Source organism: Cryptomeria japonica, chromosome 5, assembly GCF_030272615.1.
Source record: "Cryptomeria japonica chromosome 5, Sugi_1.0, whole genome shotgun sequence".
NCBI lineage: Eukaryota > Viridiplantae > Streptophyta > Pinopsida > Cupressales > Cupressaceae > Cryptomeria > Cryptomeria japonica.
In genome coordinates this window covers 276,692,514-276,764,602 of record NC_081409.1, presented here as the reverse complement: position 1 = coordinate 276,764,602, position 72,089 = coordinate 276,692,514, and the positions used below count along the sequence as shown (strand labels likewise).

The 72,089-nt window shown below is 35.3% G+C and overlaps 2 protein-coding genes across 4 annotated transcripts in view; both read left to right on the top strand.

Moving 5' to 3' along the window:
• Positions 1 to 9,292, top strand: part of LOC131039600 (kinesin-like protein KIN-10A) — a 19,042-nt gene extending 9,750 nt beyond the window's left edge. Inside the window, exons 2-6 of one of the 2 annotated variants that reach the window (XM_057972391.2) lie at positions 4,780 to 4,935; positions 5,283 to 5,387; positions 5,469 to 5,579; positions 5,676 to 8,048; positions 8,320 to 9,292. In XM_057972391.2, coding sequence (XP_057828374.2) covers positions 4,780 to 4,935; positions 5,283 to 5,387; positions 5,469 to 5,579; positions 5,676 to 8,048; positions 8,320 to 8,691 — 3,117 coding nt within the window. In that variant the 3' untranslated portion in view covers positions 8,692 to 9,292. The remainder of the gene's footprint in view (positions 1 to 4,779; positions 4,936 to 5,282; positions 5,388 to 5,468; positions 5,580 to 5,675; positions 8,049 to 8,319) is intronic. The other variant, XM_059221416.1, reaches the window with a different exon arrangement.
• A 30,404-nt stretch (positions 9,293 to 39,696) lies between these two features.
• Positions 39,697 to 57,256, top strand: LOC131039650 (uncharacterized). 2 transcript variants are annotated; one of them, XM_057972441.2, is made up of 9 exons: positions 39,697 to 39,813; positions 39,961 to 40,332; positions 40,835 to 41,063; positions 41,803 to 41,970; positions 42,094 to 42,267; positions 42,365 to 42,649; positions 42,780 to 43,667; positions 55,198 to 55,485; positions 55,580 to 57,256. In XM_057972441.2, exons 3-9 carry the CDS (start codon positions 40,947 to 40,949, stop codon positions 56,186 to 56,188), a joined length of 2,529 nt encoding a protein of 842 aa, XP_057828424.2. In that variant the 5' UTR covers positions 39,697 to 39,813; positions 39,961 to 40,332; positions 40,835 to 40,946; the 3' UTR covers positions 56,189 to 57,256. The 2 variants fall into 2 exon arrangements, with proteins under 2 accessions (XP_057828424.2, XP_057828426.2); XM_057972443.2 differs by having other exon boundaries at positions 39,755 to 40,332; positions 41,812 to 41,970.
• The last annotated feature ends 14,833 nt before the right edge of the window (positions 57,257 to 72,089 follow it).

Genomic DNA, 72,089 nt, shown 5'->3' with positions numbered 1-72,089 from the left:
GCCACCGAATCTTGTGTCCTCTAGTTAAGCAGCAGTTGAGTATTTGTATCTTACAATTAAGAAGCAGCTGGGTCTTCAATGCCTCTCAGTTAACACCACAAATTAAAGGATGGACTGACCAATTCACTACTACCAATTGCCTATGATTGTTGATCAACTGTTTTGAGATATGTTGTTCAGCTAGCTGCCTACGTTAAAATGCCAATGTTTGTGGAAATTTATAATCAATTAATTGCCAACTGGACTGATTTTCCATTGAGGATCGCCAGGAGCTTGGTCTATAATATAAAGCATAAGTTAAAAAAATAAGGAAAATGTTGGGAAAATAACAAACATTCAACTCTACTTTCAGTGTTATTGGCATTGCTACAAGCCTAGAACACCTGGGCACATAGGAGATGAAACCGCAACCTATCATCCGGGGGACAAAAACCTTAGGAGTACATATCATTTAGTATATAGATTGTAAGTTGGGAGTACGCAAAATTATAAAAACTATAGTTGTTTCTTAAGTGTTATGTGTCTGTTATTTGTGCATTTAGTAGGGGTTACTACACACACACCCATGGTTTTGGGATATTGGTAAACATGGATCTAAATCGCATAATCACTATGCCACACCTTCATTACATATCTTCTATATATATGGATCCTTGGACTAACTGGAGTTGCTAATGTCCATGTCATATGACACCAAAAAACTAATAGCTTGTAATGTCCCCTAATTAATCATACTCTAAATTATCTTAAATTTGCCCAAATCTAAATAGGTAATAAAGTTTTATGGGAGTACCTTTGTATACTGTTTTCCTGCAACACAAAATTAGGGAACGTATATGAAGTAATACTTATAGACTGAAACATATGCTAATGAATTAGATTGAATGATATGAATTTTTAATGTATTAATTACTGTTGGTATTATATTTGTTAGATGGAATCAGATTGTAGGTTAGTTGCCATTCTTTATTATCCAATTTCTTAGTGCACTAGGGTAGGCTAGCTGGATAGGGTGTCCAAGAGATCCTCCATCCTAGGCCCAAGAGCAGATGCTAAATCCCTCTTGGCTCCATGTGGTAGGTGTTAAGCATCCATCATGGAGTGGTGTACCCAGTGAGGTGTCCTATCACCGTTCCCCCTCATCACAACAACCTTCCCTCTTAAGCCCAAGAGCAGGTGTGACAACGCTCTTGGCCCCATGTAGCAGGTGTTAAGCATCCATCATGGAGTGGCGTACTTAACAGAGAGCCCCTCATATACAATGAACCATTTGTGATATTCTAATGAAGTTATATTTGTTATTCAATTCGTTATGATAATTAATTATACTTGACATAGTTATCAAATTACATTAGTGCCTTGTATTAGATTGTTATCAATGCTTTCTGTTAGTACTGCTTTATATCAGCATTAATCATTATTTGTCATTATTTCATTACAAACACTACATTAATATTTATATTATCAGCAGTAGCACTATATGAATTCACAGTATAATAACAATTTGTGCAATCTGAAATTGATTTCCTTATTCATTCTTGTGTGTGTATATATATATATATAGTCTAACAGTAATGTAATCTTAATGCTGTTTGAATAATTGTATGTTATTTGCCCTTTCACGCTATATTATATTAATGTCACCAATTTAATTAAGATCATACACAGTAGTTTAATGATATACAAATATTATTATATAAAATGCTGTCTGTTATATTTAATATTAACTCAGAAAATCACCCATATACGTGCCTGTCACTGCTTGCTTCTGTATTTTAATCCCCAGCTGGCATCCTTGATAACTTCGTCTTTTTCGTATATCCAAAAAAGAAGGCTATTTATCCTACCCCCACCGTGGTGGAAAGCCACGATGATTCCTATTTCGTAGCGCCCCTTTTTGAAGGGTCGCTACCCTCTCACCTGATGGGATCCTCCATGAACTGACGCGGAGACCATTCAGTCAACCCACTGTTTCATAAGAATGGTTATCGGGCTTTTGGGGAAATCGGTCAACGAATATAATATATGTTTTAATACAATGGCAATATCCAGCATTGTTAATGTATATTATTAACATATATATTATTAATGCATCATTTTAATATAATGTACATTGTTAATATAATAACATTATTTAATATATAAAATGTAAATTAATGTACATTGTTAATGTAATAACATCATCTAATATATAAAATGTAAATTGATAATATGATATCATTTTTTAATATCAATGTAATATAATATAATTTTAATACGATCTTAACATATTATATGGCAAAAATTATATTAATTATTTCTACTATAAATGGGGGAACATGACATAGCTGGAACTCATAATGATTTTTTTAAATGCTGTTTTATGATCTAGTTTGCATTGTTGCTGAGGTTCCCCATTGCAATGAAACTGTCATCTAAGGTTCTGTTGAATTTAAAAAATTTAGTCTAGGTTTTTCTTGAGGTTATGCCCTTGTGTTTCTCTATTAGATTGGGAGTACCCAGTAAGTTTTATTAGATTGGTATACATCCCTTTAAATGTGTATTGTTGGTAGAAAATTTAAAAAATGTATAAAAACTATAGTTGTTGCTGAGGTATTTTGTGTCTGTTATTTGTGCACTTAGTAGGTGTTACTATACATACCTATACCCATGGATCTGGGGTGTGTGATGCTTGGTTAACATGGATTTGAATCTCATACCTTCATTACATATCTTCTATAGTTATGGACCCTTGGACTGATTGGAGTTGCTAATGTCTATGACACCAAAAAACTGTTAGCTGGAAGCCTCGAACTTATGATCCTTTGCAATGCTGTTATATGATCTAATTTGCATTGTTGATGAGGTTCCCCATTGCAATGAAACTTTCTTCTAGGGTTTTGTTGAAACTTCTAGTCTAGGTTCTTGACAATCTCATGGCTGATTGAGGGCTTCTGTCATCTGCATCCCTAATAATGAATACCGTAGTTGAATACTTTTAACAATTGTTTTCAATAATATATAGCCTTTATGTTGGTCCTAAGTTTGCCCATTTCAATGAAATTATAATTTGGGATTTTGTTGAAATTATGGCCTGGGGCTACTGTTGAGATTATGACCACGGATTTTGTAAATTAGGTTTTCCAATTCCCTGATCTTATCTCTTGGGGGTGCCTGCTGTGGCAATGGAAGGTTGCTTTTGCTGTGTCATCTCAGAAGTTGTCATTAAGTTCAGCCTGGAATTCATCATGATCCTTTTCAATGCTGTTGAACTGTCATTATTCATGAGGTTCCCAATTGCAATTAAACTGTCATCTAGAGTTTTGTAGAAACTTTTAGTCTACATTTTTCTAGAGTTATGCCCTAGGGTTTCTCTATTGAATTGCCTGAATTTCATGAAATTATCTCTAAGGTTTGTTCTTGACTATCTTGTGGCTGATTGAGGGTTTCTGTCGTCTGCATCTCTAATAATGAATACCGTAATTGAATACTTTTAACAATTTTTTTTCAATAATATAGCCTTTATGTTGGTCCTAAGTTTTGCCCATTTCAATGAAATTAGTATTTGGGATTTTGTTGAAATTATGGCCTGGGGCTGCTTTTGAGAGTCTGACCACGGATTTCATAAATTAGGTTTTCCAATTCCTTGACCTTATCTCTTGGGGGTGCCTGCTGTGGCATTAGAAGGTTGCTTTTGCTGGGACATAGAAGGTTGCTTTTGCTGGGACATCTCAAGAGTTCTGGCATTAGAAGGTTGCTTTTGCTGGGACATCTCAGGAGTTCTGTCATTAAGTTTCTTATTGTGATAACAAACCACAATGCCTCAAATTAGCAATTTTGTTCTCTAATCCAGCCTTTACGTTTTTGACATTTCTTGATATTATGACTCTGAGTTCTGTTATTAAATTGCCAATTCCATGAAGTAATCTGCTGGAAGCGAGTGTTGCTGCAGTGTGTGGTTGATCTTTCCTATCTTGTTAGGCAGTTCAGGTCTCTTCATTAGATTTTAAATTACAGTGCTGTTAGCAATGCTGTTTCTATTGTCAAGGCTTTCTATTGTTTGCTATATTCCCTATTTAAATCAGTTACTCATCCAAGATTTCGGTCTAATGTTTTCATAAGATTATTTGATAGAGTTTGTTATAAGGTTGCCTATTTTTTTAAAGTTGTCTTTGTGAGTGGCTTATGCTACATTGCAAGGGTGTTTTTGCCTATGAGGCAATTCTCTAGTTCAGCTTTTTGTTGTGATTATCCCCAAGGGTTTGTTGATAGGTTGCAGAATCTGTGAACTTATAGATTGGAGTAATTTCTTCTTAAGTGTATATTTCCCTTACCTACTTTCTGGATGCAATCAGGTTGTTGTGAATGTCTAGTACCCAACATGAATATTATTATAGCTTATAAAGTGGGAAATGCAGAATTCATGAAAGGCTAATTCAATGAAATTATTTATTAGTGACTAATTGTTGCAGTATGAGGATGTGGTAAGAACTAAGCAGAAAAATGTGGAATCTCTAATAAATAGTTTCTCTAGTTATACAACTTTTGTTGACATTATGACATCCATCCTCTATAGCAGCTAATGCTACTGAATCAGCTGCTCGATATTTTGTACAGTACAGTGAAAGTTTATTCTGGGATATCTTTGCTGGATGAAAATGTGTGTGAAAGCAAAAGAGGAGTTTGTGTTCTTCATCTTTAATCCTGTTGCTTTTCCTTTCATCAAATGGGGTTATGAATTTAGTCTTTAGAAGTTACTATTAGTTTGCCTTATGAAATATGCATGCCATTGCACTGCAGGTCAGATTGGATGTGAGGGGCGGAAAGGTAAAAAATTCCTGTTTAATCAGTGGGAAGAAAGCAGATGATATTGTTCGAGATATACAACTGGTTGAGAAAAAGCGTGTTGTCAAGAGTACCAACTGCAATGAAAGGAGCTCCCGCAGCCATTGCATAGTAACTTTCTCTTTCTTTTCTATGGTGTCAATGTATATTACCTTTAAATTTTTATTGTATGTCTGATAAAGCCTCTGATCTATTGAACCATAAAAATATGAAATAAGTCTATTCTAGAAGTTCAGACTAAAATATATATTTGATATCTTTACATATTCACATAGTAACATACAAAATCCTCATTGAATGGGCGACCCTTTCTTTGCTCATTTTCTTAATAGATCCTTGTAAAGTTTATGATGCAGATATTGTCTTCTCTTATTACATGTACCATACAAGCTCCTTTTGAATGTATGCATGACATTGTTTTGCTAGGATTGCCAATTTTCTTATACAATTTAATGCAGATTACAGTGGATGTACCGTCAGTTAGAGGCCAGCTAGTTCTGGTGGACATGGCTGGTTCAGAAAATATTGACCAGGCTGCCATTGGAATAGAAGCAAAAATGCAGGTCCACGTTTTTCTCTTTTCTGTATCCATCATCTTCAACAATAGAACTAGGAATAGTAATATTTAGTTCCTTGTGGATCAGACAGGTAAAATAAATCAAGGGAATGGAGCACTGAAAAGGGTTGTAGAGGCAATAGCAAATGGAGATAATTACATCCCATACAGGGACAGTAAGTTGACCATGCTTCTCCAGGTATTTCTGCCTTTAGTACCTTCACCCCTTTGTCTCAATGCTGTAAATGAGTCATTTCCAACAGGAAGCATTATCTAAGTTTCTCTTGTTTACCAGGATTCTTTTGAGGATGACAAGGCTAAGATTCTGATGATTCTTTGTGCAAGCACTGATCCAAAAGACATTTATAAAACAATTGGCACCTTGGAGTATGGATCCAAAGCCAAATGCATTGTTAAATTACCTAAATCTCCTGTCAAAGAGAAGAACAAGGCTACTGATCAAGTGGTTTTGCAGAACAGAATCAATGTCATGCTGGACTTGATTGAAAGACTTCAAGCTGAGAATCAGTTGAAAGATGAATTCAGAGAAAAGATTGAAAAAGAATTGATTATAAAGAACCAGCAAGTAGAGAATTTGAAAAGCAGGGTAGCAAATATAGGAGGAGAGAAATACCAGTTTTTGGAGTATATGGAGAAAATACACGAGAAATTGCTAAAATTAATCTACACAATTGAAATTAACAGACAGATAATAACAAAGAAAGAAACCAAATTATATACAGATATGCAGGAACATCAAGCAAAAATAAGAGAGTTCATCAATATGGTGCAAAGTATAGAAGACGAGATTATATGCAAGATAAGTGACCACCAGCATCAGAAGGGGCATTCAATCAAATCAAATATGGCTCAAACTTCATATAGTTTGATGGTCAATTCCTGTACAATTCCAAATTGTCTTACAACAGATGCCACTGGAATAGGTATTCCTCTGATCTCCAGAAAATCAGAAACAACTCTAGAAGCCGGAGCCTCTAATGAATTGCAAGTCCAGGTAGATTCAGCCATGTCCAAAGATCCCAACATTGCCTATAATGAGGGCAGTCAAATTCTGTCCTGTAACAGCTTCAAGAAAATGATTGATCTTTCAACTTGTCATACAGAGGATTCCTGTCCTGACACTAGACCCTGTGAACATCAGCAAACATCTGAAAAGATTAGGCACAGGGAAGATAACACTAAAAAACACAGCTTGAGGGATTGGGATGAAGAGGTTCAATTTACGGTTGTGTGCAATGATTCAGAACACCAGGCTGTTATTTGTCGATCCTGTGATCAAATTGATGATTTATCATCTTTATCTGATATAGAAAGTGAGGTGCTGGAGCCAAGTGTACAGGTCTGCAGTTCAGCAGATCTACATATTCTGAAAGAAAGTAATGATGAGACAAAGCACCCTGCATTTCCTTCTAAAGTCTTTCATCAGGGTGACGATGATGTAAAGACGAAAATGGATATATGTAATGGGGCCAACACTGTATCAGTAAAAAGCCCAGATAAAAGCTCTATGTTAAGTGATGTGGCCAGGAATTCCACCTGGGTGCAGAGCTCTGGAACAAATAATTGTTTTGATGTGGGTTGGACAGGTGGGATATCATTCACAGGGTGGCTGCCTGCCATACCTGAAACATCTTTTGAAGGTGAAGAAGATGGTGAGGTCTACAACGAGGAATCTAAAGAAAATGATGAAAAAAGTCATCAGGGAATAGAAAATGTTGATAAAAAAGTTATTGAGAGAGAGAATATGGCTGTCAACTCAAAAGGTGAAGCCAGTGATTCAAATATGATACTTGATGGATCTGGAACTGATCCCTGCAAGACTGTTGTTCATCTACCAAATGAGGGGAACATCTGTGATCTGGCTTTATATTCCAAAACAGGCAGTGCCTCCAACTCAGATGAAGATCATGAATCACTGCAGATGGAAATCAATCATAATGATGAGGACAATGGTTGTCAAGAAGCCGTGCAGATTGACTGTGGGAACAGAATACATATTGAAACACAAAATCTTCATGGTAATAGCCTTCTTCCAACCGACTGTGAGAATCACAGTTCTATACAGAAAGTGCAGAAAGAAATTCAAACCACTACACTAAACTTGGAAGGAGCCAATGGGGAGAGGACACATACAAGTCCATCCCAGTCAGGCCAAAAACCACAATTTTCTAATGATGATTCACTCCCTTGCTATGAATTGGGTGTTGGTTTTGACATTGATGTAGATGTTGACACTGCCACTAAACAGCACCCAAGATATAACCATGAAGAAATGGAGGATATGGAACTAGTAGACTCATCAACATCGTTGTCTGAAGGAATTGAAGTTATGGAACTGGAAGACTCATCAACATCATTCTCTGAAGAAATTGAGATTGTGAAACAAGCATGCTCGCCAATATCTTTTTCTATGAGTCCAGGCAAGACTGATCTTCCCCTGTCACAAACAAGGGAATCATCTGCCAGTAATTTGGATAATGCTTGTGATGTTGACGTGTATGTTAAATGGGGAAAATCCACTGAAAAGCAGGATAAGCTTATATGTATTGTGTCTTTGCCAAAAACTGCGACCCTTGCTGAACTTCGGAAAGAGATAACTCCTCGTATAGCTCATGCTAACAAGCAGTTCACGTTTCTTATGCTGGGGGTTAGGCTATTACTCTCTTTCCTCCCCCCTTTGTTGCTATGGTAGGAAAAATTAAATAAAAATTTAACAAAAGCTGAGAAGATGTACATTAGCATGCATTGCCCAGTCATGGCTTCCCTGTTTGATTCAGAAGTTCCATTCACACTATCCTTTACATACTGAGATTATGTGATTGTTTCATATATTTTGCACTTATAATTAGTTATTGTAGATTGCTGTAATCTTGAATCCAAATAATTAATTCTTTTATACAATCTTCCTTGGTTTTCAGGAAAACGGTGGAGGAGAGGTTGAACAAGAGATAGAAAGTGAGCTGAGGGTAGGTTCATTGCCAGACTGCTTGGATCGCAAGGGATGTCATCTAGCTTGTTTACGCCCACCAAGAAGGATCAAACTTTCCTTGCCACCTGACAGACTCTCCAATCCTTTAGCCCAAATTGAAAATAAGATTCCAAATTCAACTCAAACCGTGGACAAGAAGAAAGGTTCAAAGTCTTCAAATACTCCAACTGGTCCTTCTCTAAATAAAGGTGGCCTGAGAACCCTGCTCAGCAAGAAGGATAGGAGTAAAATGACATTCAAGGACAAAGCCAAACCTTTATATTTTCAAGATCTCGCTTGCACACTTCTGAATGGTGTATAGTGTACCATAAAATATTTGTAGTTATAACATGCTTACTCCCTTCTCCCATGGGACAAAGTTAGTGGAAAACAAAAGAAATGTTTCTTATCAATTCCTGCAATATGTTCATGGTAGGCTCGTCATATGATGGAAAGACAATTGTTTCCTGTCAATACAAGAATTCATCTCTCAGAATTAGGTTAACGAACCTTACTCACAAATGCAAAGTTATGAGTATGATTTCTCAGGCCGTGTTTGATCAAGTGAGGGTGTGCAGTAGGAAAGAAATTTATTGACTGTCTAGGATTCAGATGTTCTAGAGGAACGGGGACATCATTTTCTTTCACCAACCTGGTTTCATGCATTCATGCCTTCTGTTTTCATCTTATGTTGACGATCTGGCAGGCTTTTCCCTCCACCTTTGAGGCTGGAAGAATTCAAAAATTCCAATTCGTTATGATTTTGGTTTCTTGTCTAGATTGGTTGCAGCATGGCAAGAAGGCATGAGCATGGTTTTGTAATTTTGAAATCAGTTATCGACTTTTCTTAAATTGAACTTTTTGTAATATAGGGTGGAAACCCATTCTTAATTTAAAAAAACAGTAACACTGGTTTTGATTCATTTTTTAAGATACATGAAGCAATTTAACTCGTTTCAAAGAGTTTTCTATTGAAGTTGGGAATAAAATTTTCAATTCTATGCTTCAGAATTAGAGCTTTTTGGAATTGATTAGAATGTGAATCATCAGAAAATGTTTGAGCATGTTTAGGAGCTTGGGTTACCTAGTGAAATATAGCTCACGAAAAGAACTGTGTATCTAATCTTCATAATACAAAAGAAATGATAATTAGTGAATGGTATAAGAAAAACAAAACACTTAAAATCGCTATGAAATAACAGTAGAGTAAAATATTAGACAATTAATTAACACACAGATGTGTGTGTGCATATTTGTGTGTGCGCGTTTCTCCTGTTTGCAATAGAAATAGAATTACCCTATCACTGAAGTTAAAATGTTTTTTTAAGGTTGCACCAAGCCAGATGCCAGTTTGGTGTATGAAACCACAGGGGCATTTCTTTCTACATTAATGTTGTATACGTTCAAATTCATTACCCTGGATTTCAACCTCAAGACCAACCTTGCGAGTAAAATGAACCCTGCTGGAAAACAGTTTAAAACATTTCACCTAACAAATACTTACAATCTCAGATTGCTGGTTTGAATGATACCCACTGAAAACAAGATACAGTCAAAAGTAGTTTCTGCATCATTAACACTAAAATTTTAACCATTTACTCCTGTGTATCCAAACTTATAGGCCAATCAATTCTTACTAAATGCCAGTCAATTGTTTTAGAATACATTTAAATAGTTTGGCACCTGAAATGCTAAAAATGAAGGAAAAAAAATCTAAGCAAATCTAAGCAAGCATGCCTGCACGGCATTCATTGAATATTAGTAATGAACAAAATTGATATTTTAAAGTGTGTACGCACATGGTTTCACACAAAAAAAAATTGTGAGCAGATTTTTCTAAACATGGAAATGTGTAATTAATCATTTGGTATATGCATTAATATTTACAATTGGTTATATATTCAATTATAAGATGAATTCATAAAAATAAATATCATGAGAATTGAACATTTTAGATAAAAAATTGTGAATCAAATATTTTTACAACAAAATAAATATAAATATTATATTTCAAAAAACTTGTTTTTATCTTAGTGTTTTAAAAATGTATCTCAAATGAACTTAAAAATGAAAGAATGTATTTTTATTTTTTAATATATTGGACATCTTCAGGATTAGTGTCAATAATTGGTGCATTTATTTCTCTAAAGTACCCCTATTAAACTCTCTCATTTAATATTTGCAGTTTCAAGATATCCGCAACATTGGTCTCCTGCAATGTCTCCCGCCCAGGCAATTTTGAAAAACCCTCGCAACGACTCCCTTGCAGCATTGGACCCTGTGTTGGGCGCTGCTTCTATTGTTGTTGTGGCCATGGGTAGTGGCAATGCTATTGTGGACATACCTGGTGGTGGATCTTTATGGCCCCCGGCTTCGCAGGACTCTCTCTCGGCATCCCCTGCTGGCGGCCCTACCTCCTCCCTGGTGGGTGATGTGGATGTTTCGTCTTGTCCCTCTGCCTCTGTCGCTGGTGGTCTGCAGGGTGCTGGTCTCCCTCCTCCCATGGTTGCTGACGAAGGCTCTCTTCCGTCTTCACCCACGCCCTCTGCGTAGGGGTATCGGGCTGGGTCCCCCACGGCTGGTGTCTCTGACCCAGTTTTGGATTTGGAGGCCCTTGCTACTGTTGCAGGTGATGCTCGGGGTGAAGATGCTCTGCCTAGGCCCTTTGCTGGAAAGCGTAGCTTTGCCTGTGTGACTAAATCTGCTGCCTAGCCTTCTAAGGGAGTTTGTCCTCTCCCTTGCGCCAAGACCTCTCCTGTTGTGGTCTGTGGCCGAGAGGTTATGGAGAATGTTGACTTCTATCAACGCAGCGCTCTGATCTACAGATTTACTGGGTTTTGGCCTTCCCTCCCGAACCTTCATCGATGGGTGAGTGATTCTTGGAAGCCCCTTGTTTCTTATGGCATTGAGTTTTTCCCTTGTGCTAAGGGGTTTTTTGTTGCCTCCTTTACCTCTACTCATGAGCATGATTTGATTTTAGGTAAGCTTTGGACTTGGGGGGTTCACTCCCTCTCTATCAAGCCCTAGACTCCTTCCTTCAACCCCCTTACGGAATCCCTCTTTGTTCGTTTGGTTTGGGTCCACCTCCCCAATCTCCCCCTCCATTTCAGGGAACATTCTTGTTTTGAGGCCAATGGTAACTCCATTGGCAGCTTCTTGAAGGTTGATGATGCCACGTTCTCCATGGGTCATTCTACCTTTGCTCGCCTTTTAATTGATGTTGACATATCTCTGGCCCTCCCTAGGGATGTGGTTCTTATGGTTGGAGATGGGCCTTGGACCCAACCGTTGGATTATGAGGGCCTCCCTTTTCGCTGTCGAAGGTGCTTCTCAACAGGTCACCTTGCTTCTGACTGTTCTCTCTCTCGTCACAAAGGTGCTGCTACTTGGTGGAAAGATGCTATGAAAGACCACTTGATGATTAATGCTTTAGATTATGTTTCGGTTGATTCATCTCATGATGATTTGCCCCTTACTGTTGATAGAGGTCTGGTTGATGTTACTGTTGTGGCGGACCCTTCCCCCTTGGTTCCTGCATTCGTTGCTCCTGCTCCTCACCTTCACTTTGCTCCTGGCGTTTGTTCTCTTGCTGCTGCTCCGCTACAACAACCTGTTGTTGCTCTGCATTAGCAGTCTGGCAGTGACCCTACAGGGTCTTCCCCACTTGATTCTTCTTTGAAAGTTCCTAATGATAGTGTTGCCTAGATGGTTGTTTGCTGTAGGCGGAAAGGAAAATCTAACCCCCTTTCCCAAGCCCCCCTGGTCAAGTTTCAGGTTTTTCTCCCCCCTCTTGATTTGGGTTGGGTTGTTGATGGTTTGACAAGTCAGTTTGCCCTATCCGACTTTGATCTTTTGGGATTTGCTCCCCTGCTTGATCTTTTTAATTTTGATAGCCTTTGGCTTTGTAAAGGGTCAGTGCCCTCTTTAACGCTGCTTTTTTAATAAAAAACTCTCTCATTTAATTTTTAACATTTATTACAATTATCAACCAAAGTAATAAATCTAGATTAATTGTGATTATAGATTGTATTCATTTAATTATCTTAGATTATTCAATGTAAAGAATTCTATTTTCTTACATAAATTGGTCAATCTAATATGTTTGTGCTACCACATAGACTTTGGCCCTAAAGTTTATTTATTCTACATTAGGATTTTATATTTATTTATTTCTTCTTTACCTTCTTTCCAAGATTTAGTTAGGGTTTTATTTCCTCTTTCATTTCATATGTGTTCCTTTCTAGGGTTTTAAAAATTAAATTTCAAATATTTTAAATAAATAAAATTTGTTTCAAATATTTTTACAGTAAAATATATATATAAATATTATATTTTAAAATAATTGTTTTTAACTTAGTGCTTTAAAAATGTTTGCCTCATATGAACTTAAAAATAAAAGAATGTATTTTATTATTTAATAGATTGGACACATTTTAGGTTATGTCAATAATTGGTGCAGTGTTTGCTCTACTTGTGTAATGAACATTCATTCTCTAATAGTTGGTGCATTTAGAGATAAGTATCCCTACTAAACTCCTCATTTAATTTTTTTAATATTAATACAATTATCAACCCAAATAATAAATTTAGATTATTGTGATTATAGATTGTATTTATTTAATTATGTTAGATTATTCAATGTAAATAATTATATTTTCTTACACAAATTGGTCAACCTAATATGTCATATGCCACCACATAGGCTTTGGCCCTAAGGTTTATTTATTCTACATTAGGGTTTTATATTTATTTATTATTCTTTACCTTCTCTCCAAGATTTGGTTAGGGTTTTATTTCCTCTTTCATTTCATATATGTAACCCTTTCTAGGGTTTGTATCTCAACGAGTGACCTTACTTCCACCCATCCTATCCACCAATTATTTAACCCTTGGATTTCATTTATATGTTTGATTATTACCTAATTTATTATATATACCAATCCCTACCTCACTGTTATACCAGTTCTCTTAGTAGGATTTAGGCTTTTGATTCTTAACATTCATCAAACCCATACCTACCCATCCATAGATTGTGGTTCCTACTTGTCCTTATCACCTTCTTCCTCTCTCACTTTTCCTTCCTCTATCTCTAAACTAACCAAATCCTTTTCTATTTTCAACTCTCAACTAACCATACTATTGACAGGAACTTGATGCATTGCGTCCCTTGTTTGGAATGAGAATGATTTTATAACTTTACTTTTCATCAATTGATGATTTTTTAATGGTCTTTAATAATGATCTATTAAGATAAACCACTTGCCAAGGTTTTATGGGTTCATGCATATAACATTTTTTTTAAGGATTTGCTACATTTTAGACCTCTTTTCAAAGCCACTAAGAGTTGGATGTCTTGGCTAGAATTTAAAGTTAAATACAAGATTAGTAGTCAAGATTATGAATCGTTTGAGACCATTGTGGAGTTAGTTCTTCCATAAATGATTCAAAAGGTTGAGATTAGATGCACTAGATCCTAGTGGAAGGATTGGAAGTGGTATCTAGACACTTCTTTTAGAACTTTAAGCTCACTTTATCTTGATGATGGATCATAGAGTATGAGTCAAAATGTTGATAGAAAAATGTCAATGCAATCAAATCCAAAAGCTTTCAAATTCAATAACATGGATTATGGAAATTTAATGTTTTTTAACACTTTTTCATAAATTATAATCCTCATAAAGGTAATGCACAACTTTCTCCTCATTTACCCATGGTTCAAAAAATTCAAGATAGGTAGAATATTCAACCCACTACCACTCAACAACACCACACGCTTCAAACCATTTGGTATTTTCCATCTCGGACCCAAAATTGACTTATTTTGCTTGGTGTCCTTTTTACTAGAATCTTCCCACTAGATCTCGACTAATCCATCTAGGTGCTTTCAAAGTCCTTTTTCCTTTTTGTGGACATCTAGAAACTCTCAAACATCTCTTTTGTTTTTTCCCATAGGCTCAAATAACATGGACTTGGATCCATTGTTTTGTCAATCCTTTCTATCCTAAGTTTTTCCTCTTGGTATATGATTCTTTTGGTCGAGTAGCCTAAAATACCATTGAGGTTTACCCAATTTTGACATGCTTTTAGAGTGGAAATTGTATTCAACATATGAAAGATAAAAATGTTACTTTATTTTCTAGAGCTATTGTAGATGTAGATGATCTAATGTCATGTCATAGATTTATGTTTAGGCTAGTATAGTTGCTATGGAGGTTGTTCACTTGTTAACTTTTACTAATCATTGGGCTAATGTTCCATGTAGTATTTTTATGTGCCACCATCACTTGCTATTAAGGATGGTTCCCCTCCACGTGGACACCATCATGGCTATAGTAATAGTGTTTGTTCTAGATGTGGCAATCATAGATCACCTCAACATAGATGACATTGTTGGTCCCCTCAAGCATGTGACCAATCTTCTACTTAGTGTGGTTGAGGTAATCCCAATAAAAATGACAATGGCAAGTACCCTAAGTTTACTCTTGCAATATATTTTGTTTGCATTATTTTTGTTGATCAAGAAGAATAACAAGAAAAAGAGGGTACCATTATGGGTTGGAAGCACATCTTTGACGGCTAGGGTCTCTTGGATGGTTGGAGTAGTCCCCTTGATAAAGATCATATTCTTATTATTGGAATTTTTTTAGTTATGTAGAAGCATGGTCACATTTGTTTTATTTGTGGACTCTCACATTGGGTTTTGGGGTGTGATTCCATCTTTTATGTGAAATAGTGTATCGTGTTTTTTTATATTAATATAGAAAAATACATTATTCATTATAAAAATAAATTCTCTTCCAAATCACAAATATTTTACCATAGTTTTATTATTGATGGACAAGGTTGATGTTGGGTTTAGATTCCAATTCACCTAGTACTACAAAAAAACCTAGATGTGTGATTGATTAGTTGATAGGCACAAATTTTAGGAGTGCAATTGTAGAAGCAATTCTTATGTTTTGTTTAGTTTTCTATATGGATATTGTCTAAAAGTTTGAGAAATATTTTCAAAATTGAAAAGCATTACATGGGGTTTTGACACCTCAAAAAGATACATATAATGAATATATCATATATTATATTATATAATATCTTCTTATTATAGTAACATTATATTATAGTTATTAATGTGACCATAATATCATTTTTTTTGTTAATAACTTTCTCGTCCTTAGCTTCAAGGATTAGAAATTTTTTCCAAAAATCCACTCACCCTTTGTTATGGTCACCTCATCCATTGCTTCAATCGACAGTGTGCAAGTTGAAGATATTTTTGTGCCTCCCTGCATGGTTGGTTTTGCTTTAGTTGAAAGTGATTGAGGGTTTTTTTTAGGGGTTGGATGCCATGATAGCACTCTATGTGGTATAGTTCACTTATTTCATCAACATGGGCTCCCTCTATTTGCCTTTGTTAGCCTACTCTCAACCTTACATCCCCTATTTAAGTTATCGAAGTTGGGATCTCTAAGGATTGTTGTACCCACCTTCAAGAGACTAATGTTTATTCAAATAACATACCCATTGGTGTTGCAAAGACTTTTGTTGTTAGTTGTGGATAAAATTTTGCTAATGTTGTGGGTGCTAGATATATTTCTTGCACCTCTACAGGAGAAAGCATGACCCTTTCCTTGTGCCAAAAATCCCCAGTGGTGATTTGTGGACAAGATGTGTTGGAAAATGAATGCTTCTATCTAGGCAGGGGCTTAGTTTGTATATTTAGCAATTTTTGGCCTTCTCTTCCCAATTTACACAAATGTATCTTATTGTTTAGAGACATATTATTGAGGTCAAGATCGCTCTCTTCCACTATGAAAGGGATATTTGCATTACATCTTTTGATTCTTCAAAGGTACAAGGATTTGGCACTTGGTGAAAGGTCATGGTTTGATCACTCTCTCTCAATCAAGACTTAGATTACTTCCTTCAACCCCCTTTCTAAACCTCTAAATGTCAAACTTGTGTTCATTTGTTTGTTGAATCTCCCTTTGTAAATTTTGGGAGGTTTCAAGTCTCATACTATAAAGCCATACCCACTTTTAGACATTTCCTGAAGGTTGACTCAGCCACATCCTACATTGGGCACTCTACTTTTTCTTGTATCTTGATGGACATTGAGATCTCCAAGCCTCTTCATAGGGATGTGGTTATGATGGTTCTTTGTGATCAGTCACCTAGCCATTATATAACCTCACTCCCAACATAAGGGAGCAACATCATGGTAGAAGAATGCCCACAAATATCACTTCACTATTCATGCCTTTGACTCCCTATTTGATGGCTCCTCTTAGGATGATGAATTTTCTCAGGAGACTAGTTCTCAAGCACCTAATGTGGCTTTGAAGTGCACTTCCCCTACTAGTACATTGAATCCCATTGGATAATCCCAACCTCCTACTTTAATCACTCATCTTGCTAGGCCTTCGACTTTGAATCAACTTCAACCTACTCATGTGGTGGTAGTTGTTTGTGTGTTTGTGTCACCTCATCATTCCATTATTCCTTCTATGTGCACCAATGGGCCCTTTATGAAGAAGCCCCACTTCTCCTTGGCATAAGGACTTGGATGATAATATTTCTTGAACAACTGTTAAAAGGTGAAATAAAGGTCTTCCCAAATCTATCTTCCAATCTTGTTTTAGAGTGAAGGAAGGGTGTAAGGATAAAAAAAGTTCAATCTAACTTTTTCTAACTAAGGCCTTAGGGGTCCATGCTATTTTTTATTGAAGTTATGTGTGTGGAAACTTGTTCATAATTGTATCTCCCCTTGTTTCCTCCTATTGGGTTGTTTTATTTATCCCATAGCTCATTGTACTTCTTTCTATTGATTTGTTATTCTATAGTGCAAGGGTCTAGGCCCTTTCAATATCACTTTTATCAATATAAAAAACATATTATAAATAGATTTGTTTTTATAGTATGACTTTGGATAGAAATGAACTCTGTTATTGTAAGTAGGAAGAACAAATCATATTATAGGAAACCATCACAATTTCATTCAAAATGATGTTTATTGAACATTTCTTTGAAATATTAGCTTAGAGACAAGGATTGTAACAATTTCTCTAATTTTCCAAAAAAAATTATATCATGCATATTTTCTATCTTTGAGTTTGATGTTCATAATTAATTGAGAGATCAAATCATGAAGACATCAAGAAATGTTAAACTTGTTGTCTCTCTATCACCAATATCAATTGGTGCCCTTTCTATTGTTAGCCCTTGTTATTTGTGTATGGCCAGAGCCCATACCATTTTGATTGGAAAATGTGTATGATTCCTCTTGTAATTGGTAGAACAAGGACAAAATTTGGATTATTAAGGTCATATAGAAACCTATATGATTATCAAATTCAATGATCAAACAAAGGGGCATGTTAGATAGCCTAGTACTTTCAAAACAAAATATCATCATTATGTACTCTATAGTACTTGATAGTCTTTTACTTTCCAAGCATAATATATAGTTTATAGTATCAAGTGCCCCATCAACTAAGTCAACATCTCTCATAAATTGTAGACAAACATTCTACATTGGGCAACACACAATAGTACTTCATTGTGTAAAGGACCATCATCATTCTCATGTGATTTTGTACACCTAGCATATGTAGATACACTACATGTAATTTGTGTGGTTAACAAATTTAACACTCTCTTATTATAGAGCATGATCATATTTTTTGACTTATATAAATGCAATTTTGCATCAAAACATGTAAATTTCTCAATATTGATAGCGATGTTTGTTGTCCCATGAGGACGTGTTAGTTTTCATATGTTTTTGTTGCATTTTGAATGTTTGTTAACATATTTCTAAATCTAGCTTGTTCTATTTCATGTCCTTAAAGATTAAAAACTATCTGCAAGGTCACAAAAATTTGGAATATAGTTCACAATTATTTACTATGTGTTTTTTATGTTCGAGCAAAATATAAATATGTAATGTAAAAAATTATATGGTTATGTCAAAAAGTATTTGATATTTGACGTGAAATAGAACAAATAAGTTGAGTATACTTGCAAATAAAGGTATGCCCTTCACAAAAGGTAGTTGTGCAAGATCACCAGCAAGGATAATTGATTTTTCATAAAAAAAATTGTTTCATGTGAGGGAAACACTCATTTCAATTGTTTTTTCATATTAACAAACATTATGGGGCTTATAAAACTCATTTTATCCATGAGAATAAATTAAATATGCATAAAATATTCTTGTAGTGTTACTAGAATGATTGTCTACTTAAAGTCATATATTTTTAATAGGCATCTTCAAGGATGTATGAATTATAGTTGCACATTTGTTAAAATCAACAAATCATGTTGGTGCAAGGATTAGAAAGGGGATTTTACCTTTGATTTACTTGTTATTCATTATACCCTCAATGCAACTAGTCAAGTAAGATTTCCCCATTCCAATAGTTCCTTGGATGATAATATTGAAAGGTTCATTAATACCTTTCAATTCACATACATGTCAAATTCATGTCAACCAAGAAGTTGAATATCAAAAGCATATATCTTGTCTCAGAGTTAACTTAGAATAACCTACCACTAATCCATTTATGCATTATTATCAACAATTTTCTTTTCAAGATAGACATATCAACATTATTAGTTTCTAAAGGATTGGTTGTACAATCTAAATTTCATAGATAATCTGTATTTTTAATGCTCTCCTAATTTGACATAAGGTCTTCACATTCAATTCCAATGTCATTACAATGTAAAGAAAAAAAATCAAGTTCTTGTAGTGTTTATCATACACAATGATCTAAAAGCATGGGGTGTTTCATATATGCATGGACAATTTTTTTTGAGATGAATAGTCATCATGTTCCAATTGTGTGCAATAAAATACCTTACATCCAACACTGAGGAGAAAATTAATATTTCCATAACAAAATATTTTTTTAATTAAATAAAACATATCTATGTTCTACTTATCTATTTATATGTTCATATGCTAGGTAAATAGGTAAATGAATAAATCCTAAGTAAATAAATGAAATTTATAAAATTATGGGTTTTTAAACTACATATATTTTATTCATGTGTTGAAATTTATATTTTATATTGAACTCTATATTTACCTATATGATTTTTAACTATATTATATTATATTTATGTTGAATTCTATGTTTAATAAAAATCTATTATTCACATACCATCACTTTTACGAGAGAAACATGCATATTTATTTATCCATTTTTGCTTTAGCCTATTTTCTATTCCCATTGTCTAATTTTATGTTTCTTAATTCTATATTTTGTTGTTGTTGAACTTTATATCATTTTTTTCTTTAAATATTCATTAAAATAAATTAATTAGCAAGTCTAATTTTTTGAACTATACTATATTTAATTTACTCGAGGTAGATTCTAAATGATGCTCCTTCTCCCACTCCTACTCAAATCCTATTCCCTAGCCTTGGATTCTTAGGAGGACTTCCCACCTCTCTCTCAACATTTATCACTTGATACATTAGGTGGGGTTGGCCCAAGATCTCATGTGCTATATATGGTTGTAAGGAAATTAAGGTAGTGGAACATTTTCTTACACTAATCTTGGGAGGAGGGTATTACAAAACTTTTACAGATCTTTACAACAATTACAAAAACTTAACAAAAATAAACATAAATAACATGCATACCACAACACAGTGATTTATGTGGGAAAAACCCTTTATGGAGAAACAAATCATACTCCAAAATCTGTCCAATGCATTATTAAAAAATCAACAAAATATTACAATATACTTGCAAAGCAAGATTCTCATAGGAGTATCACCAGTGAGGATTCAAAGGCAACTCAACAACTATCAAACTCTCAAAATACATCACAATACACAGTCATAATACAATACCCTCATAAAATAGGGTTGCCTTCTGGGACAAACAAAGTTCACAAAATATACACCATTAGATCTATGACCTAATGATAAACAATCAGGAATCACAATGATAAATTATAAATAAGATTTTGTTTTGGGGGTCCTGCCCCAAAAAACCCCTATCGAGGCACACTACCCCTACCCCCCATTCGATCAAGGGATCAAAGCCTACTATCAACAATACATTTTTGTTATTGCAAAGTTTAGACACAATTTTCATAACAATGGTAGTATTAGCTTTGACACAAGTGTTGAGAGTATTGTGTTTGGATCTATTGTTGGTGATGGACCTTAGTTATTATTTGTAACCATATTCAAAAATAGTTTTTCTTTAGTTGGGTTGAGATCAATGGTTAATGAATCCCCTATTTTGTATGTGGTTGTGACTAGTAAGATTTCAATAGTTTACTTAGATGTTGTTCACCCTCTCGCATGAGGAAATATTTTTCCCTTTCTCTATGCATGTATTGTTCCTGTATCATGGTTTGTGGGAAGGTGCTTGAGGTTGAGATATTTAATTTGATGTATCCTAATATTGAAGCAGTCTATTTTGTATATTTCTCTTACTTTCTAAATTTTATTATACTATTAATGGTAGTAATATTATTAATTTAATTTTATTGCATAATATGTATTTGCATGTTATATTTTTCCTTAGATGCACAAGAAAGGGTTATCTCTTTTATGATCAAGGTCACCTAAAATTTGTCATATAGGGTATCCTTCAACTTAGATTTCATGATTGAGGTGTATCTTTTCCTTTGAATTCACCTAGGATGAGGTGCATCTCTTTTGTCAAATCCACCCAAAACTTATACTTATCCTCATCTCTTGAACTACAACATGCCAAAAAAAATAAACATCTCTAAAGAGGCTCAAATAACTACACTTGAGATTATGTGCATACATTAACTATTACACCCCACTTTTTAGTTTTTTGAACAATTAAATTATGTTGCATTTTACTTATTTATTTTAGGATATTTGATGACTTAACTAAAGTTGTGGTTTTATTACAAAATTTGAAATAGATATAGTTTCCATGATATCATAATTTTGATATGTATATATATGTATGTGGAATATAAATATCAACTTTTAAATGATGAATAATTTAGCATGTTAATTTTTATGAATTAATTATTAATTTAATTTTTATTTATTTAAATACTTATGTGATTATAAAATATATGGACTAGCTACCTTGTTGATGAATAAGGTGGATACAAGATATTTAAGTTCACCATCTTAGTTGAGGAGGGAGAGCATCATTAACAAGAGAGAAATAGATTGAGATGGTTTACTGAGAAAATTTAAACTCACACACACATCACATCACTAGGATTACATGTGATTTTGGAGATGTCCTTTCTACCATAAGAATTTATTTATTTCTACATTTGAATGTCCAAAGTTGGTTATATTAGGTTTGGTGTCTTGATTGTCAAAAGTTAGCATTTTTGCCTATGTGGACTATATTGGTTGTCATTTTGTTTTGATTGCCTTATGATCTACCAAGTTTGTATATTATTTCTCTAACCATATTCCATGTTGTCAATGGCGTCCACCACATGATTACCATCCTAGTAATGGGAGTGTTATTTTTTCTCTTAGTGAAATTATTCATATGTTACACTAATTTTTTTTTAAAAGGTATTTAATTATTTAGTCTAAGATAAATTATCAAAAAAGAATAGTAAATTCCACATAAGTGGAAGCATGGAAATTCAATGCGAATTAGTTAAACTTACAAAAATCCATTAGAGCTCACTATCATTGCATTTACCACTCTAATGACACTGATGTAAAAGAAAATGAATTGGGGGAGCAGACATAACTTCAAAGAACTGCTCACGTATGCAAAGGTGTAAAGGGATTTCTCATTTCTTTATTAGGAGGTAATTGGAGGAAATGGAAGGTAGAAAAGGGAGAAGAAAGGGTGGACATCATTTTGTAGGGGAAGGAAGTGATCTACAAAGTGAAGGATTAAATGAGAGAGAAAATAATGAAGGAGAACTTTCAAGCTAGTTTGGTTATCTTTTCTGTCTATTTTCTTTTGAGAAAAATCTAAAATCAGCTAAGATCTCTAAGTATAATTTTAGTACTAAGGATTAGGCCACATGAGACAAGAAATTGTATGTTATACTTGTGAGGCTGAAAAACATAAAATATGCAAAGAAATAGCTAAAGTGATGATAAGTTAACTCACAATATGGATTTCATGTAGAGTAATAGTCATCTAGAAATATTGGTGCCTAAAAATAGGCATGTAACCATTTAATTTTAGGAGTAGCTAAATCAAGCACATGGTTGGCTAAAAATAGCATGTGTTTGAGAGTAGAAATATAACTCCTTAACACTCCTAAGCAAGCTTAATTATTACATTAACAACCCCACTTAAGCATAGCTTAGGTGGGATCAAAGAAAAGTTGGTTTTAACAAATAGTAATGATGAGGCACCCAAATACAATGCAATATTTCATAAAGTGAAGAAAGAGAAAAAAACTTGGTGTAAAAACACCCCCCGATAAATGAATAAATAAAATAATTTTGTTTCAAAGAAAAATGAGAAGAACAAAACCTCACGTGAGCAATAATTCCCCCAATAAGAGAGAAGAAGAAGAGAGGCCATGCATCCCCTCGAAGTCCAATCTCTTGCAATGATGGTAGATGCTTGATATTGAATGTTGAAAATGATACAATCTTGTCGAACAAAATTTCTCCCCTTATGAAGAAACAAAACCAAGAATGTATGCAATATTTCTTCCCATTCCTGAAATGAAGATGAGGGAAGAAAGATAAAGATGTGTGATGTCTATGAATTGTGCTCAAGTGCCTCCTATTAATGTTGAAATTTGCGACAATCAAATTAATTATTTTAGGCCACATTGATGAATATGGCAATCGAGAACCTTGTGGAAAGTAGTGTAGAAAACAATCCAAAGGAAAAGATGGCTCCTCCAATTTAAGCTCAAGGCTCTCCATACCAATGCCAAACCATGACAAAAAATGCATATGGAGAAATATCAAGAGGATATCAAAATTTCCCCTCAACATCTAAATAAGAGGATGCAACTCAGTAAGAGAAAAAAATCAAAGAGACTGAAAACGACAATGGTGCCTCCTTATAAGGTGATAAATCATGTAGTGTTAAGTGATGCTAGAAGAAAAATATATAATGTGATCCCCAAATGTTGAGCAATATTTCTTCCATGTGGAGGAAAGTTAACTACAAATAGGCCTAAGTGATCTTTCTATTTCAAATATGAATATAGGAGAAGGATAAATTTCTTTAAATTTTTCATATATTCATAAACAATGATGATGCCTTTGAATGGTGTTCAAAGATCTCCAATACAATGCTAAACTATGAAAATTATCAATAGGTGGAGATATCTAAGTCAAAAAGAAATTGATGCTATTATAGTGGATGCCAAAATGGATCATGACTGAGTCAAATATGTAAACTCATGATTAATTATAGAATCTCACTATACAAATTGTTGTAGGCAAGTTAAGAGCAATATCCAAAAATGTATATAGAATGACAACAATGTTAATGTGACTACCATCAAATAGAATATAAATGTCCTTAATAATGTCATCCAAATCTACAATGTGGAATTCTTCAAACAGGGATGATTTGCCTAATAGAAAAAAACCCAATGTCTTGGTGCATAGAATCATTGGAAGCCATAAATAAGTCAACACTAGATTTAGATATAGCAACATGTATTGAGGAAGATGAGATCTCAATGCAAGTCATGAGGCTACACTATTCATCCGCGAATGAGGTGGATATCTCACAAGATATATTCAAGTGAGATCATAATATGTTTCTACATGTGCTAGAACTAGATGATTAGATAAGGAAATACCATGATCAAGAAGAATATTCTTCATTTCATCAATTTGATGATGAAAACAATCTTATATTGTATGTATTTTCTTCCCAAAATATTCACACTTAATTTTTCACTTATTATAAGGATTATGAACACTACTCAAACAGAAAGAATTTAGAGTGAGAGACATGACCACTTAAACAAAAAAAAGTCAAAAGAAAAAATGAAATGTAGGAGGAAATATGGAAGTGCACAAAGACACAACACAAAATATCCCATTGCTTGGCTACTTGATTTGGTTTGCTTGTCAACTAATGTTTTTTGTACAAGTGTTTAGTCTTTGATTCAATGTTATCTCTTTGTCTTTTTCCTTTCTTATATTTTAAGTTATATTTCATGTATATAGTGGCAAGATGTTTGAGAGTGGTTTCAGATCTCTAGGAGTTATAATGAAAATTCTAAATTTTAGAAGATCTTATAAATTTTCAAACTTACTCAAATTCTAGCAATCAGTAGGCTCCTATCAGCATTTTCTCGCTCTCTCTATATCACTCTCTTTATCTCCCTCAAGCTCTAGACGTACCTATCTCTCTCCATATTAATTTTCCTCTATCCCCCTATCACTTTATCCCTCTCTACCTCTCTCTATCTCTCTCCTCTCTCTCTCCGAAAATCTAGTTCTTTCTCTCTACCTCTATCTCACATCCTTAACTCTCTACTCTTTGTCTCCTCTTTCTCTCTATGTGCCTCCCCTCACTCCCTTCCTACCTCAATTTCTCTCTATATACCTCTATATCTCTCTCCCTACCTACTTAGATGTTTAAATGTTATGTATACGTTCTAGATGTTTTCAATGTTATGTATAAATGTTATACATGTATAGTTAGATGTTTAAATGTTATCCTAGGACCTCTTGATGCACCTATGGCCCCTTAAGACACTTAGGACCCTTTAGTATATCCTAGGACGTGTTAAGACATTATAGGACCCTTTAGTACATGCTAGGACATCTTTTGACCCCTTAAGACACCTAGGAACCCTTATTACATCCTAGGACCTCTTAAGACATCATACAACCCCTTAGTACATCCTAGGAGCTATTAAGACTCATATGACCCCTTAGTATATCCTAGAACATCTATTGACCCCCTAAGACACCTAGGAACCCAAGTAGCACATCTTAAGACATCATACCACCCCTTAGGACATCTTAGTACATCCTAGGACCCCTTAAGACACCTTGGACCCCTTAGTACATCCTGGGACCTATTAGGACAAATCATACAACCCCTTAGTACATCCTAGGGCCCCTTAAGACATCCCATTACATAAGACGAGCCCTTAGTATGACCTATTATGACATTATACCCCTCTACATGACCTCTTAAGGGGTATTATATCATAATAGGCCCACTTAGGGGTATTGTGACCTAATGGGACCTATTATTGCATAAGATCACATAATATGACCTATTATGACATAAGACAAACCTTAAAATTACCTATTATGACATAAGACCCCTTAGTACCTGAGTATTATGACATAAGACCCCTTAAGATGACCTATTATGTCACAATAGGTCTTATTATGTTAAATAAGACCCCTTAAGAGGACCTATTATAACATTATACCCCTTAGTAGGACCTATTATGACATAAGACCCCACAATTGGACCTATTATGACATAATAGGATCGAATATCACATAATAGGGCCTACTATGATATTATACCCCATAGTAGGACCTATTAAGGGGTATAACGACATAATAGGACCTATCATGACATAATAGGACCTATTAAGGGGTATAATGACATAATAGGACCTATCATGACATAATAGGACCTATCATGTCATAATAGATCCTATTATGTCATAAGGCCTCTTAAGAGGACCTATTATCACACTATACCCCTTCGTAGGACCTATTATGACATAAGACCCCTTAGTATGACCTATTATGACATAATATGACCGATTATCACATAATAGGACCTATTATATCATAAGACCCCTTAAGAGGACCTATTATGATATTATACCCCTTAGTAGGACATGTTAAGGGGCATTATGTCATAATAGGACCTATTATGACATGAAAAGTCCTCTTAAGAGGTCTAGAGACATAATAGGACCTATTAATGTCGCAATAGGTCCTATTATGTCATAAGACCCCTTAAGAGGACCTGTCATGTCATAATAGGTCCTATTATGTCATGAGACCTCTTAAGAGGAATTATAATGACATTATACCCCTTAGTAGGACTTGTTAAGGTGTATTATGTCATAATAGGACCTATTATAACCTATTATGTCATCATAGGTCCTATTATGTCCTCATAGGTCCTATTATGTCATAAGACCCCTTAAGAGGACCTATTATGATATTATACCCCTTAGTAGGACATGATTATAGGACCTATTGTGACATAATAAGACCGATTATCACATTATAGGACCTATTATGACTATTATGCCATAATAGGTCCTATTATGTCATAAGACATAGGTTAAGAGGACCTATCATATCATAATAGGTCCTATCATGTCATAAGACCCCTTACGAGGACTTATTATGACATTATACCCCTTAGTAGGACCTATTAAGGGGTATCATGTCATAATACATGATAGGACCTATTATTTCATAATATGACCTAATGACTTAATAGGACCCATTATGACATAATAAGATCTATTATATCATAATAGGTCCTATTATGTCATAAGACCTAGGTTAAGAGGACCTATCATGTCATAATAGTTCCTATTATGTCATAAGACCTAGGTTAAGAGGACCTATTATGACATTATACCCCTTAGTAGGACCTATTAAGGGGTATCATGTCATAATATAAGACCTAGGTTAAGAGGACCTATTATGACATAATAGGACCCATTATGACATAATAGAACCGATTATCACATAACAAGACCTACATAATAGGACCTATTATGTCATAATAGGTCCTATTATGTCATAATAGGTCCTATTATGTCATAATAGGTCCTATTATGTCATAATAGGTCCTATTATGGCATCATAGGTCCTATTATGTCATAAGACCCCTTAAGAGGACCTATTATGACATTACACCCCTTAGTAGGATTTGTTAAGGGGCATTATGTCATAATAGGACCTATTATGACATATGTAGAGAAAGATAAGTTGGTAGGGAGATAGAGAAGGTACATTTAGAGAGAGATAAAGAGGCATATATAGAGAAATATAGGTAGGTAGGGGGTGATGGGAGGTGTGTAGAGAGAGAGGAGATAAAGAGTAGAGAGTTAAGGATGTGTGTGAGAGAGGTAGAGACATAGTTTTAGATTTCAAGAGACAGGAGAGAGAGAGAGAGAGAGAGAGAGAGAGAGAGAGAGAGAGAGAGAGAGAGAGAGAGAGAGAGAGAGAGAGAGAGAGAGAGAGAGAGAGAGGGGTATATGTAGAGAAATAGAGGTAGGTAGGGAGGGAGGGGATGTGTAGAGAGAGATGAGATAGAGAGTAGAGAGTTAATGATGTGTGAGAGAGGTAGAGATAGGTCTATATTTTGGGATAGAAATGAGAGAGTGAGATGGAGAGGTAGAGAGGAGATAGAGGGGAGATAAAATTAGAGAGGGAAGGAGGGAGGGGTGGGAGAGAGAGAGAGAGAGAGAGAGAGAGAGAGAGAGAGAGAGAGAGAGAGAGAGAGAGAGAGAGAGAGAGAGAGAGAGAGAGAGAGAGAGAGAGAGAGAGAGAGAGAGATTTATATATGTATATAAATAGAGGTAGGTAGGGAGTGAGGGGAGGTGTGTAGAGAGAGAGGAGACAAAGAGTTGAGAGTTAGGGATGTGAGAGAGAGATAGAGAGATAGGTCTAGATTTTGGGATAGAGAGAGAAAAGAGAGATATAGAGGTAGAGAGGGGATAGAGGAAGATTGCTATGGAGAGAGATGAGTAGAGCTCAAGGAAGATAAAGAGAAATAGAAAATGTTGATAGAAGCCTATTGATTACTGAAACTTGACTAAGTCTGAAAAATTTATAAGATCTTCTAAAATCTAGAATTTGCATTATAACTCCTAGAGATTTGAAACCACTTTCAAACATCTTGCCAATATAGATATCGAGAGAGATGAGTCTAGAGCTCAAGGAAGATAAAGAGAGCTAGAAATGTCGAATTGTTGATATTACTTAAATTTGACTATCTGAAATTCTTTTAAGATCTTCTAAAATCTAGAATTTGCATTATAACTCCTAGAGATCTGAAACCACTCTCAAACATCCTACCAATATATACATGAAATATAACTTAAAGTATACTTAAATGTTATATTTCATGTATAAATAGGTTATTTTTCATAAATTAACAAAAAAAAGAAAGAAATGGGATCTTGTTTCTTAGATTTAGGCTCGAGATCCCGACGCAAAACGGGATACTATTTAAAATTTTGGCTTGAGACCCCAAACCATAATGGGATCCCATTTCGTTTCCCATGCACTCCGCGCAATTTTCCATTTTTATCTAAGTGTAAAACTTCCACACTAAGTGGACTCAACTTCTTACACTTACCCACTTTCACAACTTATCTTAATCAAAACACGAGATGCCCCCCTTGATTCGATATTTCATAGACACCAAATTCAATCATTTTTTAATCACATTCAATCATTTCTCATAAAAGTGAACGTTGATGAAACGTTTGTGAGATCAAGTCATGCATGCAAAAGGTAGCGTTTGTACATTCAATAATAAGATGACCCTACATATGTATACACTTGCATATACTTCCATAATCTTGGGAAGAAAAAATTTCTCAAAATAAATTATTGCCTCTCTTCATAACATGCAAAAATGAAAAAATGAACAAATCTTCGAAACATGCAATATACCAACAAAATGAAAACCCTTGTGACCTACAAGATGGAATAGCTTACAATATTTGGGCATCAAGAAAATGCAAACCTTGCGACCTTAGCCTACAGATTTTAAGTGTCAATCAAATACAAACCCTTGCAACCTTGTGTGAAATGAATTGTAAGTATGTGTGAGAAAAATCACATCTCGAACAATGAATTCACTTGTAGAAGCTATGCCTCAATAGTTAATAAGATCACTACAGTTAAATCCACATGCCTTGTGGTCTACACATAAACCTGCAAAAAAAGGGCCTTGTGGCCTCTAACAAATCCCTCATGCCCATGACAATGAAATCATAGTTATATATGAATTATAGGTTTATCACAATGAATCACGGTCTATGTTAATGATCTATCGATGAATCACAATTACAAAATGAATTACAATTGATCTTTGGTTACAGTTTTGATACATTTTGATGTGGCTAGCTACAACTTTGCATGCCCGAGAGAGACCTTGTTCATACCTCTTAGTTGCACATGGATCGTAGGAGGAAATGTCTATCTAGCCCCTAGGATGCACAAATGTATAAGTTACCCTCATACACCATAACTTATGTATTTCTTATGTATCGGTGCATCCTAGGGACTTGATAGTTATTTCCTCTAGGACGAGTTGCTATTACCCTTTAGATGGACAAAAACCTTATGATGTCCTCTAGTTCGTGAAACATATGAAGAAATTCACAATCTATATGAATAATTCATGCATCTCTATAAAGCAATTTATGGGCTATGTGAAAAAACTATGAAATTCCTATTATGAAGAAGTAAGTGTGTAGAGTGATTTGACCATTTCTAGGGTGCTTAGTTTTTATGTTGATCTAGTGGTGGAGAAATTGTGCTCTTGAAAGAGAGGTCACAAGTTCAAATTTCATAGGGGTAAGGTATGTGTGCCTCATTTGTAGCATAGTTAGGTACCTCCCAAAAGGAGTATGGGGTAGTCCCATATTACTATAAGCCATCTGTAGACCCATATATAGATTGCCTGGTATTGTGGACTATAAAAGAATCTTTATTTCTTTCTTTTTTGTAAATGTATCTATGTTTTAATATTATGGATGGTCTCTAGTTCATAAAAACCAATGATGGTACCCTTAAATAGTCATTGAATGGTTAACAAAACTAAATGGTTTCAATATTTATTTCTTCATTAAGGATGTTTGTGATCTCTAGTTTCAAGATCTACTAAATTTTTTAAGTTTAATACAATTACACATACCTAGATATTTGCATTAATATATATGTATGAATGTATGATATTATATGTTTATGAAATCTAAGCTAAGTACTACAATAGCATTATTTAAGATATGTACTCCAATAAGGGGAAAAATATAGAGACCTTTCTCGTGATGTTGTAGTTTAAGTAAAGCATGTTGTAAACTAGATACTTTTTGGATAGTAAAATTCAATTTTACCTACATATATTTTATGAGTCAAATTGACATGCTATTTTTGTAAAATATCCATGTGAGTATTAAGTACATTATCACATATTTGACTAAATCTAATAGTAAGTTTTTTTGTTTTTTTTGGACAAAAGGCCATGGCTTATAATGTATTGATAATAATTGAAGATTTACATATACTTAGATAAAATACTATCTCCACCCCCCTAGTAAATACAAATCTAAAAGAAAGGCCCCCTCGAAGTAGACAAGGAGTCATTTGAAAAAACCCCGGACGGAGCCTGAGAGAGACAAAATCTGAACAATTGATGGAGCAAGATTATCAAAAAAGGACAAGGGGCTACATGTTTGAAAGTGCCATGCTCGGATCAACCCCAATTCTAACACCTTTAACCTACCACCCCAGCTAGCGAAATATCATATTCCAATTCCCGATTCTTGAGATGAAGCGGCCTCTATTGGAGTTGGGAAAGATGAGGGATACCTGTGAGGGTCAACCAACACATGATCAAGGATCTGCCACACAACCCTGAATTTAGCCATTATAATTGAAGCCAATGGCTCCCCTATTTGATCTTCAAAGAGTTGAACCCAGTGGAGAAAAGTGTGAGGAGATGCATATCCCAGGCCATAGATGAAGGAGAGGAAAACAACTCTTGGCATTGAGTCAAAAACAAAGAGATCTCTATTTAAAAAACCTCCCCACCACACCTCTCTAGTAAACAAATCACACTTCTCCACTTTCAGGTTCAAATCCTCCCAAGAAAATAATGCAGGATGAACAAAAGCACCCCACCACCAACTTTGTATAGTCCTAAAGTTAGGTTAAAAATCATAATAAAATCTAGCCAAGTAGGTGGTAAGGAGGTTTAATTGTGTAGAGATGATTCATTAAATATCTTCAACATTATTATTTTCTCAAGTAATAAGTGACAAAGTTGTCTTCCATTGACAAGACTAAGATATAAGTGTGTGAACATTGACACACATATCCATATTGGAATGTGATCTTGTATTACGAAAAATTTAGCCAAAGTAATTCATATTAATGCTTGCATTGTTGGTTCACAATGCCTGATAGGTTGCATGATAGTTGAAATTGTCATACTTAGCTAGAGGGTATCTAGAGTTGTACGGTAGATTGAATGTGATAGATTCAATACACCACACTAGTTCTTGGATGATATGATATGATTATGGATCTCTTTATTTGATACCTTTTGTGAAGGGTAGGGCCACTTCCATTTGGAAGGTGTTGGGTGACCTCTAATATATGTTTGGAGGAAAATCATCTTGATGACATGCTTTCCCTTTCGTAGTTGAAAGAATGCCAAAGGCTAGATCATACAAAGACATGTTATATTTCTCATGTTATAAATGGAAAATTATAAAATTATATGTTTGAATTTGTATGCTAGATTATCGGTAATACTCTTATAGAAGTGGTTAAATAGTTAAATTATATTATGAAAGAATGCACATAAAGTGGTAAGTATATTTGAAAGAAAACATTCATATATGTATACTTGATGTTTTGTGTACTTAATTGTTGTTAAAATCATTGAATTCATTTCATAAATTTTAAAAATATTCATAGATTAAAAATTACAAGATTTTTTAGCCAATTTTTTTTATAATGAACTATCATTTGTTAAATGTGGTATCAAAGTGTTTGGGTTTACTAGAACCTATGAGCTCAATGTAAGTTTTGTGAAGAAAAAAAGATAACTAATAAACTATTATTTTCTTGTACTAAACGTGGCAAGGAACAAGTCACAAAAGCATGCCAAAAAAATGAAGAACAAAAACAAGAATAGGAACATAGTTAAGAAAGAAACTCAATTATTGAACCATATTCATTAGAAGAATTGTGGCTATTTGATTCTAAAATCTTGATGCAGACATATATCATAGCAAACTAATAAAATGCAAGCAAGTGGTGCCTAAAACTAAAAATAGAATTAAGACTAGCACTTGCACCAAAATGAGGTGCAATGATTATGCCAATAGTAAAATATACTCTGAATAATATATTAGAGGGTAGAAATCACATAATGTAACTTGCCAATTTTAGGACATCTTTAATTTTGGAAGGTCCTTTTAGCTTGTACTTTTGTGGGTTCTCCTTGTCTTTATGAATGGATTCCACTATACATGGTCAAGTACTTTGATTTCCAAATATAAATGGAGAGAAGAATTAAGCACTATTCCAACTTACAATAGATTTTATTAGTTGGGGAAGGGTACTTTTCATTTTCTTTAGCTTTGGCTGATCCATTTGGTGTTTGCAGACAACATGGTTACCACCTTTCTTGACAACAGAGGTCTAAAATCTTCTCCCAATGTTTTCTTTCTTTTGCTTGTTTTCCTTCAAGTATAACCACATCCATGATAATCCATGTTTTGTTCTAAGATAGTATTATGCTTGTGTTCTTATATGTCTCTCAACAATGCAGAGAAAATCATAATTTCATATCAAGCAAGGTAAAATAACTTTCATAATTTGGAGAAGCTTAGAGCAATGATATTCTATGGTGTGGATGCAACGACAATGAATAAACTTTATTTTTATACAATCTTATATTTTTAAATCTATTATTTTATGATTATGTAATATTATATTATTACTTTTTATTATATTATTATTTATATTATAATATAATTAATATCATCTTATTATTATATTATCTGATATTATCTTTGTCTTTTATTAAAAAGCAATGTTGACTGGGGCGATGACCCTTTAACATAGTCATACACTATCAACAACACATTTACAACAACAAAAACCTTACAAACCACCATCAACCCAGACCCAATCAAGGAGGGGTGGGGACACTCGAGCCTTGACAAGGAGGGGATTGGGGGGGGCAGAGAAGACTTCCCCTTCCGCTTGTGACAAACAACAATCTAGGAAATACTGTCATTGGGACCGTCAAGAGAGTGGTCAAGTAGTAAGGACCCTACTTGGGTACCATCAATGGAATTGAGAGAGTGCAACTACAAGACAACAATCGGCTACTGCAAGACAACAGGGGACTATTGCAATACAGGTGCAGGCTATTGCAGAGAAGTGTCATCAAGACTAGAAGCAGTAGGTGTAGAGTGGATCTATGAATCAAAGGTGCTAGGAGTTGAATCCAAATCAAGAGCCATAGGAGTTGAATCCAAATCAAGAGCCATAGGAGTTGAATCCTCATGGGCAACAATAGCATCATCGACAGAGGGAAGCTCATTAGCTGATTCAGTAGCATAAATAGTCAAGTGATCCAAGGTGGCATCCTTCCACCAAGTAGCCACCCCCTTGTGACACAAGAGGGAGTAGTTCAACACCAAATGACTTGTGGTGAAGCATTTTCTGCAGCAAAAGGGGAGGCCTTCAAAATCCAGTGATTGAGTCCAAGGCCTATCCCTAACCATAAGGACCACATCTCTAGGGAGGGGTGAGGAAATGTCAATATCCACTAGGATGCGAGAAAAAGGTGGAATGACCCATAGAATTCGTGCATCATCAACTATCAAGAAATGACCAATGGAGTTGCTAATGGCCTCATAGCAAGATTGTTCCCAAAAGTGGAGAGGAAGATTTAGAAGTCGAACCCAAACTAGACGCACATTGAGCAGTTCAGTAAAGGGATTTAAAGAGGTAGTCCAGGGCTTAAAAGAGAAGGAGTGAACTCCCCAAGCCCACATCTTGCCCAAAATCTAGTCACGACCAGCAGAGACATAAAAGAGGCAATGAAAAAACCTTTAGCACAGGGAAAAAGTTCAATATTGTGAACAACTAGAGGCTTCCATGAGTTACTCACCTAAGACTGAAGATCTGGTAAAGAAGGCCAAAGCCTAGAAAACCTACACACCAGAGCACAACTTTGGTAAAAGCCAATGTTGTCCACAACATCTTGTCCACAAACCACATGGAAATACACATGTAATAATTATATATTATGTTATAATGTTTCTAAATTTTAATATTCTTATTATTATTAAAATAGTATTATATTATAGTTAAAATTATCTTATTTTAATATAATAAGTATTATTTTTATTATCAATACGATGTAAATATTAGATTAAAAAATTAGTTAAAAAATGTTTTAAAAAATTGGGTGAAATATAAGAAACTATTGAGTGAGATTAGCTAGAGTGAAGAACTTAGTTTCCCTTCCCTTTTACCACATCAATATTTTTTAATTTTTAAATTGACCACTAGACAATGCGGTATTTCTACTTAATGAAAAGATCATGAATTTAACAAAATAAAATATAATAAAAAGATAACAATTTGAAACCTTTAAAAACACATACTAAATATTGTGTTTGTGGTATTTCTTGACAAAGGTCCCCACAATAATACAAATCTGTCTTACAAGAAATATTAAGAAGGATTTGAATTGTTTTGTGTTTTGCTACTACACCAGGTATAGTTTTGTTACAAATTTTTATGTTTTGCTGCTATAGCGGGTTTAATTAGCTCCATATATTTGTATCTAAACTTTGGTTTCTCCAATAAAAATAATAATACAAATCCTTCGCAAATACTCATAAAAATGACACTAGCAAGGTTTGTTGAAAGCTTTTTAAAAAAATGTTGATGATTTTTTTATTTCATTTAATATTCTCATATGTTAGTCATTTGCATGGTGAGACTTTCGCAGCAACAAATTTTCCAACATGAGACCAATGGGCAAAAACTCCGATGTGCGACATTTTTCCAGTGGGGGTTCCCCACATAAAATAGCCTATCAGCTAATTAAGAAACCATTGATAGTACGTGATATGTCTTTTTGGTGTGGTCACAACATGTTAGACATGAGTACTGAGGTGGTAATGGAGTACCTACATGTACATCCCACCTTAAGTTTTGTATTATTAAACTCTAATAAAGAAGAATTTGAGGAGGTTCTATTATCCGATTAGATCTTAGTCTTGAAAAGCTATTGTAACTAAAAAAGACATTTTATTAAACAAGATCTTTCTTATACATAAGGATATGTATTTCCAAATTTTGGATTTGAAATAAACTATGTATTGTTTTGTTACCTATTAGTGTTTGTGAGCAGTTTGGAAATGATTCTAAATGAATAGTTAACTAGAATAAAAAAAATTATAAGCGTGATGAGAAGGATCATGGCACGACGAAGGGAAAGAAACTCGTTGGAACCAAGAACCACTAGTTTCCCCTCCTCCCTCTCTCGCCTTTGACTTGTTAGGATGAATTCGAGGTGTAGTGCATGGAGTTGGATTGATGCCTCCTTGTTTGGATCTAAAAACCCTAGTTGCATGCAAAAACAGAGCTAACCCTTTCATGAGTGTGGTGCCTTTTTTTGGAGCAAATTTGTCGAGCTAACCCTATCCCTATCCCTCTCAAGTTGTCTGTCAGGTTTTGCCTTCCTTTCCCACCAAGGAGTCAACTCATCAAACTAGTAGCTCTCTTTTTCTTTGTTGGGGATACAAAGGTGGTTTCACAGATGAGCCGATGAAATTTCACATTTTAGATGACTGTATTAATGCAATTTTTGGTAACATTGCAGATCGTTGTCTAATTATGAGCTTTATATGAAGGCACCCATCCTTTGATTCGGTCCTTGAATGGGCTAAATCTACCTGAAGTAATCTAACTCCCCCTATGATTGAATCTTTGGACTTTGAGTTTTTTTTTGGTTTCATTTAATTCGGTTGCAAATTGTAACTTCGTGATTCATAATGGTCCATGGTTTTTTGGGCAATCAAGACTCTTTCTCACTCCATGGACACCTTTTTTTGACCCAACCACTTCCAAGATTATAAATGTACCTATTTGGATCAGGCTTTACAAGTTGCCCTTGGTTATGCAGAATGCATATCCCATTAATAACCTAATCAATCAATCAAGTAGGCATCTTTGTTAAGCTAGACACACAAGCGGTGTTTTCTTTGTGTAAATACATCAAGGCTTGTGCTATGATAGACATTTCTAAACCTCTTTCTCATTCCATCCAGATTCATTCTTCTTTTGGTACTTGACACTCAATATTTAGACTTTGAAGGGCTTGCATTTAGATGCTTTCGTTGCAATATGATGGGTCACAAAATAGTTGCTTGCACCCTTCAACATTTGCCTAGCACTAGCCATATGTCTTAAAAAATGGATAAAGAAGTCTAGATCTCCAAATGTTGATTTCATTTGGAAAAATCATGGCAAGTTTATAGCTCCCCAATGTGACTTGAGGCTTGTGTTGGCATTGGATTGTCATTGATGTCAACATATTGTCTTGTTGATAGAGAACATGAGTGTCACAAGAGATCAAGTGTAGCTTGATAGAGGAGGTGCAGATTGATAAAGATGATTGAAGCTACCAAATGTGCATTGGGTTGAAGCAGTAGTTGATAGAGATGAGTGAAGCTACCTAATGTGCATTAGGTTGAAGCAGTAGCTTGTCCAATATCTTGAACAGGAGTCCAACAGAGAGCATAAGGGACAAGACTTCACAACAAGCATGGAGTGAGATGTTGTGTTTAAAGATGAAGAATCTTGGGATGGAAGTATAGACAAGACAATTATGGATAGTGCAGCAATGTCATGTGATGATCAAGAATGAAATCCATCAAGAAGTCCACAAGTAGAAAACTCACAAGGGAAGTTGAGCAAAGTGAATCATCAAGCTCACAGGATGATGCAAGCAACATGATAGCGAGTTCATGAGATGAGAGGAGAGATGGTCTTGATGTCTGCAAGAAGTTGTATTGATGTCCTCAAGCCATGAGCTCATGTAATCATTCAGTCAAGACTTGGATGCTTGTGATATCAAGGAGAGATGGACAATGTGTTGATCGCCATCGAGTTGGTAGAATAGAGAAATCAAGCATTCAAATGGACAGACTTGTGGGTGTGTAACTTGGTCTTTGACCATTTATCCCACATTGGTAGTTTGGTGGCGGTATCAAGTTTTTATATAGATCGGTGAGAATAGTTTAAGTGAGCAATAACTTAAATGTCTTTTACCACCTAATTTGGTGCAGACATCAAGGTGACCGATCAGACAAGGTGATGTGTCTGATGACATGGATGACATAGTGCAATCAGAGTGTCAACATGGACCGAGAACATGACAGATAAGAAGTGTTAGGTGCAAGATCCCAGCTGTTAAGAAAACCACTAGGTGAAGGTTGTGATGTTGTGATGAACTATCAGGTGCATGATCGCAGTGGTTAGGGGTAACCACCAAAGGGGGTTGTGATGTTGTGATCAACCGTAAACTGTCACAACAATAGTTGAGTCGCATCCTTGCGATTCAGAGGTAATAGTGGAGTGTTAGCCCGTGATGTGTGCCATGTGTTGTATTGGGGTCCACAAAGCTAGAAGGATAGAAGAGAGCACAATGTCACATGGAGAATTGATGTCACCAGGAAAGGCTTGTGATGAAGCAATCAACAGCCATGTGTCCAAAGAAGTGAAGAAAGCATTGACTTGCATGTTTTGATGACATATGTTGATGTCATGTCACTATGTTGTGGCCCATTGCCATGTGTCTCTGACAATGTGACATAGATAAAGACCTGGGGAGATTGTGTTGACAGTAATGTGATGTGGTGCATGGAACCACCACAATGACAATAACGATCAAATCTTTTTGATCAAATTATGAGAATCAACGGTCCAGATTTAAAGATCTAGAAGGAACTTGTTTTGGTGCAAATAATTGGGCATTCTGGGAACTTGCACAAGTCGACTTAGACAGCTATTTACTGAATGCTATTGGACAGACAAAATGGGGTAGATTCTCTATGCTGAAATGATTAGAACAAAGTGCAAACCGACTGAATGAATGATCCTCATGCAGCATAGAAAGTTGTACAAATCATGTATGATAACGATCAAGCTATTTTTTATTTGATCTATGATGAGCTATGTCTTGGCCGGCCTTATGGAGGTGAAAATAGAACATATAAATAGTTTGTGTTGATGCTAGACTGAGAAGAGAGTGAGTTGTAGAGGTGAAAGAGTGTGAACCCAACTTCTAAAGAGGCAAAGTAGAACTACAGACGTTCATATTTATTCATTATATTACATCAAGATTGTAGTCTTGTATGTTACTATAGGGGTTAATGCTCCTTTGGATTGGTTTCCATAAACTGTAGGGTTTGGTGCTCCTTTGGATTGGTGTCCATAAATTTTGGGAAATTAGTGCCTCCTGAAGGTTGATGCCTTCAAATTAATTGTAATCAGTTGATACATTTGTGAGGCTGGATTTGGATAGTAGATCCAAGCAGCATTTTCTCACCGCAGTTTTTCCCATCTTGGGTTTTCCATGTATATCCTGGTGTTGTGTGATGTATTATTTATCTTCTCATTCTTCTGCATTATATGGTTAATTTCTTGTGAGAACTGAAAAGTGTTTCTAGAAGTGCTAAAGCATACATTTATTCAACCCCCTTCCCCTTTCCCCCCACCCTTCTCAATGTATTTGTGTGTTCAACAACTTGATCCAATGCAACCTACAGAGTTGATACCTCCTCTTATTATTCTTGCTCACGAAAATATGATTGATACTCCCTCTGAGGTAGATGAGGATGGTTTTGAGTCGAAAGGCACCTTTCCTTTCATGGAGGTTACAGATGATATGAATCTTGATTATTTTGATCATGATATTGTGTTGGCTCCTTCGGGATTGCTCAAATTGTGAGCAATAAATCCAAACCAAATTGTTGGGCTTCAAAGAGGAAGAAAAGACGGAAGTTAGAAACATAAAAAACTTTACATTGAAGGCAAGGAAGTTGTTGAGGAGGGTTCCCATTGAACTATGTATGCTCTACTTTCACGGAATAATAAAAGACCTTAGTTTATTTTGGCATTGAGCCTTGAGTAGTTGTTATCACTCATCTTGTGGTTTTGAATCCCTCTTTCTCTTCCTTTTAAGTCTTTCTAGACTTTTCTTCTTTCATGAAGGATTATTTTGATCTTCTCTCTTCCGCTTCTATGCTCCATGCATGACAGGTTTGACATAAATTATATTTATTTATATTTTAATAAAAGAGAGTGGACCCTCACCCCACATCATATAAAAAAATTATCGATCAAATTATTTTAATTCTACCATATCACTGGTTCATTAGTTACAAACTAATAAATATTCTCCGTTGACATGAACTAAATATAGATAACATTTCTTAATAACAATACAGCCACCAACTATTTTCGTCAATTCGGGATGATCTAGACAGCCCACCAACTATTTTCGTGAATTCGAGATGATCTCTAATTCATCTATATAGAAGACCATACAAATTAGGTAGTAAAAACTGGACATTTGTGAAAACGACGACAAAGTAAGGAGGAGAGTAGATCATTACTAACGTGATTAATAATGACTTTTGCAGTGAATTGTCTCAGGATCTTGTCAGTAATCATCACCCTGGCTTCACCGTAAGGGTTGACACATTCCTTCCAGGCTCTCACAACTATAAAACCGTTAGTCCTTGTCTCGTGGTAGTTATGTAAAGACATCACATGGACGTCACTGCTTTTCTAAATTAGAGTAGTTAATCAGAGGAATCTCTTTTTCTTTTGCAGGGCCTACTTTAGTGTGTGAATACAGGTGCAGTAAAGTGGGAAGAAAACAGCACAGAAAGTGGTTCTGGTAGCTAGTACTTTACACCTGCACAGTCCCCCCTTCATTTCCTTGCCAAGAAAAAGGCTATGGAGAAAACAAATTGTTGTTGTGGCCAACCAGAAAGGCTGTGGAAATTCATCAATCGTACCCAATACAGAATACTAGCCATTTCTGTGAAAAACAAGGGCAATAGTACTCCACGCCATCCATTCATGATATCCCATTACATAGAAATTGTCATGTAAACAGCTGTACTGACGAGGAACAGGCCCCACTACGAAATTTTGAAGTGGTTGAATAGAGAAATTCTGAGTGTTTCATATATGCAAAAGGTTTGATACCCACCACAAATATAGAGAAAAATGAATGCAACTTTAGGCTCGTATATGCACAAGGAATGATATTCATAAATTTTTTGGTAAAAATTTAAGGGAAGTCTAGGTTGGTGCACACACACAGTGATATCCACACCGTCCTTCAAATTCAGAAAAATTTGAATGCAAATACACGTTTAGCTTGATATGCACACAAGGAATGATACCTAATACAAATTTTAAGAACTTTAATGTGAATTTAGATTGGCATACACAAAGAATGATTCACAATAGTAACGGGGTGGTTTTCACACAACGATACATACTCAATGCAAAGTTAAAAAGATTTTAATTACAACAGTTCAGGATGATTTTACATAAGGTGTTGTACCCAATACAATAGTTCAGAAGAATTTGAATAGAACGATTCATGGTTTTTATGTGCAAGGACTGTTACCCAATACAAATTAAAATAAACAGAAGATTTTGATTAGAGAATCTCACAATTACTTTTATACAGGGACTAATAACAATCAGAAATTCAGGAGAATTTTAATAGAAAAGTTCTGAAGGGCATTCACAAATACTATCTTCAAAGAATTGTTCGGGTGTTGTTCACACATGAACTCAGGATGCAGAAAAATCGCGGAGACAGCTTTGAAGTACAACAGACAGAGCAACTAGATCAGGAATTCTCTGAGATACAGGCTGCTGAAGAGAAGGCTTGTATTTTTATCAATGATAACAAGGTATTTATCTCCTCCTATGCATTTTTGTGGTTTGATTGTTTTCTTCTTAGTTCTTTGGGGATTGTGTTTTTCTTTTAGTGCTAGGATCAGAAATGTGTTGAGATTTTGCTCACTGAAGATTAGCCTTGTGTCCTTGTCAATGATATGATATTTCTTTCTTTTGCATTTTAATCTATTACAAAGACACCCAAAGACATGCATGAAAAAACTATCCTGTGCATTTTATTGGTTTGATTATTTCCTTCATATTTCTCTGGAGATTGCTTTTTATTTATTTTTTCTCTGAGCTTCTGGTAATTTGGGATCAGGTTTTATAATTGCATGGTGATGTTTTTATTGGACATGAAGATCCATCTAAATTTCTATTTCCATAGTGTGTTCTTTTTTTTGCATTTTAGGCTGCAGAGAGGATTAGGACTAGGCTCGTCTTATGGTGGTTTTTCATGGGACATGGATGACCTATCTACAGCTCCCATGGCCTATCTACAGTTCCAAACCCATGGAATGGTCCTTTTATGTGTTTTTATGATGTAGAAAGGGTATCCAAAATGATTGAAAGACCATCGTGCAAAGTACATTTGTTTGAATGTTTTCTTTCTAACTCTCTCGAGGTTGATTTTTTTTCCAGAGCTTTAGTTAATTGGGAGTAGCAAGTTTTTAATATGGTGCTTTTTCAGTGGACATTGATGACCCATCAACAATTCTGATTCCATAATATGGACTTCTTTTAACATTTTAGATTGTACAGAGGATACCCAAATACATTGATGAAAGACCATCCAGTTATCACCTAATGAATGGACAGAAGTTGGCTTTTCAATGCAAAAAGAAATGTGGTATATTTCATATTCCTAGGAGTTCCTACTTATATGAGAATGTTAGGGAGGTTCCATATACTTCTAACCAGGTGAGACAACAGCCAGGTCAAAAATGACTATAGAGCTTTTCTTCTTCTTCTTTATTCGTTGACATGTACCATTGCATTTTTATTGCTTATCTCTCACAATTGAAACCTTATTTCTAATTTAAGGGAGAAGAACAGTCGCATGAATCTGAGAGAAGTGAAACATGTAAGCATCAAACAAGATATGCCCGAGGAAATAATACCAAGGCACTGCAGAGAACAGAAAAGCAGCTCAATCAGAAAAGCTACGGACTGCCCACTTATTCAGTCTCTAACAAATGTCACGAGTCTTCAGCAGAGGTTGCATAACTTATTTTAAGAATTATGTTTATATTCTTTTGGGTTCCTTAATTGCATGTTGTTTCTGATGTATGGAGCCTTTCCTTCATTGTTGTAGACTCTGAAAGATAAAACCAATGCTGAAGTCATCAACAAAACCATCGCTGCAGCTTCTCATTCTAATTCGGTAACATGGAGAGCACAAGAGCCAATAGAGATAGAAAATAAATATGAAGCATCAAAGCGAGAACTTGACCAGCTGAAGCAAAATTTTCAGGAGTTTATTAGACAGTTTGATCCTACAGAGTCACAATGTGTAACTAAGAGGGAAAATTCAACACAAGTTCTTTCAGTGTTGATGAATGAAAAGGACATGTCATCGTCATCAGATAATTATAACAAGGTAAATTATGTTCTGGAGAGAAGTCAAGGTTGCTTTTGGCACTCTTTTTATTGATATGGCCAACTTCATTGAACTAGTTTTTTCTTTTCACGAATAAAGGCATATCTATGATCTATACTAAATTTTACAGGCTACAGATGCACGGTCTCTTCCGTCTAAACACGAGATGACACACATTTCTTGGCCCATTGAAAACAAGAGGGATCAATTGAGTGCATATGAATTGAAGCATTCAGACCCAAAGCATGAAACTGCAATGGGAATAACTCTGCATAAGCTGCCATGCAAAGCACAGGCAAACCTTGAATCATATTCTTCCAATGTTTCAGAAGCAAATATAGATAGCCAGCAGGTGGAGCTAGGACTTCCACAATCAGAATTCAGCATTATTGATCGACGCAACTTTCAAAAAAAACATGCTCCAAATAATGAGTCAAAAAGATTAAAGATAATGTATAGGGAGAAGGAAGAAGGTGATTATTCCAAAGAGGGATTCTCTGTATCTGGATTTGCAAATGAAATTACAGGAACCAATTTATCATCTGTAGAAAAATATGAAAACCCAACTATGCCAGAAACAAAATTCGAGCAGAAGAAATATCAAAGGCAAGCTTCTACATTAGAGGAAGAATCTTTAGAAGACTTGGAAAACAGTCTCAAACTACTAGAAGGTGAAAAAGACAAGCTCAATAAATCTTTTGAAAGAATGCAAACAGATGAAGCAGCTATGGGCAGAAACAGAATTCCTCCAGTGCCAACAAATGACAGTTTGGAGGCCTATTATCTTCAGAATTACATGTGTGTTTATCAATCTCCAATTTTTGAACACACATCATTAAATTCAGGGCCTCTAGAAGATACCAAATCCATTGAAATGCTCTATCCATCAAAATGGGATATTCACCATTGTAAATCTTTAAATAGTTGCTTGAGTACCAAAGATAAGAAAGATGCTGAAATTGCCGAGCTAAATTCAGAACTCAAAATTCTTAAGACTCGACTATGTACAACTTGCCAGGTAGGAAATCAATGATCAATCTCTTTTCTACTTGTTCATATTAAAGTGTAAACAAATTTATCTTATTGTACTGTCTTTATTATTAAAGCATGGCCTTGTAAGTTCCTCAAATATTTTAACTAGCAGAAATAGAACTCCAGTTTTAAGCATGCCTAACATAATTTGTAGAATTCTTCTTAGTTAAATATACTCTTTGATAATGCCAGAACAGTACTGAATCTTAGGTCGCTAAATATTAGCACTTTCCCTATGAGCTTCAGATGTAAATTGAATCAGAACAGGAAATGCTCATTCAGACATATAATTGCGGTCACACATTTGAATGTAAATTTGTACACCTCAAAATCAATATACGGTAAACAGAAAAACAAATACTCTTGTGGAATGCTGGTATAAGGGAGGGTATCATACACCAAATTGTTGTCTCACTTGAGGGTGACTTTAAAATCTATCTTTTCCTTACCTTCCAACATTAACTTACAGTTTTTTGAATAGCATAGCATCTGTAGGAAGAATTTTCTGAAATTAGTAAATATGATTAAGCAATTTCAGGAGGATATACAGATTTGGTTTCAAGTTCTTAAAATTGTTTTCCTGCACTCTAAAGTCTCAACTATTTTTAAATGTGAACAAAATGAAAATAAGTATGGTCAAATCTACGAAGGAAAGTTTGTGCCTTAAGGCTCCCAAGAATGGGGAGACAATCTAACAAGTAAAATCTGCAAACATCTCAGAAGAAATTTCTTTCATCTTGGTCTGGGATGCCTCAGGTAAAATAACTTGTGGGGATTAGAAGACTTAATATAGTATTTAAGACAGATGCAGGAATGCCCAATTTTTGAACTAGAACAAACATAATCACAGTTACTGTATATGTGTGAGATAGGGGAAGGAACCATTTTGTATGTCCAGAAATGAAGATTAAATTAGAGGTCCATCTTTATTATCTTTAGATTTAAGGAAAGCACCTCTCTTGTTCTCTTTGTCTGACTGTATTCTCTCTAAAAAGATCTCTCTTCTTCTGAACTTTTCATCCTCTTATGTGATCTCATCCTTGGCACACAATTAATGTCTCATCTTTCTATTTGGGTTCGGCTATAGCCATTACCAACAACTTGAGTAGCTGGGAGAAGGCATCTGCAACCATATTCGTGACTTGCTAACCTACTTTCTTTGTTGTTCAATCAAGGTCTTCTGTAATTTATAATTTTCAAGCTTTGGTGGTCTGTTTGGATGACAATGTGTTTCCCCACAAAACATTTCAACTTTTCTAAAAAATAAATAAGATCCAACATTTCTGTAACATGAACAAGTAATATCATCTCATTAATTCAAAGTTGATTTTGCACAATGACTGCCCGGTGCTATTTCTTGACACATCATTGGAGACTTTGATGATTAATTAAAAATTGAATGAAGGACAATTGTTATGGAACCTCAGTTTTGTAAGCCAAACAATATTCTGAAGTGTTGAAACTCACAGTTTTGGAAATGAAAATCCTATAAAATGAAAATATTATTTTTCAAATTCTAGACTGAGTTGCTGGTTTGTGTAGCGGAACATGTACAGATTTGCGATTCTCATATGGTTCTTGTATGCCAGTATGATATATATATGAGACATGAAAATCATCATACACTCAAGAACCAGCTATGAGTTCAAAGGTATATGTAATTTCTTGTTACAGGTACAACCTCACAATACACATAATACCCAGCCCATGTTTCTTCATTCCTTTATCTTTCTGAGAATTCTGCTTGTAAGTTTGCAATCTCAGTAAAACCCAATCTTTTACTTTAAATTCCTGCTAACTGTATTGTGGGCACTATTGGACTTTGCTCTATATTGGTAATTGGACCAATCTGAGGTTCTCTTTTATTGATTTAATATCTGTTGGGTTTCCTCTAAAAAATAGTTAACTGCAAGAATTTATGTGTTTAACAGTCAAAGCAATCAACAAAGGAAGGTCCTAAATAGTAAGGCTCTTAAATAATGACATTCCAATAAGTGTCTGGCATGTTGATTGTACCAATTATATACCAAGTGCAACCATTTTTGGCACTGAAGCCTGCCGATCTGCAACGCAGTTGCTCAAATACCTTTCCATATATTTGTCTACTACTACTGTCCGTCCACCTGTTTAGGGAGAATAGATTGGACTTGGGATCAAGGTAATATCAAAATGATTTTATAAAAGTTGCTGATAAATTTTAGATGTGAATCATTCACAATACTTTAGTGAGTTGTGAGGCCTAATTAATGGAATCTGTGGCCATAAAATAAGCATACTCAGTCAGCATCACGTACAAAACATTTTCCTCTCACATGTAATGAAATCCAAACTAATTGTTATGATTATTTTCTGATTAAAAATGGTTGACATTTTCTGATAAAAAAAATAGTTGAAGTAGACTAAACTTCAAAGAGTTTATGTTTGATTTGTTTGGCAAATCTCATGAGAAAACAAAGTCCTATGTGTTCACTTTTCCCATTATTTAATTTAGCACTTTGACGTTGGCACTATTTTATTTTCATGTTTCTAAAAAGGGTCTAAAAACTGAAAAAAAAATTATTGGGTGGCACATGAGTCCTATTGAGTTCATCTAGATTCATCCTGAGTTTGCGTCCTATGAAGGACCCATAGGGAACCTAAGATGCTCAGGGCAGACCCTGCGTGAACCCCAAGCCATCCTGGCCTTGAACTAGGCCCAGAACCAAACCTATACTGCTACATAGGGGTTTAAGTAGAACTTGGTAACACACACACACATTTAATATATTATTATTTATAATATATATAATTAATAATAGTATCTCAAGTTTTCAACATGATGAGCATGATGACATTTTTTGAACAAGGGAGGACCGGGAAGCACTTGGAAGCTCCCAACAAGAGTGAGGAGGACGATGATGTAGATGGAGGTGTGTGTGAGAACGACTACATCTATAGCTTGGATTTGGAAGTAGATGATGAATGCCTCTGGGATAGTTGGTTAGAGGCTCAAAAGCTTGTGGAGGAGTGCAGGGCTTCTCTTCCTTGCTAGGTTGTGCAAGTTGCTTTGAAGGGATCTATTTCATGAGAGGCTTCCAAGGCATTGGTATCTTTTGGTTTGGAGGGGGGTCTCCATAGGGGCTTTCTTGTTTCTCTTTTTGCATCCTCAAGCTCAATGGCTTTTGTGTAGGTATTTTCTAAGGGTCCTTGTCTGACAACGGTTGGGTCTAATTGTTTGTGCACTAATGAGTGCATAGAGTTTGTGTGCAACAAAGGGAGGATATATTGTGTGGCATTGGGATCTCCTATGTTGGGAAAACACTATCTACCACACTAACTATTTAGGTCTTGTTATTACTTGTGGTTGGCTCTTCTATTGATCCCGAGGAGGAGGTTTTTGATGTTTCTGATTTGCACCGGCTTGAAGTTGACTCTTTAATCAATGATAGGACGAATGTCTTTGGTGCTTTTGTTCTACAACAACCTAGCAAAGATCTATCTAATAGTCTTTGTCTTGTTAGCAGTGACCCAAAGGGTTTGGGGCTGGTGCTTAAGCCAATCTTGAATGCTGAGATGGCCATCATTATAGGTGTGGATTCTAATTCTATGCCTTGGGTTTTGGATATGATTTATGAGCTTTCTGTGCTCAAGATTCTATATTTGTTGAAAGAGTTGTTTCTAGGTTCAAGAATGTGCTGATTGGAAAAAAATTTGGGTTCTAGACCTAATATTGATGTGTTCAGATCTTAGCCTTGGAGGAAATGGAGGCTTATGGGCCAGTTTGATATCTCTACCATGCCCAAGGACTTTTTCTTGATTGGTTTCTCCAATCATGAAGAGAGTGCATAGGCTGTCTCTTTTGGTCTATGCTTCCTTGGTAGAGCTAGTTTGCTCCTCAAAATTTAGTACCAAAGCTTTGACCATAAGGTCTTTATGTAGGTCCTTATTGGAGTCAAACTTCTTAAGTTACCATTGGAGTATTGGAAGGAGGAGGTGTTGGAAGGTATGACAAACTCAATCAAGCATCTCATGGTCATGGATTCAGTGACCATATCTAGAAAGTGGCTATTGTTTGCCAGACTCTATGTGAACATAAATATTGATAAGGTGCTACCATTTTCTACCATTTTATCTTTCCAACAAGGGAAAAAAGTTAAGTAAATTTTATGAAGATTCTCTAGTGCTATGCCTCAAATATAACAAAGTGGGACATTCAACTACAAGTTGTTCAAGCAATAAAAAGGCAATAATTTGCAAGGGAAAAAGGTCCACGTGGTGCCTCCTCCATTTGATGATGTGCTTGTGGTTGGTAGTGGTGTGGAGATCCCCCCTTCTCTAACTTAAATTCTTTCAAAGGGAATTATAATTTTGCCTTTTGAGGTCACGCCTCATCCCAAGGCTTGTGGTTTGTATAAGGTTGCAAAAGAATTGGATGTTGCAAATCCTATCTCAAGTCGAAGGTTGCAAACAAAGGAAAACCCCTTGTGTCTTCCTAATTTGGCTTCAAAGAGTGAGGGCCAGTCCAAAAAGAAAATGTTTTTCAATATGTTAGTGGGTGAGGATGTTGTGAGGGTCTAAAGAATCCTAAAGCACTTTAACTTTAGGCCAACTTGAGTTGGTTGGTCCTTAGTTGCTGATGGTTGATTTGTTCAGTGTCGGTTAGTTTTGTCCCTTCTTGTGTGTTGTGGTTTGTGGTTTGGTTACAACATAGGTGGTATTAGCTTCTTGTTGTCATGTGCTTTGTTCTTCTTGACTTCATTATTGAAGAGGATTTGTCTATCTTGGATGAGGCTTTGGATTATCACTATCACACTCATATGGAAGAGAACAAGGATGGAAGGGCATCAACTTCTGCTTCATATTTGTAGTCAAGGTGGCTAGGAACTTGTTGTGACGTATTCACACATCGCCCCATTGCAAATGGGGACCCCTACTTTTTTGCTTTCTGGGGTTTGTTTCTAGGTCTTTTAGGGTTTTGTCTATTAGCCTTTGCATGCTGAGTGTTGCCAGAGGGATCACTAAGAGAGCAGGCTCTGTTTTAGCTAAAGGTGAGTCAGTGGATGCTCCGGGTTAGGGTCATCTTTGAAAGTCTTCCTTAGGCCTAGTTTTGCTCTTGTTGCTAATAGTGTCTTGTTTGAGTTTTAGGAGGTCAATGAAGCTTGGTGAGTGAATATCCTCTTTGAAGGTCTGAGTTAGGCCAAGTTGGTGAGTGATGAAGTCTGGAATGTCATCCTGATCTTCAAATGTCTTGAAATTTGGCTAAGTCTAGAATGTCATCCTGATCCTGAAATTTGACTAAGTCTGGAAAATTGAAGAATCCTCCCAAAACTAGATTTTGCATTATAACTCCTGGAGGTCCGAAACCACTCTCAAACATTCCATATATGAATCCTGATGGAGAGACCAAAATGTCAAATTTCACTCTTGACCCTTCCAAAGAGTCCAAAGCGAATTTCAATTTCGCTCCTAACCCTTCCAGAGGGTCCAGAGCGAATTCCTCTATAGGACATTCTACTTTGATCCAAACTTAGAACTAACTCATTCCTAGGCATTATTGAGGGAAAAACACTTATTTGGAGTGAAGAAATGTGAGAGATGAAGTCAAGATTTGAGCCTAAAAGAAATTTCGCTCCTGACCCTTCCAAAGGGTCCAGAGTGAAATTCTTAGAAGACACCTTTTTTCCTCCTTGTTTGCACTGAAAGCCTTGTTCCTTGGTCATGGTGGGGGTAGATTGGTATGTTCTTGCCTTGAGAGGTAGTTGGACGCTTTGAAAGATGAAGATTTTGCCTAAAACATGAATTTCGCTCCTGACCCTTCCAAAGGGTCCAGAGCGAAATTCTTTATTTGTCATGTCCCCTTTCTAGAGTGGACATCAGAGACGGAGGAGTTGGCCTATCATTGGAGTCTCGTAGGCTAGCAGAGGTTGATTGGGACTCATTCAGTGCATATAGTGATTGGATTTTGGCTTTACAGGCAGTTTGGAGCCAGTTTGGAGCAGTTCCTAGATTTTAGGGGGTATCCCTAAATTTTAGGAGGTCGTGACAGTTGCCAGTCGTGAGGTTATTCATGACCTTTTAGATGGTTTCAGTTTCAAAGAGATTGGGCTTGTTTCCTAAATTTTAGGAACATCCCTAGATTTTAGGGATGAGACTACCAGTGAATCCTTGATTTCCGACTTCAGTCACAGACAGGTGACAGGATGATTTTAGGGTTTGTAATGTCAGTTGGGCATTTTGTGGCTATTTGGGTTATATTTTTAATATTTCCTAAGTTAGCGTTTAATAATTAAATAAGGCTAAGTTGTTAGCCATTTTGGAGTAATAAGGGGATTTTTGGTCTCATCTGGATGCACATCCTATTGTGTGATAGCTCGTTGGAAAGATCTTGAAATTCTTTAAATCTTTCTCTTTGGTCTCAGGGCAATTCAGTGAGCGGATTTCTGTCTATGGGGAAAAAGGTCATTTTCTAGTAACATGACCACTTTAAAATAAGAAATTATAACATTTCCACTAGACCACGCCACTTGGAGACAATTAGGGTTCGATTTGCAATTGAGAGGGGTTATAAGGGGATAGGAGCTTCATTCTATGATTATCTTTTACACATTTTACATCTTGGATTTGAGATTTGGCTCTGGAAGAGCTTTTCAGCATCTGGGACGCCAACCCCAATGCCTTGCCTGTTTGGGACGTAGCCCCCAATACAGTGGTTTGGATTTGTTTGCAGCTATTAGCATCTTGGAGATTGTACGGCATTCTTTCTGGAGGTTCAGCAATTCTGACAGAGTTCAGCGTGGGGTTTGGGGTTTCTAACCAGTTGGGTGTACTTGGCAGCCGTACAGCTGTACCTGGTAGCCACTTTCCTTCCCACGTGCAGCACTTGGAGGGCTGGAATCTTGCCACAACTTCATTCCTAGTTATGTTACTCTTTCAGCATCCAGGTTGGAATTATTCCTGATTGTAATCTTCCTGAAATTATTGGAAATCTTCATCTGGTCAAATATTTGATTTTATATTCAGAAATCTGCCTTGAATCGAATTTGTTTTGGCTGTATATGAACTTCATTTTCAGTACTTTGTTCATGTACTTGTACTTCATTATTTACTTGTTGAAAAATCATCAAAATACAAAAAGAATTCAACCCTTCTGCAACTTCTGTCTATTTCTGAAAGAAAATATTAATAAGCAGGAAAAATCAATTTAAATAAATAAAAATTACAGCAGATTGGTAAAAGAGATCCATCAGGGATCTTTCATTATTAACTTCATCAGCTTCCATACTTGGGCTTCAAACCTTGTTCCTTGGGTGAAGAGTGATGGAATTTTACCTTGCAAATAAGATTGGGATTGAAAAGATGAAGAGTCAAGTCTAGAATGAGAGATTCGCTCCTGACCCTTCCAAAGGGTCCAAAGCGAAATTCACAAAACCACTCTTTTCCCTCAATTTTATGCCAAGTCTAGAGTGGTTCAAGGTGAATTAGGATTGAAAGTGTCCTTAGGTGTGATTTTGATTTGCTAGTGATTATCAAATTTGAAGGAATTGAGCAAAAACATGAATTTCGCTCCTGGCCCTTCCAAAGGGTCCAAAGCGAAATTCTTAAAATCACCTATTTTCCCTTCAAAGCAAGTCAATTTTTTGGTTTTTGTGGCTTGGATGGGTGTGAAGTGGCATGACCTTGCCTTTGAAGATGAATTGAAGTGAGAGGAATAAAGGAATAAGCTCAAAATATGGAATTTGCAAGGGTCAAGAGCCAAATTCCTTAAAACACCCTTTTCCTTTCATTTTTATGCCAAGCTAAGCCTAGACCAAGGTGGGAGAAGTTGGGGGATGCCCCTAGGATTGCCCTTGAATGGATTGTTGCCTCCAAAAATGAAGATTCTAAGCTTGGACAAGGATTTTTCCTCTGACCCTTCCAGAGGGTCCCGGGCGAAATCCCTATAGGTCCTGTCCCTGGCCATGATTTTTAGCGAAATTATCCTTTTAGCCATTTTTGAGGCCAAGTAAATGTTGTCAAGCAAGTAGAGAGATAGATCCAGAGGTGAGAAGCGAGTTAGAACAAAGTGAGAAGAATGGAGTTGAGTGAAGGAAAACAAGCAAGTCAAGAATTTCGCTCCTGACCCTTCCAAGGGGTCCAGAGTGAAATTCTCAATTTCACCTAATTTGCTGATGATGAAGGTCAAGAGATGGATTCCTAGGCTTTGGAGAAGAGAAGGCTAGCATATGCTTGTCTTAGAGGCATTTTGAAACAATAAAATGATGGAATTTAAGCTTAGTCAAGAGTTTTGCTCCTGACCCTTCCAAAGGGTCCAGAGCGAAATTCTTCAAACCACCTATTTTCTCCTTGTGTGAAGCCAAGACTTTGATTCCTAGGGCATGGTTGAAGGTGGAGTGATGTTATTTTTCCTTGTAAGATGAATCGAAGTAAAGGAAATGAAGGATCAAGCATAAAACTTGAATTTCGCTCCTGACCCTTCCAAAGGGTCCAGAGTGAAATTCACAAAATATCATTTTTCCTTCAAGTTTGTGCTAGGCCAGGACATTGATCAAGGTGGATTGGACTTAAAGATTGCCACAAGCATTCATTTGAGAAGGTTGTGGGTGCAAGAAGTGAGGATTTTGAGCTAAGGGATGAATTTCACTTCTGACCCTTCCAAAGGGTCTAGGGCGAAATCCTTTGAAATGCCTATTTTTCACCTTGGTTGAGCTAGGCAAAGGCAAGTTGCAAGGTCATGATGACAAGAGCGTGGAATAGTGAAAAATCAAGATTGTGAACATATGGAAAGATGAAGTAAATGGGCTAAAATGTCACAATTCGCTCTTGACCCTTCCAAAGGGTCCAGAGTGAAATTTTTATAGGGCCTATCCCTGGGGAGAATCTTGAGCAAACTTCATTTTAATGTCTTCTTGTTGATGATTTAAGGTAGGAAATGCTATGTTAGAATGAATTCATTATGTGTCCTTAATCACCTTTTGATTGGTTTTGCAGATGGAAGAAGACCAAGCCAGGGCAAGGACGACCTCTTCCAGTCCATCATCATCAAGGACGTCCCACATGCAAAACGGGAGGACTCAAGGTGCTTTGAAGAGTTGGAAGACTAGGGATGTTTAAGGAGTTCAAGTTAGCCTCAAGAACTCATTCTACCACAAGATGACAAAGAAAGGCTTTGCCAACACTTCAGGGTGAGATATGCTATTGGAGAAGGAAGACTTGACAATAAGGAAGCCTTGTCAAGCAAAGGAAGTACATCATTCATCATATCAAAGACAAAGGAGGATCAACCAAGTCACAAGCATTAGGCAAGGTGGCATCCCAGTCATCATTCCTCTAGTTGGATTGGTCCACCTCAGCATGTCTAGATTCAATGTACCTGACTCATCGGGGATGACACAAACTTCGAGGCACCTACCCCTGCTTCCTATTGGTCCTCACTTTTGGATTGTAATTTTCTCATTGGCTAAGGAAGTTTGTTGTAACAAACCCTAATTAGGGTTTCTATCTTGTAATCCTAGCCATTGGTTCTAAGTCAATTAGAGTCGTTTGTTTGTAAAGGGTTCTCTATATAAAGCCCTAGCTCCTCTTTTGTAAAGGGGAATAGTTGGATAATAGATAATGGTTGGTGAATAGTTAGAAATAGTGAATAGTCAGCTGATAGAATAGCAATTAGAGTAGATTAGGAGGACAAGGCAAGAAATTGTTGCCATTGATTGTAAATAAACTCCATTTTCATTGAAGTTATGGTGAAGTGTGTTGTTTCTTTGCAATATGCATGGTCTCTTGTTGAATCTTCATTTTAGATGATAGATAATTAAATTGAATGAAAGAAGTTATTGAATGCACTCGTGTGGAATCCACCTAGTCCAAACCACTAGCCTTTTGCTGACTGTAAGAGTGCCTTGCGTGGTCAACTGGCATAGAACGAGCTTAATCCCGAGTCATAACACCTCTGTTGTTCATGCATTATCTTGAATGGTGATCAGTATCTGATGGTGTACGATTTGGACATATTTGAAACATCCCTTAGAAGATCACACTGAGTTGGTGTTGAATTGTTCAACCTGATGGTGAGACCCAACCCAGTAGGATTCCACCTGGTCATTCATCCATCTTCTCGCATTCTAGGTCTTAGAGTAGACTTCCTGAACCTTGTATCTTTGCCATTTCTTTATCTTCCAGTTAGTAAATAGGACTTGTGATTCCAGCAAATCAGACGTTCAGGTCATCAAAAGTAAGTCCCCTTGTGATTCCAGCAAAATCACATCGTACCACAAAGAGCTTATCCACACATAGAGAACCTACATATCAGAACCTTGGAGTTACTCCGATTGATCCTTCGGCGAGATCTTCAGCAGTCGGGAAACTTTGTTCAAGAGAGGATAAGGTACCTTTAGGTATTTTATTCTGTGTTTGGTCGTGTACAAAAGACAAATCAATAGAAACTAGAGGTTATTTGTGTTCTCCAGTTTTGTTTTGTCTATATTTTGTAAGACTGAAAATTTGATGTTCAAGGAGAATTTGAGATTAATTGGCAACATTGAATTTTTATTTGACTTATAATTGAAGTTTGAACTTTAGTTCTCTTTCTACACACTCTATTTGACATGCAATAACAATTGCATTTTTTTGGTGTTTTAATGAGTATTTTGGCATTTTATTATCTGCCATGTTTTCCCATTTTAAGCCCATGTTTTCAATTTGCCATGTCAATGCCCTGTAAATGTAATGCTACTATGGTTCTAAATAAGAAACATTCATTATAGATTTCCATAGATTTTTGGATGTTTTGGCTATTCAAGAATTAACTGATCTCCTAATGTCCAAAATGCTTGCTCTTGCTTGGCTAGTAAAGGCTAAATCCTTTGATATCTCATTCTTCTTCTAGTGCAATATTTCTTTTGATGTAATGAAGAAGTCAATTTTTTGCAAAAAAGAAAAAAAAAATTTTGTGGAAGACTAACCCATCTTGAAAGTACAGAAACAGACATGTATCGTGACAAGTAGTATATGGGATGGGGCTAATGGGAGAAAAAGACATAGCAGGAACTGGAATTATAATCAATTGAACAGCTCAAATGCTATTTACTCCTACTAGTGCTAATTGACTAAAAGGTGGCTCCCATTACTTCCATGTATCACGTTATAAGACAGGGCCCACCCCAATTAGTACACATTAGAAATATAAATGTACAAACTACAGGCCTTGCCAATGGGACCTTTACCATTTTATCTACTGTTTTCATGTCTTCTTCCAAAGAATTTCTAATTTTAGAAATATTATTAAAGTATGCTTGTGCATCATGACAAGTGCATAGTCATGGAAACAGAAGACTATTTTAAGTTGGTGTTGAGTGGATATTTCCTGCTGATATCATTATACAAAAATGCTTAAATTGCTGGACTCCTGAAATTGCTAACTTAATAGATTTATATCCTTGTTTGTTCAAACATGTTTCTATTTCTTGATTGATTGATAGTAGCAGATTATATCTTTAAGTAATTAAATTAGATTTCTCAATGCATGCTACTTGTTTCTGCAGATTCAGTTGAAAATGGAAGATGACTTAAAGGAAAATCTTTCAAAAAATAAATATAGAGCTCTTTCTCTGGAAACTGCTATAGAAGAAAAGGAGAATCAGATAAAAGATTTGAAACAGCATATTCTTGATATGCAGGATGAGAAAGACAATATATTACTAGGGAACATTAAACTCTTGTGTAAAGCACAAGAAGCTAAAAATGAGGCATGGAAACATAATAGACATGTTGCTGACTACATCACTATAAATGATAAGCTTCTAGTACTGGCTCAAAGAAAAGAAGAGGAGGTAAATTTGTGGCCTAAACGTATTTATTTTGAATGCTTATTTTAGTGACAGCATACATGATTTATCATATAATGAATGCTTACATATTTTGCAGGTGAATCTTCTAGCTGAGCAAGTGACAAGATTGCACATGACACTCTCTAAAACTACAGAAGAAAATAACTATCTGTCTAAAACACTAAAAGCACTAAGAAATGAAATGTCTGATCTTAGAGAGCAAAACAATATACTTAAAAACCATAATGATCTTATGACTTTGAAACTTCAGAATAATGAGGTGGTGCTTCTAAAACGGGAAGAATCATTGTATAAGATTTCCATACAGTTAGCAGGTGTTGTTGAAAACCAAGATTCACTTTTGGCAGAGTCTAAAGACTTGTGGAGACGACTGCAAGATGCCAAGTACAGACAGATTCATATTGAGACTGAGTTAATAAACTCAAATAATGTGATAAGTGATTTGAAAGAGAAGATAAGTTACAGGGACAATGAAATATCTGGACTAAGGGCTGAATTGAAAGAGATCATGAAGCAGAATATTTTGCTTGAGCAAACAAAAGAAGCTAAAGACAAGGACCTCACAACTTTGCAGAGCAAACTGTCTAACCTATGGCATAAAGTTGAGGCCTTAGAAGAGGAGGTTTTGATAAAAGAAGGACAAATTGCCATATTGAAGGGATCATTTTCTGAAGAAGAGTATTGATTGTCCATCCTAATGATGTTCCTTTGGGCTGATCATGCACAAGATACCATATATTTGCCATTGGATCAGCTCTTTCTTGTAGTATGAATTTTCTGAAAATTCCAAAAGAAAAAATGAGAAAGAAAGTACATTACTATCCTTGAGTGACAGGACATTACAGTATTTATCAGTAAAGAAAGGGAGTGTGTAAGGCATCTACAATTCAACAATGCTGGCACCTTACATGATTAATGAAAACGGTGTGGTTGTTGGGTTGTCTTCATGGCATGTCTTAGAAGGAGCAAGCTATTAGAATTTGAATTTATCAGTATCAAGTTTTGTTCTCAGTTGCATAAAGCATGGCCAAAATGAGAATTTGTTGAGCTCACATAAACTTCCACAGAAAAGGCATCCAGAGGGTTTTTCATTGTTAAGCACAAGTTAAAATCCTCAATTATTATCTGTAAATTCTAGTCAAAAACATCACAAAGTTTGTGGATTTGAATGGCTAGTTGAATTCCCATGGAGACTTAAAAGAGTGATCATTCTAAATCTCAAGCCTGTAGTTTCCACAAATGCCTGGATGGCAAATCAGGCTAGGAGGATTTGTTATAATCAGGATAGAACATAATGGTATCGGAACATTTTTCTTTAGATGATTGTCATACTGAAAAACACAGAATTCCTGGCGAGTTTGTAATCTCACTGTTTCATTGTCACTGTTAGATTGATGTGCTGCACAATGAGGAACTACCTTCTTACTGTCAAATTTGCTTGACTTCTAAGAAGGATGGCCCTGCCTTGTATTTGATGGAGCAAGTCTGAGTTAAAGGTTATCATGAGCTCCCCAATACCCTATCAGGAGCACCAAATGTTGTATTTATGGATATGGTCCTCTGTTCTTGTTTCTCTCCTGTGAACAATCTTTTTTCTAAACATGCAGCGTGTATGATAGTACATTGATATTCAGAAAAGAACCTATTAGAAAGGTCAGAAGCTTTTACCATTCATGGACACACATGAACCTCAGTCACAAGAAATACTTTATTTGCAAATACATAGATACGTTATATAAAATAAATTTGGTTATATGTGTCATAAAGATGCCAATCTCAGTGTATCAACTGAGTTGATTAACACTATAATGATTTGTATAATGCACCTGGAAATTATTACAAGATATTAAGTAATGCAGACTAGAAATGTTGTGCTAAAGAAGCAAGTAAACATAGTATTTCAATGTCACAAATTATATAGAATCTGGCAAGGTTGAAATTAATAGATGCCCAAACTAGGTTGTTTCTTGCAAGGTGTGTGAAAGTTACGTTACTCTTCCAATATCCTGCTAGGCAAACAAAGATATACAGAGAAGGGAGAAAGTATGGGTGCTGTATAATATCACGTCATACATTATAAATTAAAATGAAAATTCTTGCTCTATTATATGTCAATATCTATCCTCAAATTCCCACATGCCTAGCACGCACAAGAGAAGAAGTGTGTTACTTCGATTCCCCTAGATTTTATGAAGGAATGGATTTTCACACATTGTATACAACATCAAGGCACCATAAATGTAGAAGAATATAGCAGTGTATCTCCTCAGAGGTTTCTCACCTATTAGGAACAACTTTAGACATGCTATCAGTGGTATTTGCAGTATGAAAACAATAGTGAATAATGGTAATAGTACAGCAGGGGGAATGCAGCTAAGGCAGATTGGATACCTGTTGAAAAGGGATTTCATGAGCTGTTAATTTATACCTTCCAAGTTTGAAAAACAAGGAAAATGTGAATGAACTTCTCCATGTCACTCCTATCAGAACTCAAGTGCCTGCATCCCATACGACATGTGTAAAGAATGTTGTTGATTTCAATGATTTCTTGACCCTGTTGAGGTTCAAAATCCGACCAAAATATTTTTCCTCTCTGTAATCACTTTCAAAGTTCATTTCAACCTTATTTGATTTAGCTGGGATATGCAATTGTCATGTCAACGGATAACATAAGGGGTCCCTGCTTAATAGAAAAAACTATAAAAGGAAACATTAGATATTGCAAATATCTAATGTTTGGATACTGCTACCAAACCTCTCAAAATTTACAACAAAAACAATAATATAGAGAGGATTAAACTCAAAAGGGATAGAATGCAAAATTTTAACCTCGTTTCTAGAGTTTCATGATGACCTCGACCTTTAGGGATGCTCAACCCATAAGATTTGATGATGAGAACCCTGCTATCCACACCACTAAGATAATCAATGCAGAAAATGCAGCTTCAGCAGCAAGGATCTCCACAAAATAGTCATGGATAAACAAAAGAGTCGATCGCCAGTCTCTCTCCACACACAAGAATTGACAGCAGATACCTTCAACCTTAATAAGTTTTTGGTGCATCTACACTGTATAGCTAAAGTTCATGCAAAATACTCCAACCCTTGAATATCCTTCACATGCATGATGGTAATCATATGGCTGCCATGCAAGGGGATACAAGTATTTCCCACCCCCTGATGCTACGTGAGCTTGCACCACCTATTAATTGTATTCAGCAACTTACAGAGTGTCTTCAAGCTATGTAGGAATGCCACAAGCAACAAACTAAATGCGGTAGTTATTTCAATCGCATCTGCCAAAACCTTCGCAGTAGAATTGACGCTAAAGGACAGTCCTAACGACTGAAAGAGCCAAGCGAAGGTGCTATGAGGTGATACAGCGAAACAATGATTAAGCTAGTGCCAAACGCCAACCAGCCCACTACCCAGAAAGCTTAGTTGAAACCCCTACTAAGCGAGGAGAATGGAAGTCTTCATTACAGGCTTCTTCCTAGAACATATCCTCGTGAATGGCTCGAGAGATAGATTAAAAGGACTGCAGTAGAAAGACTTCGAAAATGTAGAGGTCTGGGAGGAGAGAACTTGCTTGTTCTACAAGGCAGGTGCTATAGAGACTGAACGCCACTTTCTTATTGAGTGCATTGCTTATGATGATAGAAGTGTTCAAATAGCTACCAGTTTGGTTGATATTGACGAGGACAATATCAACCAAACTGGTAGCTATCTGGTCAAGATTCATAACAGGAGATCTGACATGGAAAGGAATTCAAAGGGTCTAGTGCTGTGATTTTCTTGGTCCCATAGACTGATCAGTCTCGTGGACGTCATTAAAATCATTCATTCATTGAGGTTTTTTTAAAGCCTAAAGCAGTTCCTAGACTGAATTTTAGGCATAACTGATTGAGAGAATTCATTGAGCAATTTTGTAAATAGGTATAGTCCGTGATGTGACAGTTATAGCTCTCTGTGTTTTTTTTTGAGCCCGTAAGGGTAGCATAGTTGGTTTGGGTTGGGTTTGCTTCCCATTGGTCTTGGATTCAACCCTGCTCCCAGTTTAAAGAGGTGAGACAGCTTGCGGGCAGAGGATTAGTCTCGCCCTAGCTTGCATAGGTGTACCCAAGACGCTATAGTTTGGTGTGATCATGTGTATATATCTTCTTGTTAGAATGTGTTTTAAGTCTTTCTATTCTTGTTGTGTTGAGTTTCAATGTTTTTAATGTTTTTGGCCATGCATAGTTTGTATGGAGATTATATGTATTAGGATTAACACCTCATTTGTTTTTATATATTTTTATTATATGTTTTCATAATTAATATAAATAGAAGTAACCATTCTCACTATTATATCAAATTTATTATATTTTCTTTATATTATAAAGTGATTCATTTCATTAAGTCTATTAAGACTTCTATATATTAATGTTCAATCTTTGTTTGTGAGGTTTATATTAATATTTGTTATCGATCTATGTGTGAAATTTGACATGGCCTTATAGCTTGGGGTTCAATACTACCTTCATCCTCATCGTTTGTTTTTGTAAGTGAGTGTAAAGAAGTGGTGACATCTAATTCTATATTGGGTTGTGATTTTTGTTCTCTAAAAGATTGGTATTCTTAAAAAATTAAGATTTGTTGTTTTTAATGAGTAAAGGAGTTTAGACTTAAAATTTGTATTTCTAGTGGAAAAAGAAGCAAGGTGAAGACTATCAAAAAAGAATTGAGTGTAAATGTGAAATTTTTTTAGAGACTTATAAAGGAAGGCCCATGTTAAGCACATTTTGGACCAAAATTGATTATATTTTTGCATTCCTTTTAAGAAATTGTGGGTACTCAACTTTTGAGTCATAAAAAAAATTGCTCAATTACCACCTCATTCACCTTTAAATATTTTCTTATATAAGTGTCCTAGTTTTAGCTAGAATAACTTAGTGGAAGGCTTGTGGAAGTAACAAGGAGCAAAAGAGCCAATTATGTAGATGACTAATGGGTAGGGGGTGGAGTTTGGCGAAGGTTATACCATTGAGTGGTAATTCTTCGTTATCATAGTGAATGCATAGTCCAACTAGGCGTGCCCTTGGTACAAAGGAACTACTTTCTTGGATGTTTGAGATTTGAACTAATACCATTTTTCTTGGTTTTTTTAGAATTGGAGGATAATATCAACATGGGTGGTTAGCTTTTTGAATCCATGTGAGTTAACATTTTTATATGGCATATTGTAAGTGTTTCATGACATGTTCTAGAATTATAATTTAGAGGGTTTAGCAATTTTTTTTTGGAAAATTCTCATAAAAAGAGTGTGTTGGTTGACATGTGTTTAAATGTCATTAGTTATTTTTTTCCTATTTAAATATTTACCTATAGATAGTTTCACAATCATCAATCCAATTAGTAGGAGCAATCAAAATTGTAGATTTTCTATCTTTTTCAAATTTTGTGTGAATGTTTGAAATTCGAATTTTTTGGTTGTGTAATTAAATGTGACACATTCATTGCCATAGTATAGTGTTGTTTTAGTAGTTAAACTTCTAAAGGTTGTAACTTTTATATAGAAAATTCATTTAAACATATTTCAAAAGTTTTAGAAAGTTGGTTTTGAGCTCTACATAGTGATATTTTTTGTTATTTGTTGAAAAATTCTTGTGTGGTATTGATTTCTATGAAGATGAGGATATTCTCGCAATCCCCATGTTATTGAGATATATTTATTACTCTTGGGTTTCTTCAACAAAGTTATATTTGAGAACTAGAGGTTTGTGATGAAGAGCATGTGGGAATAAACAATTTTTAGTAATCATTGTGTTATTAAGATATAATTATTAGCCTTGGGTTTCTTCAAAAAAAATCTCTTTAAGGACTAGAGGTTTGTGATGGATAGTATGTGAGAATGACGAGTCCAATCTATTGAGGATAAGAAGGATGCTTTCTATAATAGGATGGATCAAGTCATTTGTATTGCATTAGGTTATGTTGTACCTAAGATGCATATCCATCTAAATGATTCAAAATATATGAAGGAGATGTTCAACACAATTGATAAGTCAAGGAAGTGAAACCACAAGCTATGTACAATTGATCCATTATCATTTGCAAGAGTTGGGGACTATTTTTTCATGTGAAATATTAGTTTTTTTAGTTATAATAGTGTGATAAGGAATACATGAAATGCAATGGTGTGATCAAATCAATATGGAAGGATAAAAATGTGGTTAAGCTTTCCCTTACTAAGTCAAATTTTCTTATGATGTGTTTCACTCTACTTTCTTCTTTGATAGTTTTGTTATAAAATAAAATGGTAACGCTGTGTCATTTTAGGTCATATGTTATTTCTTAGATTTTGAGCAAAAGTAGTTGACTATTATGGGATTATTTTAGTAGGGAAGAGAACAATAACATTTAGGAAAACTCTAATCATGAAAGAAGTTTGTATTTAAAGGAAAACTAAGGAGATATTGATTGTGAGAGAAGAAGAGTTCTCAATATAGTGATTGTAAAGGTGGTTATTAAGGAGAGATGAAGGACCAAAAATGTAACTTGTGGGAAGCTTGGGCATATTGAAGATCCCTACTATAAGAGAAAATGAAGGACCTTAAGGAGAAAATAAAGGAACCCAAGATAAACCATGGAAAATATGAGTTAGGTAAGAGTAATACCTGTGTAGTTCATATTTATCATGTTTTTTCATGCACATACTTCCAAATTTGAGTTTATTATGATTCTTCCTAACATAAATTAAATGACCATGGTTATAGTTTACCGTGGGAGCTTGGAAAAATGGATGATGATAATGTCGAGGTTTATATAATAGATTATTTATCTATTTCTTTTGTTGGAAGTGGTAATGTTGTGCTAAAAGGTGGTATTACTATGGATTCTTATCGTGTACTTAATTTGATCATGAATCAAATATGTATTTATAAATTAGTAAGGCAATAAAATTGAGTTTTGGAACGTCACATTTGGAAAAAATTTGTATATACCAAACCTCACACACACAATTATGATAATTTCTACTCAATTTGTAAATAAATAATTAACATTTATTGCAACTAAATGAGAGTGAATAAAAAAAATAGTTAATATATTTTTTTAGTCACCCAAGGTATCCCCATGACTCAGCCCAGCGACACTGGTTTCCCATTATGGGGCGAGCTAAGGCGAGACTAGTCCCTGGAGATGAGCTAAGCAGCCCGTCAGCCAAGCCCATCGGTTGAATCCAAGCCTCATAGTCGAACCCGAGACCAATGGGGAGCAAACCCACGGTCCAAGCCAACTCTGCTACTTGTCTGGGCTAAAAATAGTTAATATTTTATTCTTTATTAGATTATATTTAGAATTCTATTCAAAATTTATACTTATCTTTAAATCTACATTAAATTACAATTAATTGGAATGTCTTTAAAATCTCTCCAAAACTATACACCAACTATTGAAAACAATTCTAACTATCTAACACATGAAACTTCCATGCAATATCTAGATGATATTTCTGATCAAAGGTTTTCAACCTCTAATTTAGTAATAGAATTTAGAAGGATTTCATCTAATTTTATACCTTAAGGGATTTTTTCCTTAGGTCAAATTGAATTGTAATTTCATACTCAAAAGAATAATAATTAGATAATAAAAGATGTATTCCATTATATAATCTTCCTTCTCCTTGCTTAGTCTTCCTTATATACCTATTTTCCTTTAAAGGAAATAACTTTTTACATGCCCCTTGACCTTTATTAAAACTTATTTAACTTTAATTTTAAAGTTTATTATTAATTTCCCATTTTTAAAAATCACATGGACATTTAGAGGGGGTAATATAGGTTGTAATGTCCTCTTTTTGAAACGGGATTATAATAATGATAAATTAAATTACAAAAAATATTAACAATATGATAATACAAGATAATTATAAAATATAAAATTAAAGTTTAATTTTATCAAAAGACAAAGATTATGCAAAGAATCATAACTATTCAATAAAAAAGATATGTTGAAACATCAATCAAGGAGAAGTAACTACTATACAAAGAATACAACTTTTTTATTTGATTATTACTCCTTTGGAGCATGGAGTTGTGATTCATTTAACCTAAGGATGGAACAAGATTTGAAATTAGAGGATGAAAACGTTTGAGTCAAAAAGATTTGGGATAATTAGCAATAGATACAAAGGATAAATTCCTTCTTTCAAATTACATTTTAAATATCATTTTCAATAAAAATAACTATTAAAACTATAATTTCTAAAGATATCACATTTATAATTATTTGTGTTGCTATTATTGCGAGTTAGTTATTATTTTAATAAATAAGGAAATTTTGAAGTGGATATTACAAATGGTATTAGAGTTGGATCATGTTATCACATGGGTCTTCTTTCACATACAATTTTATAATAGAGCCAGTAGACAGTATCAAAGAAAATATATCTCATTTAAATGATAAAAAAGTGAATATGGTAGATAGAAAGAGATAAACTCCTTTCGGGAAAGTTTTAATAGATAAATTTTAAAAGAATATTAATACCATGGTAGATATGCTGAGTAAAATGCTCCACATGAAGCAAAAAAAATATAAATTCTTTTAGAAATTAAAAAAAAAGTTCATGCATGAGTAAATAATAAAACCCAATACAAGATGATATTCACATCATGTATGAAAATTCTAAAACTCTCTCCATTGAAATCTGAAAGGTAATGTCTTTCACAAATTTCATAAGTATATAGAATGTAAATGGGGTTAACTTACTTTTTTCTAACCATCCTACAATATCGTGAATTCATAATCTAAGACAAATGTCCTTGGAACAAGTTCTATATCAATGACTATGACTTGGACTCCTATTATACCCAATAGGAACTCAATAAGTGTATGCACTCCACAAATTCCTAATATGACAAGAGATTGTAGTACTATTGCTAAAAATAACATATGATTGATGTTTTGAATTGAAATAATGTATAAATTCCAACTCAATTGGAATGTGCGCCCTTTGCAACTATGCATTCCTGTTCTCATTATCAGCTTGTCAATAAGTCTCAAATAGTGGATGGGGATCATCATTTATCAAAATAGAAGCCCTAGGCATCCAATTATATATCAACATCTTCTATGGGTAGGTCTCCTACCATGACTAATCATTATAATATTGGATATTAGTAATTTGTTGGTCCTCAAAATGTAGTGGTACCTATGTAGGAATGGAAGCCAAAATCAACAAATTAGATTGCAAGAATTAGTCCTAGAATAATAGGTGCATTTGCTATTTTTGTTTTTGTTTTTTTGTTACGTTAGGGGTATCCCTACGGCCCAACCTGCCTTACCTTGGGCTTACTTCATTGCCAAGTTGGGGTCAGGAAGGGGCGAACTGAGGCGAGACTAGTCCCCTAAGGGGAGAATCTAAAGCCTGCAACCAATCCTCCCTCTTAAATCCGGGAGGGAGTCGAACCTGAGACCAATGGGGAGCAAACCCACCGCCCAAGCCAACTCACCTACCCGTGTGGGCTTTACATTTGCTAGTAATGCTAGAGTTTCTAAAGTCACCAAATTTACCTTCTCCAACATCAAATTGTGTGAATATTAAAGATGCAACTACCAACTTGCATGAAAAGTTAACAAAGATGAAAGTTCAAGATGACCAACATGTTATCATGCCAAATTATCTTCAAGTTTTTGAATTTGAGCATACATGTCTTAGTATTGGATCAAGGATTCAGAATTTAAAATTTCCAAGATATGATTGGGATCTCAACATCATAAAAAAGACTTAGTCAAGTAGAGAAGAAATCTAAGTGCCCTAGTTTGTGATTGTTTAAGGATAAGTAATCTTGGGAAGGACATACTATAATGTCCCCTTTTTGAAATGGGATTATAATAATAATAAATTAAATTATCAAAAAGTAAAATATAAATATAAGATTAAAATTTAATTTTATCGAAAGTCAAGGGACATGTGAAGAACCATGACTATTAAAGGGTAAATATAAATAAGAGACACCAAAAAAGGATAACTAACCACCATATGAAGAATACATATTTTATTATATGATTACTACTCATTTGTATCATGTAACTACAATTCATTCGATCTAAGGATGACAAACTATAAGATCTAAACTTTGAAAATGAAAAAACCTTGATATCTATTGTTAAGTTAGTGGATGAATACCTCTAATTCAATCAAATTTGTAGACAATTCAAAGTCATTTAGTGAAGATAGATCATTATAGATTTGGGATAATTAATGCCAAATACAAAGGATTTGTTCTCTTTTTTCAAAATATATTCTAAATATTAAATCTGGATTAAAATAAATTGTTAAAATTGTAGTTTTGGAAGTTGATATTATATTTATAATTGATTGTACTACAATAATTATAAGTTAGATTTAATTATTTATAGAAAAGTAAGGAAAATTTAAAAGGGAGATTGCAAGTTTGTTGGGAAAATTATAGAAAAGTGTAAAAAAAATTAAATGATGCATGGTGATAAGTTTGATAAAAAGACTAGAGGCTTATTATTTTTTACTTTGAGGACAAGTGTTGTTAAGCTAGGGATCTCATTGTGACTGCTCCTCTTTATTTTGGTACTTCTATCATCTAGATTTATTATATAGATGAGGTTAATAAACAGATATATTTTGGAGTATTCTTTAATATTGTGTACATTGAGGATTTTTAGAATATGACAAGGTGGCTTCAAGAGAGACTACATTAGTCATTTCTTCAAAATGTGATGAGGTTGTTTCTAGTAAATGTTGATACATCATTAAGGATGCATCTAAGTGTATTTTTTCTTCTAGCATTTTGATTGTTGATTGTTGATGTAATTAAGGAGACATGCAAGCCCTCTTTGGAGGATCTTCATGTTTGCTAGTTCAAAGGTGCCATTGTTCATATTCAATTTTGTATTTAAAAGATTCAAGCACCATCAATAACAGATTTTTAAGATATTTCTAAGAAGTGGTCACTAAGAATTTGGATTTATATAATTAAGGTAAGGTTGACTGTCTAGAGTTTACTTTTGAGAGCTTTGTGTCTTTTCAAACCATGGTCTTATAAAAATGTTTATATCTTGTACTATAGTAAGAAAATTGAATCTCATGGTAAATATTTAGATTCACCTTGTTACATGCTTTTATTTTTAGATGATCTATTATGTTAAAAATGATCCATTGAGTGTAAATTTTATTAAAGCCCTAATTTGTATGGGGATATCTAAGTTTGTTGTGAGTGGAAATGCTTGCGAGTGGTAGTTACAATTTAAAATATTTTTTAATTTGAAGATAAAATTTAGGACAATCTTGTGAGTGAAGTGAGCAAGCAATTATTCTAGCTTAAAATATTTTTTGTTTGATATAAATGGAAGAATTTATATTTTTGTTTGATAGAGATAGAATAAGTTTTCTTTGATGTATGGGAATTCGCACAATATGAAAATAATGAGGATAATAGGGATCATGGTGGGAAAAATGGAGTATGTTTGACGATGAAGGAAAAGAAGAAGAATAAAATAATGATGATGACGGCCATGAAAAGGAGGATTCAAATTGTAAAAAGAATACAAAGAAGATATAGAGGCAAAAGGTTTAAATAATTTAGCTCCAAAAAAGGAAGATTTAGTATTTCAATTTCATATATGCATTTGAAATAAGGATTCTATTGTATCCATAAACCCTAGAAACAACTATAACTTCAATAACTACAAGTTCAAGCAAAGAATATCTAGAAGATTCAAATAGAGGGTAAAAATAATATAAAGGAGACTCAAATAAAGGGTCAAGCTACTCATTTTTTATGGATTTGCATTTCATTATGGTGAAACTCATTTTGATATTAGATTGTTTAGTCTAGATGTGGATAGGTTGCACATTTTTCTTCAATATCCTTGGTCATGTTGGTATTTTGATGATGTTTTGATTGTCATTGATGGACACACACTTTCTTGATGTATGAGTTATGCTCAATTGGTATTGTGCATTATTGAATGTATAGTCTTTAGACTATCGGTATTTTGCAGAAGATGTTTACTGGTCACAGATTGACTGAAGAGCTCAAGTGGTATGGAGACCCCAAGCGGTTCGAGGATCACAAGTAGTACGAAGGACCCAAGCGGTAGTTAACATTTGATCGGAACACTATGATCTACCAGTCTTCATTTTTGACAAACTTGTAATCAGTATATTGTATTAACCGGTATTACTCTGTGATGAGTTACCAACCGGTATTTCTATAATATGTGATGAGTTATCATCCACCGACACTTTGGTGGTGTGTTTGTGTCATGTTACCAAATGTGTCTAGATGCACTGAACCTAGGAACTTGTAGTCTAATCCTATTGGACCGACATGAAATCAATTTTCTTTATAAGGACATCATGTCTAGGGTTTGCATGTATGATGTATGTGAGGTGTGTGATAGAAAAGGTTATGTGCGATCATTGAAGAGAAGATTAGGTTTGTGTGAAGAGATAGAGTGTGGAGATATTGAAGACTGAAGTAATGTTGAAATGCATTAACAATGAGCAATCAAGGATCTAACCAAGCATACTGTGCTAGTATCTAGATCACTCACTTGTTGATTACTAATATCTTCGACAAGTCTGAAACCCTTAACCGGGTAGGCCCAACAAAGCCTTTGTAAATCCTCTAACAAGGTGGTTCACAACCGTGGATCTGAAATCCTTTAACAAGGTAGTCTTTAACAAGACTTATCTCCTAACAAAGATCTAGATTCCTAACAGGATCTATTCTGGTGAAGAACATTGTATAACCTTAACCGGTCTGGTTTCTATTCTGCAGATAGTTACTTGTGAGTTTCTGCTCACCGTGGTTTCTCCCATTTGGGTTTCCACGTCAAATATCTTTTGTTATGGTGATTGTGCTCTTGTGGGTGAATGCTTTATTTGCTATTTGGTTTGCATTTATCTTAACCAGTTTATTAGTGAATCTGTTGCACCGGTTATCTGCTAAATTGTTTAAGAGTTTATTTACAGTATTTTTTGGTATACTAATTCACCCCCCCTCTTAGTATTCATCAATTGGTATCAGAGCCAACCTTTCTATAAGTCTAACCACTTGGAAGGAGATATGGGGGAATACATTGTGAGGGAACTTACTCATCGTCTCACTCAGACTGAGAGAGCCTATGATGAACTCAAGGTCAAGTATAAAGCCTCTTTGGCCAAAAGAAGAGAGAATGCTGAAAAACTGATGGAACTTACTGAAAATAGCTCTTCTGATGAAGCAGATATGGATGCCCTAGTTGAAGAAGTTGAAAAACTGAATGAATCTAAAGCTAACCTGAGAAAGGAGTTGGAAGGACTGACTATCAGAATGTGTCAAGATCTTGAGAATAGAAGGAAAGCTGAAGATCTGGTAAAAGACAAAGATCACGAGATCTCCAAGCTGAAGCAAGAAATCAGTACCCTGACCGCTCCTCTCCAAGAGAGTAAAATGGAAAAAGAAGAAATGCAAGGTGAACTAAACATGGATATTTTTGAGAATGCAACCTTGATGGAATCCAATGCTGCTATTTCCAAGGAACTTACTGAGTCAAAGGAGATACTTGCCAAATTCAATTAGAGTACTACTAAGCTAGAGCAATAGTTGGAATCGGCAAAACCGGTAAAGAATACCATTGGACTTGGTTTCTCTGGGTATGAGGAAGGTGAGACCTCTGGATCAAAATATGAAGCATCAAAGAAGCAACCAACATCCAAGGATAAAGGTAAGCAAAAATTTAAACCTGTTTGCTTTAATTGTCTCAAAGAAAGACATACTGCTAATGTGTGTAGAAGCAAGGCCTACAACAATTTTCCTTATTTTCTAAACAATAAGCCTAGATCCAATGGATTCAATGGATACTGTTATGCATGGAACAAGTTTGGGCATAGAGGATTTGAATGTAGGTCTGTTTTGCATAACATTGGGAGATATCGTCCAAGGACTCAAGGAGTTATCCCAAAACCCTCTGTGAATCGGAATCCCAACTGGTACAATACCTATGACCATTGGTCAGGTCGTTATCAAGCGGCAACTGGTTGGAGAGCAACCTGTTTGATCTATCATGGTAGCGGTCACACTGCTGCAACATGCAAAAGGAAGAATGGTAGTATGAATAATGGACCATGGAGAACACCTGGAATGGTATGTTATCATTGCAACAACTGGGACACACTGCCAGAACTTGCAGACTGAGAAAGAATCTATCGGATGATATGCCAATCACTCTAGAAGGGAATATTGATGTTGAAATTGTTCAAATGGAAATGAATAAAACTTGGAAAAAGAAACCAGAAGAAGTGTCATGGAATGAACCTGTTTTCGCACCTAGTGTGGAAGTCCCTGAATTGGCAAACTGAGCTTCATAAAAGCTTAGGGGGAACATATCAGTGAAATATTTCGAACCCCCGGTTTATATCAGTAAAGACCTTAACTGGTATATGTTACTTGTCAATTGACAGAAGATTTTGAAGTGGTAAAAGGCAAAATTAGGGTTTGTGCCCTAACGGTGATGCATTTATTATGGTAGGTGAAAGTTTGTTTAAAAGGGATTTTTGACGTCATTTTCACTTATCAGTTTTCGAGTGAAGAATTTTTCAAGTGCAGAGCGACAAAGAGCAATTCAAAGTGAATTAAAAAATCTTGCAGAGGAATCCAGCGATCTTTTTTAAATCTATCAGTGAAGAACACTAAGCAGTGATCTAGCAAATGAAGTGGTGTATTGTGAGCGACATTGGCAAACCCTAAATTTTGGATTATGAAGGTATTTCTCAAATTTATTTCTTATCATGGCTTCTGCATCGCACTTTAGTTCTAGTGCACCTGTATATTCAACTGAATTTCTTCAAAAAAAAGAAACATACAATGCCCTATCTCAAATACCCACCGGAGTTATTGTCGAGGAAGACATTTCAGGATATATAGACTGTAAATTGGAAGACTTAGAATCCCTAGTGATTCATTCCCAGCTAAGTCTATTATGTGGGGATGATAAGAAGATCAAACCTGAGTATAGTGTCCTTGAGAAGATGAAACTGCACAATGCGGTGTACTTTCTAGAAGAGTTCACAGAAGAACATATCTGCATCATTCTCAGCAGAGTACACAGTGATAAGATGTACCTCGAGCGGACATATGACATCACACCGGAAGCAATTCATGTCGTCACTGGTTTCTGCAATATTGGAGAGGTACCAGCTCTAAGGAAGGTCACCAAGACTGAAATGATAAAGCTCACCAGTTCTGTGAGTGACCAACAGACGATGATCGTCAACACCATCAAAGATGATCTGGTGAAGTATGCTTGCATGGTAATTGGTTACTGGATATTCTATGCCAGTAGAATGAATTTTGTCCCTACTATTGCGGTGAATTCCACTTACAAAATAATCAAGGAATACACTACATTTGACCTATGTACCTGTCTACAGAAGCAATTGCTACTAAACCTGAATTCCATCAAATAGGACAATGCTCTAAGGTTCAGGTTTTGACAACTTCTGGTCAGTTTATTCTTCTACTTTCAAGATTATTTCCCTAGAGTAGGTGATGTGCAATGGTCTGCTAACCTACCAGTTTCCAAGCAAATCAAGGAAAGTCTACAAGTAGTAGGTACTGGACAATCCTGAGGTTCTAAACAAATATTTCAATGAATTCAAGCGAAAAATGAACCAAAGAATGAGGATATCTGATGATATTGTGAAGGAATATCAAGATGACATCCACTTCATAATTAAGGTAGATGAATGCATAATGGAAGTGGTGGAACCAAGAAAAGAAGCAGTTGAACCTATGGGTTATGAAGTGGTGAATGACCTATTGATCGGGTATGCCTCTACCCTACTTGCCTCACCATTAGATGCTAAGAAAAAGAGAACCGATACTTACTTGGAAAGGGTCACACCGGTTGAAGAACCAAAACAAAAAAAGGACAAAGTAGTGCCATTGGTATCTGCACCGGTTACCTCTGCCAGTCCGAAAGTGACCAAGCGGTCACCAGCTAAGAAGAAACATGAGGTTATTCCTACTAAGGTTTTTGAGAGAAAGCGGAAAACCAAAACCAACTCACCGGTGTTAGAGGACACTGAACCGAAAATTCAACCAAAGAAGACAAGGCAATCAAGCAAAAAGACAAAGTCAACCGGTAATGTTCCTGCAACTTCAACACCAGTAAATATAGATATTTTCTCTTATAAGCCAATGACACATCGTTAGAGGACAATTAAGAATATTAGGAGAAAAGTGCTCGATGATTTAAAAGAGTATTTTGATGATTTTAATGATAATGAGAAAGAAGAAGTAGAATAGGAAGTCATCAAATATTTATGTGTAAATGATCGGTCACCATCAGAGATTAGATTAGTTACAACATATTCTTTGTATAATTCTTTAGATAATAAATGGCGCATTGCCATTGAGAAAGAACAGGAGATCAGGGAGAAATTTTTTGCACAATATTTTCATGATGCTTCAAATTCAAAATTATTTGAGATAATGGATAAGAACAAAGGCCTCTTCTTCATGAGAAGAAGAAGACTCAGACTGCTAGAAGGTAGAGCTTCTGAAGTGGAAAAGGACACACAT

What these genes read in the sequence shown, in the direction of transcription:
- LOC131039650 (XM_057972441.2), top strand. Translation starts at nt 40,947, where the DNA reads ATGCAGAAAAATCGCGGAGACAGCTTTGAAGTACAACAGACAGAGCAA. An exon ending in TTCCATATACTTCTAACCAG is followed by an intron (nt 41,971 to 42,093) that starts GTGAGACAACAG and finishes TTCTAATTTAAG; the next exon opens with GGAGAAGAACAGTCGCATGA. An exon ending in CTCAAAGAAAAGAAGAGGAG is followed by an intron (nt 55,486 to 55,579) that starts GTAAATTTGTGG and finishes CATATTTTGCAG; the next exon opens with GTGAATCTTCTAGCTGAGCA.